General features: G+C 39.7%; 1 protein-coding gene across 1 annotated transcript; it reads right to left on the bottom strand.

Annotated features, from left to right (window-relative positions):
• Positions 1 to 13,157: 13,157 nt before the first annotated feature.
• CABCOCO1 (ciliary associated calcium binding coiled-coil 1) lies at positions 13,158 to 65,737 on the bottom strand. Its single transcript, XM_054174603.1, has 7 exons — positions 65,702 to 65,737; positions 62,696 to 62,808; positions 59,712 to 59,881; positions 55,981 to 56,125; positions 50,389 to 50,461; positions 16,444 to 16,578; positions 13,158 to 13,447 (listed from the first exon to the last, which is right to left on the bottom strand). The coding sequence occupies exons 1-7, from the start codon at positions 65,735 to 65,737 to the stop codon at positions 13,385 to 13,387; spliced, it is 735 nt and encodes a 244-aa protein (XP_054030578.1). The 3' UTR covers positions 13,158 to 13,384.
• Between the last annotated feature and the right edge of the window lie 6,352 nt (positions 65,738 to 72,089).

Below are 72,089 nucleotides of genomic sequence, written 5' to 3'. Positions count from 1 at the left end.
ACTACACAGGATGGGATGATATGTAGGAAGACTCTTTTTCATATATAGTATGATCTCTTTTGGCCCAAATAACTAATCAGAGGTTTACTGAGAGGTTTTGTATTTACCCTGGCTGGGGACTGGCAAGGTCATCATGGCAAATCTCTGCTCCCAAGGACAGTCTTCATATACAGAGCAAAGGAGCACTCCACCAGAGATGGAGCCTTTTCTGACAGAACCCCAGCACTTCTTTCATGCCAGAATGCTGGCCCAAAACTTCTCAGGGTGAGAGGTTTTGTGTGTTTTGGTTTGGACTGTTGTTTCTTTGGGGTGTTTTTTCCCCCCCATTGGGTCAGGAGTGCTACTCTAAAGAAATTTCAAATTACTCCCTTCAGAACAAAGGTTTTTGACAGCCTCTGCTGGGTACCACCAGATGTCCTGCCCTTCCTTGCTCTTCATCCCACCTTCCAGCTAGATGTTACCCCAGGCTGTGAGCTCAATCTTAGCCACCCTCACCAATTTACCTAATGTAGCTGAGAAAATCCTTCTGTGATGTTCAGCCTGTGTATTGACAGCAGTACAGTGATCAGCTCTGCCCTTACACCTCAGCCTGGAATATGGACAGGCAGGGGACAATATAGGAAGGCATTGGGGGATAAAAAAAACCCAGAAATTCCAACCCAACCAACCAACCAAAAGGATTGCAGAAGATGCCCATCAAATCCTTCCATTTCTTCCTGTTGTTGTTCTAACCACCTAAGCTAACGGCTTGCTCAGGGTCTCACTCAAATCTGTACATTTGAGCCCCTGCAGCCACACTGATTCCGAGCTTGATCTCCCTTGTGACCTAACTAAAAACAGCATCAGATTACCATGCCATAATCAAAGTGTTCACTTCCTCTCATTCTCCTTGCCTGCATACTTTCAATTATTCTTTTCCTCAATTGTTTTGTTTTTTTTTTCTTTCCATCAAAATACCTGGAAACATTCCAGTAACGTTTTCCTGCTGCTAAATATGAACATTTTATTTGCTAATGTCCATTTAATTTATTCCTGAACAGTACAATAGCTTTAGATTTAAATATTTCACATAGGGCCCATGATGTCAGTGCTGGATGCAAGACACAGATATGTTAGTCCCACCTGTTTGAGTTCTGTTTTCTCCTCATCTCTGGATGTTTCTTTTTCACTTGTGTTTATTCCAACCAGCCATCCTGCACTGCCATGTGATTGCTTTCCCCCTGGAACAGACGGGACAGTCATTCAGCCTGCAGGTCATACCTAGATTATCTTTAATCACTAGGCAGCTTCACTGATAGCAATCTCATTTCTTCTTTCAGAATAAGGGGAAAAAAAACTCTCCATGAAAAGACAGAGGGTGCAAGGATGCATCTGAAATAGTCACTGAAAAAAGATCGAAGGCTCAATTCTTGTTATCATTCTCTCCAGTGGAACCAGAGTGACTCCAGTAAAATCAGTGGCGCTGCAATGGTGTAGCTGAGATACAGATCAAGACAGAGGGTGTGGAATATGTTGCTCTGTGTTTTGCTGGGTTTTTCTTTTTTTCACATTTTTATTACAAACATCTCATCTCCTGCTTTATGAGTTATTTTGAAGGTTTACTGTATCTGAGAAAATAGAGCAGGAGTTCAGATTATGAACTTTGATTGCTCATGGTTTATTCAATATTTTTAATAAAGTTTGAAAAGGTTCCCTTCCATCAAAGAATGTCCCCTTTGATTAATCAATTGGATTTGATATTTTCTCCACAGAGAATACAAAGCAGCATACCCCTTTGTCAGTTGTTTACAGGCAACTTCGCAGCATACAATAGAACAATTATTTGCTAAGAAAAAGAGCTGTGATCAGAAATGTTAATATACCACTTAATAGTGGATCATCATTTTCTTCCTTTAAAAAACACAGAATAAGCACATCTCAAGCTATTTCTAATATAATCTGCATACTTGCCAAATAACACATGCAGAGTGATTTTAAATGGCCTTCTTCACATTTACATCTGTAACAGCTGCAGTAGCAGCTCTGTCGGGCTTGATTTTATTCAGCGTTGCAGGATCAACATAAAATCTAGGCTGAAAATTAAAGGGAGTAAATGTCCCTCTGACAGTCGAGAGAATGATTTTGATCCAAGAGTATTTCTGGCCACAACTCACTTTCAAAAGGAGCTTTGTCATTTGTGCCTGGCCCAGTCCCAGTAAGTGCTACTATGATTTGTTACATTTTCTATAGAACCAGGAGACCATTTATTAGCCCCATGTTATTGTATTGAGCTTCAATTATGTAATAGTCATTATTCTGCTGAATATCCAAAGCTTTGTAAGAAAGTTTTAGTTCTGGAAAGAAATGTACAAGGTTCTCAAATGATTTTGAGGAAGATCAAACTCCCCCTTTTTTTGCTAGTTGAAAGAGGAAAGGTCTCTTCTTGATATAAATCATGAATAATTTGAATAGACCGTTTTCTAAAGAAAAATTCCTTTTTCTTTGAAAGCCATTGATAGCTTGGGATTCAAGCAGAAAAAAGAAGAAATAGTTTCTTCCTAGAAGAGAATGTGATAGGTATGCTTCCAAATTAGCAAGATTTTAATTGAATTACAACCAAAGAGTCTGTGTGTGTGTGGGATTTGCCTGCATGCAAGTCAGGAGTGAGAATTTCTCCCCTAAGCAGTGTGGAAGAGGAAGAGGCAGGTCCTCATCTGGAGTGAGCCTTACTAAGGCCCCCTGGATGCTGTTTTTGCAGCTGACATAAGCTGGGGATGTGCTCCAGAGACTTTACAGAATACAGAATAAACCAGGGTGGAAAAGACCTTCGAGATCAAGACCAGCCTGTCACCCAACACCATCTAATCAACTAAACCATGGCACTAAGTGCCTCATCCAGTCTCTTTTTAAACACCTCCAGTGATGGTGACTCCACCACCTCCCTGGGCAGCCCATTCCAATGGCCCATCATTCTTTCTGTGAAGAACTTCTTCCTAACATCCAGCCTAAACCATCCCTGGCACAGCCTGAGACTGTGTCATCTCGTTCTGACACAGGTTGCCTGGGAGAAGCGTCAACCCCCACCTGGCTACAACCATCCTTCAGGTAGCTGTAGACAGCAACAAGATCTCCCCTGAGCCTCCTCTTGTCCAGGCCAAGCAACCCCAGCTCCCTCAGCCTCTCCTCACAGGCCTTGTGCTTCAGACCCCTCAGCAGCTTTGCTGCCCTTCTCTGGACATGTTCCAGCATCCCAACATCCCTCCTAAACTGAGGGGCCCAGAACTGGACACAGGACTCAAGGTGTGGCCTAACCAGTGCTGAGTACAGGGGCACAATGACCTCCCTGCTCCTGCTGGCCACACTGTTCCTGATACAGGCCAGGATGCCATTGGCCTTCTTGGCCACCTGGGCACACTACAGCCTCATGTTCAGCCTGCTATCAGCCAGTACCCCCAGGTCCCTTTCTGCCTGGCCACTCTCCAGCCACTCTGACCCCAGCCTGCAGCACTGCATGGGGTTGTTGTGGCCAATGTGTAGAACCCAGCACTTGGATGTGTTAAATCTCATGCCCTTGGCCTCTGCTCATCTGTCCAGCCTGTCAAGGTCCCTCGGCAGAGCTCTCCTAGCCTCTAACAGATCAACTCCTGCCCCCAGCTTGGTGTCATCTGCAAATTTACTGATAATGGACTCAATGCCCTCATCCAGATCATCAATGAAGATATTAAAGAGCATGGGGTCAAGCACTGATCCTTGGTTGACACCATTAGTGACTGGCTGCCAGCTGGCTGTGGCACCATTCACCACCACTCTCTGGGCTCAGCCCTCCAGCCAGTTCCTAACCCAGCACAGAGTGCTGCTGTCCAAGCCACAGGCTGACACCTTGGCCAGGAGTTTGCTGTGGAGGACAGCATCAAAGGTCTTGTTTGCTCATTTAGCTGCCCTGTAGGGTTCAACAACACAAAGTCTTGATACCTAATCAAATCCCAGTGCCTTTCCATTTCCAAGTGGGCTGAGACATCTGCACCTCCCAGACGTGTCAACAAATCAATTACCATGTTACAACTAGTTAACTAGTTACCTGACATCCGTAAAATGTCACCTGCCTCCCATAAAATAACCAGTAACTAGTTACCCAACAGCATCCTCTGTCATCCCTTAGTGTTTGTTCAAAAAAATGACATCAAAACAGAGATTTTAAAAAGCACTAACCCCAAAATAAAAATTTAGCAGCTCCTATCAGTTCTGACCTCCACAAACCCTTTTATATGATTGAAGGCTTCAGCTTCCAGTTCTCAGAGGTTTCTCCAGTCCTCAATCACGTGTGACTTTCCCCCTGCTCTCTGTCAACAGCCAGATGCAACCATTCCTGTAACCATCAGTCACCAGGTAAACATCAGTGCATCTGCTGCCTCTGCTTTTTAGTTTTTCAAACTAATTACAAATCCACCCCACACACAATGCACGCACAACATACACACACAACAGCTGCTCTGCCTCAGAGCGGCAAACCCAAGACTCCTTAGGTACTCTTAGGAAATGGGGAAGCAATGCTCCCAAGGCTGACAGATTTCTGAAGTGAACTTTCTTTAATCTATGCTCAGTTTAACTGTTATTTCAGTAAAGTAGCTCTAGCTTTATGTCTGGTGAAGAGAAAGCAGAAAGTAAATCAACAAGCCTTTTTTTTTTGGATAGACCTCAATATCTACTGATCAACAGACAACAGAATTCCCTACCAAGGCTGCACCCCTAGTACAAACCCAACCAATTCAAACACTGCTGCTACAACTCTGTATACAACTGTATAACAAGCATGTGCATGTTTGCATGTATGTTTTGCCCTCTGTGAAAGCAAGAAGGAATAGAGCAGGTGATAACACATTTTGACCACAACTATATCATCCCCTGGTTATTTCTACAGTATAAATGAGTTACATAGGGATGCATTGGCATTTCATTCACTAATTCTACTCAGAGCAGCATTCACAGTAAGTGGAGAGAAGCTGGACACCCATTAAAAATGTGAATTGAAGCAAAATGCATTCACAAGTTGCACATTTATTGGATTGAGTGAAATATGGCATCAAGCCAGAATCTGATCTCGTTTGCCACTACGTAAACGATGAGTAAGTCTGCTAGGGTCAACAAAACAGCAGTAGAATCACATGAGTCACAGCACTCTGCTCTTCAGAAAGATTGCTCCATGGCTAAATACAGTATTATAGTTGCTTCAAAAAAAGCTCTGCGTCAAGTTCTAGTAGATGCTGGCAGTGATGCTGAGCTCTGAGTAGTCATGAAGCCAAAAGGATGAACAGGAATTAGTAACTGGCCTTAAAAACCTATTGGAAAGAATGGAACTTTTGTCTGCACAAGCACTGAAGAATCAGAACTTTGGTAAAGAAAATCATGACCTAATTTTTCCACCACCCACATTTAGCCACTTTTCACTTGGGTCTGGGAAAGAAAAGAGAAAAAGAAAAAAAGAAAAAAAAAGGTAGACAAAGGAACAGAATTTTCTTCAGGATCAACATGCAGAAAACGACACTAAACTCTGTAGGCTAAGTTTGTCCAAGTTACCACTCAAGTAACTGACAACAGTTTGTTTAACCAGGCTGGTCCCAATAAATGATGTCTTGCTTCTCCCAGGGGACTGCATTAAATGAACCTCCTGTTGCCAGTGAATAGGAGCAGCTACACTGACAGAAGCCAATCCAACACCCTATCCCTGTGATACAGCAAAACAGTAATTCCAATAAATACCCTTTATATCTCCATCTGACACACACAGTGCTGAAGCTGGAAAAATGACAGCTCAATAAACCATAAAAGAGATGCCCTTTGGTCTTTTTTTTTCCTTTCCTTTTCTTTTTCCACTGGGGTCATAATTTAGTGCTATTATAAGAATAGTTTTAAGTAACTGAAACTGCTGATCAAATGTAGGCTTGCGTACTCTATCAACAAAGTAGTGAATTAGAGGAGATTTCATCATTCCTTATGAACTGCTCTCCTACCTAGTCTTTCCACTGGAAGCCTGATTAAATGAGTATTATTCCTTCTTAAGTGGTTTTACAGGTCATTTATCTTAGATTTATGAGTATCAACCTACTTTAGAAGGTATTTGATAGCTTTAGTGTTTGACACGTATTCTCTAAATCATTTACAGTGCTCTCCATTTGCACTAGATGATCGGTAATCTTCTCAATATTAGGTTTTATTGACAATGCACCACACAGAGTCCTTATTATATGGTAATGATTTAAGATAGGTGCAAGATTGGGAACCAATAAATCCAACAATTTTTGATTGTTGACAAAGAGCTGAGGGACAATGTGCATCCATCTAAATCACTCTGTTTCTCCATCACATAACACATGGACGTGTTTAACCTGTTAGGAGCACAAGTGCAGAGGTGTGCAAACAGATCCTAATTTCTGCTTTAAGCCTGACAGATTCATGCTTAAAGCTCTGTATTTACTCAGAAAAACACACCAGTGGATGTGAGCCTCTTCTGTTGTGCAAAAACACCTGCATCCACCCGATACCATGCAGTGGGTGCATATAATGCTGTGGCAGGGGGAGCAGGGGGCTCAGCCCCAGGTCTCCAGGTTCCTGTGTGCCGCTTCATGCCCGGCTGCTGCTGTCCAAGCCTGGTAGCCTCAAGCAGCCCAAGCATGCCACTGTTATACCTGAGTCAGACCATGGTAAATATGCCTATTGAGATCAAGAAGCATTTTGCCTGAGTAAGGAGCCAGTAAGACTAAAGGCTTAAAAATCATCCCCATAATTTGTATCTGGGAGACGGTATGGAAAGCTGTCATATCTCACAAAGACATACCTTCGTTAGCCCTACACAATACAAACTGCACAGAAATATTGGCATTGATAGTAATTGAATTCAATTGAATAATTGATTCGACCACTTCAATAGAGGATCAGCCCTCATATCTGTATTACTCACAGAAAATTGGAGTAGGAGGGAAAAAAATAAAGTGAGAGTCTTTGGTAGCAAATGAACATCTCTCCACTGAGTTCTACAGAATTAAAAGTCTCATCTGCAACCCTGCAACCCAAAGGTATGTCTTTGAAATGCAATCAAGAGATCTGTATCCATCCTGCTTTTATAATACGTCATTGGAAATGGTTTCTGGGGCGTCAGAGCTGCAGGAACTGGCAATTTGCTAAGCTGAAATGTGCCATTTCAAAAAAAGGCTGGCATGATCTCAGAATAAAACCAACACAAAATCTGTATCCTGCTTTTATGCGAGCAGTCACCTGTTACGAAAACTCCAGTGAAACGTTTGTGTTAGTGGCAAAATTGTCCCGTGACAATTACACATGACTGTAACTGTGAATAGCAGGGAGGTGCAATACAGAGGTGGCTTTCTCTCACCTTGCTTGTTCCAAAAAATCAACCCCAAATCCTTCCTGAGGCTAGAGTTTTGGCAGGCTCACTCAGGTGTATACAAATGATCTAGCAGCAGAGGAACTGGTGTTAGACATTGAGAATGACAAACTCCCATCAAAACAAAACGTCTCATTCAAAGCATCGCAGGAAGCATCACTGTTACCTTGTCTTACTTTGCTAAGGCCAGGCACAGATTTGCTGGGTGAAAGGACAATGGGAAAACAAAACGGCGGGGGCGGGGGGGGAGGAAGAATGCTCCCAAATTACAACACCCCAGCACTGCACACACACTTCTGACCTTGACACAAGGGAGTGTCGGCAGCCCTTCGGCCTGGTAATGCACTAGCAGGCAGTTTACTAAAGCGCTGTGGAACAGCAGAAATATCCCAGGTTCCATTTTTCTTATTAGCAGAGCTAGCTGCATTCTGCAATGTGGTGTCTACATTTTTGTAAGCTTGTTTCATTCGCTCCATTCCTCAATCAGCAAAATGTAGCAATCTTCAACATCTCTCTGTGATGAGGGAAATTTGTTTTACTACTGTGAAGAAGGGAGGAGGTCAAGAAGGCTTGGGAAAATTTGTTAGTATGATCTGCAATATGAATTTGGCAGAAAAGAAATTGAGAACATTTCTTTGGAAAACAATCAAAGGACAAATTTTTCCTCCTGGAGCTGCATAGTAATTCATGTTTTATATGCTCAGAAAAAGCCTTGCTACTCTGGTGATTAGGATAGCAAAATATTCACTGTCTGCCTGACAGACCAAAGATGGTAATTTTTCCTCCTTTTGCCAGTATCTTTCTGTTCACGCAGGGCCACGTGTGTGTCCCCTGACACACAGATAAAGATTGAATGATGCATCTCTGTTCAGGAAGATTATAATCTGAGTTAGATATGGCACAGAATGGAATGACATAAAGTAACAGGGCAGCTGGCAATTTAGCCTCATTCTGGCAGAGAATGACACACAGTTTCTTTTACCTGGATCTCAGGTCCTTCCAGTGTACATGAAAACTCAGTGTCTTCATGGTTAACCACTTACACCACCTCAGCACCTCACACAAGCAACCAATTAAACTGAGGATCTTGAGAGCCTCTGAGATGAGGAATCTTGAGTTTCCTTTATCTGTTCCAGCCAGGGTTAAACAACAATGTAAAATTAAGGTATAGAACTTACTGCACCAAAACCCATGGTGGCCAGGAGTTAAAAAACAACTAAGTCCAAAACAGGAACAGACAAATTCATGGAGATGTCCTTAGATTTAAAACTATCACTGGGGTTGGGTGCACACTTTGGCTCCACAGGTTTCTAAAGCATTAATCAAGAGCAGGGGAGGCCTTTATGTGATGGATCACTCTCAGGGTGCCCCATTCCTCTACTTTTCCTAAGCATCTTTCATAGCCAATACCTGGGACATTTGGATCCTGCTCTGTCCAGACATGACAATTATTTTACACTGTAATCAATGCAATCATAAAAATAGACTGTTCAGACAAGAAAAATGCCTTGGCTGGAGTTGAAAAGATTTAAGATTCAAACATCATGAAAATGTTCAGTGAGATATCTTCAGAAAGGGTAAAAAAGAGCTAAATGAAAACTGAAATACTCACACAGACCAGCCTCAGCAGAGGGAGGCAAAATCCTGAGACCTTCCTTGCAGTCACTGGAGGAACTGGCTCATCTACAAAGTGCTTCAGCCAAGAATCCCAACATGGATCACCATCCACATCAGCATCCCAAACTGCTGCTCTCCAACAGGTCAGTCCCCAACCTACACTGGTCCATGGCGTTGTTCTTTCCTAGAAGGAACACGTATCATATCCATTTAGGTGAATTAGCTTTCATGGACCATTATTCCTAGTAGCCTCTAAACAATCTCCTTCTGTCAGGCTACATGTCCCCCCTCTTTTTCCCCCTTCTCCACCTGTCTGGGATGCTTGTAGCAACTCACTTTTTGTGTTTTTGTTCTTTGAATCAGATGCATAAACCTGTAAAACACACACAACTACCTGCAGGCCTAGCAACACTGTGGGTGCAGGAGACTGCATGAACACCACTGCATGTTTAATGCAGTCTTCATTGTGTCAGTGACAGCGCAGGTTTTAAAGCAGCACTACTATGCTTTAAATCAGTCTACTATGTAAAAAATCAACTTGTTTCTACCCTGGAAATATTTTGCATTCTGTTCTTTCTACAGCATTACTAATTCTAAGTTCTGTTTAATACCCTGCATCTGAATGGGACTCTCAATTACATGAGTCACTGCAACTACCCTTTGATTATTTTTATTTTTTCACGTGCCTGTAATCTGAATCTCCAACTGCTGGAGCTTGAAGCTTGCCCTGCACACTCAAAGAGCCACAGCAAAATGGGCTGAAATGAGACATTCAGTTTTGAGTTGCTTGTGGCAAGCAATGCTGTTCCTGTGTTTTATCACTGCTGTTGCTTCCTTGTGCGCTGTGGCAGAGAAGTGGATGTGATTTCACCTTGAACACAACCCCTCCCTAGACTGCCAGCATACAGAACTATGCGACTGCATATCGCAGCAGAGGCAGGTGCTACACCATCCTGTGATGAGGGAGGAGGGTGGACCATCCACTTACCTGCTGTCTCTCACTGCTAGATGACATATCATTCTGGGTGGTGTTAATGAGAGTATAAACATCCCTTTCACACCCCAGTAAATCCATGGGTGTTAGCCACAGATTATGTACCAGGCCTTGCTAGGTATGTAACCCACGTTCAAGTTCACACCACATCCACACTCCACCACAAACAGGTGCAAGCACAGACCGTGTTAGCATCCTTTCTTCTGTGCAGCCCTCTTCTACATGCTCCTGGATTAGCTCAGGATGAAACCTGTGATCTGGAGGCTTTCAGGTGTGCACAATACATATGTCTGGATGAATGTGTACTGCTGGTCAGCTGAATCATGTGCTTCAGAGTCCAATTCAAATGGACCAATACTGACTTTGCACACAGGTTGACAGTGTAGGTTATTGAAGCAAATGTCTTTCTCTCACGTATGAAAAGCTGAATTTGAAGCCTATGCACAGTGGCTTTTCTAGGAAAGCAAATTTTCTAGGAATGCCAGTTATAATTTTAGGAAGGAAACAATGTGGTGATTCTCAAATTCAAATCAAGTTTTGGCACAGAAGAAGAAAAGCAAGGCTTAGAAGAAAAGGTCACGGCAAACCAGTACGGAACAGGTAAAAAACTCATTTCCCTTTTTCTGTCTTCCCCATCGTTTTAAAGCCAGCTTATACTAGAAAGGCTGCTCTCCACTGCTCCTGTACTTCCATCACTCTGTCAGTGTTAAGACAGGAAAGCAATGCCTGAAAATAGACCTGAGCTCTCACTAGAGGGTAATTACTAGTTGTTTACTGTCTTATTAGGAAATCCTAGTGGTGACCAGGAGTTTACTATGAAGATGCTAAAGAGCATTATAGTATACCTTTTATAGGAAAAGCTTAGACTGTTTCACATCTGTCCTCTGTCCCCTGAAACACCACCACTTCTCTGCCAGGCAAGGTAGAACACACCACCTTTTCTCTTCCTTTTTGTAAGACTTGTCTGATTTGAACTGAAAATTCTGTGGATCAGGGACCTGTTAGGAACTATGTTAAGTGTGTGTATTGTAAGGAATTATGTTAGAACAACAGTGTTGAGAAAACAAAAAAAAATCAAAGATTGTTATACTAAAGCCTCGACTGTAGGTCCCAGGAATAGCAGTATAATTATTTTTAGAGATGACTATAGCAGTAGCTCAACATGACACAAGAGACCTGAAAAATAACAAGCCTGATTTAAACCAATGGAAAAGCCAGAAATGCAGAATGGGGACTGTTTTTAATGCACCATATTGCATCTGAACATTTTGTTCCTACCCATCTATCCAAGGCATGACGTTTTGCATTTCATATTAACATTCTGAAGACATTAAAGGATTCTTCAATTTGATGTTCATATGCTGTGTCAGAACACGCACTCTGACTGCTCAGGGAGATGTTATGTCTACCTTTTACTCCCTCCTTCAGCCTCCTAACCACCCTCCCTCTCTCCACCAAAAAAACCCCTGTGGGTTTTTATTGGTAGCATTATTTGGTTCAGCAGGAAGATGGTTAGAAATCCTGTTTGTGGGATTGGAACTTTGCTTTAGCTTTCTGCAATAGCTCAGCTGTTATGCATATGTACTATGACTGAATGCTAACAAATCATTGCAGTAATACTTGATGTTCATATGCACCGTGTTCAAAGCATTTTAAAATTTCCCAGAGGTTCTACAAAATCTGGGAGAGGGAGGAAGAGATATGGTCAAAAGCCTTTGTTTAGGATTGGTCTTACCATAAATCAGTTAGGCCCTTTCTGTGAGGCACTGTGACGGGAATGCCGTAGACTTCAGATTTAAGTCTGAAGTGCTAAACAATGGTAAATTGGCATTAACACATTTTCACTAAAACGTGTTTTGAGGGTTTTTTTCCTTCACATGAACACATCTCACAAGTTCTATTCTCACGTTTGAGTTCAGAACCAAGAATGCTTCTGACGTTAGCAGAGTAAGTGGGGAGATGAATTTCTGTATCGAAATAAAAGATGTTTTGATTTCAGGAAGTTGTGATTAAAAAAAAAATACAACTCAAGTCAATAAAACAACAAAGAAGGCAACCAGCAGTCTGAACAGTTTACAAAGATTAAAATATTTCCAAAGGCTTTCTTTAAAAGTAAAACTAGCAATGTGTCAGGCATTCCCTCAGAGCTGAAGCAAAGACAGGTGGCTTTCTGTAGCTGGAGGCAGCTCCCCGTACAGTACTGACAGGAGCTCGGAGTCGGCTGGTTACAGAGCTGCCACCTGCGGAGCACCAGACCGAGGAAGGCCCCTCCTGAGGGAAGGGGCAGGTGACGGGGCCGAGCCAGGCCCTGGAACTCCTACCTCTACCCTGGGCTCCCAGACAGGATGCGACGCGCAGCCCCGGGCGGCGGGCACGCTCCCGGCTGAGGCATGGGCAGGCAGCGCCCCCTGCCGGCCGCGCCTGGCCCCTGAGGGACAGCGGTGCTGGGACGCTGGGGCTGGGCTGGGCCGGGCCCGCGGCAGAGCGGCAGAGCGGCGGGGGCGGAACGAAGCAGGGAATGCCTCTTGACTTCGTGGGAAATACACATGGAGTAGCAGCGACTGAAGCATTCTCAAATTGCTCCACAGAACGTTGTCCACTGAAATCAAAAGAACTCTTCCTGGGAATACCGCAAAAGTGCAAACTCCTCATCTGCACATTTAATGTGGTGAAAATAAAGAAGTGTAGACAGTTTTAAAGCTTAAGAAGCAATTGGAAATTATATAACACACATATTATTAATAAATTACTACAGTGAAAAGTAGTTTCACCTAAACGTAGGGAAAAAATTCCTTTTTTGTGCAGATGCCAGAGCACTGGAACAGGCTGCCCAAAGAAGTGGGGGTGTCTCCTCTGGAGACTTTCAAAACCCACCTGGGTTTCTGTACAACCCCAGCTAGACAAACCTGATTTAGCAAGGGGGCTGAACTGGATGATCTCCAGAGGTCCCTTCCAACCCATACCATTCTGTGATTCTGCACAAGTGCTTAATTACATGTTAATTAAATGCTGTGGTTTACCTGCAGCGCCTCAAAATGGGTGTAAAGCAGAAAGTGATAGATATTTCATTACTGGAAAAAGAAAAGAGAATGAAACTTAAGTGATTTATTTATTTAAAAAGCAGGGTTTCTATTTAGCAATAAACTGACCTACAACATGTTTTAATTACATATCCTTTTGTTTACAATCTTCTTCTTAAGTCTAAACTAAATAACACTGTCAGGACACAGCGAATTTGAGGAACTGGGATGAACTGCTTCTAGGTTAATGTTAACAGAACCATTTTCCTTTATAAAAAAATAATTACATTCAGGCAGGGAGCCAGTCTTCTGTGCAAGCCATCCCCTAATGTCCAATTTGTGTAAAATTCAACATCATCTCTCTTATCTGGCTATTTAGGACTCTATTTTTTCTGTGTAAGCTCCTTCTTGCATTTGCGGCTTTCCATTTATCTCTGCCTGTAGAGAGAACAACAAGAAAAAAGTGGTTCTGATGGAGCTATCTTAGGCTGCACATTGTCTTTGTGGTTTTGACACACTGTAGTGCAGCAAGACAGACATTATCCTACACTCTTTCCTGTTTTGCAGCCACAACAGTGTTTCAGCCTATATTAAGTGATAACATTTTATCATACCAGTGTGCACAATCCGATGTATGGTATGACTGCCGTGGACAGGGATTGATCTGGGACAGCCATTTCTCACGTAACCTTGTCTTGAGAGATAGGCTAATTTGCCTGTACTCTCAGGCAGTCTGTACCACTAAACACCAAATCAGAAAAATTGCTTTGGGATTTGGTTGTTGCTACTGTTTTCCTTTGTTGCAGATGTTTGTTCTCTAGTGTAGTACATTTTATTGAAACACTGATGGAATTAGAAAGCATTACTGAAAATGAACAGTAGAAAAACATCTTTCTGTCATGTTGCTTGTCTGTCTTAATTACAAACACAATTACGAATGTGTATCTCATTCTGGAAATCCAGGCTGCTGCAGACACTGTTTAATTTGCATTCTAACATTTGTGGGGAAGGTACAAGGGTTGTGACGTATTTTAGTGAAATCTTTGGCAGTAACAATGTGCAGCAATCTGTGATTCCATAGCATTTGGAAAGATGGGCTCACTGGAAAAAAGGCCACAAATACTGGGTGTTTATGGGCACTTCACATATTTTTCTCAGTATCAGCATTCATCACAGCAAAAATACGTGAGAAATGTAAGGAGTTCAATGACCATCTTTCCAAGAGTCAGAAAGTTTTGTTTAAACAATTGGACCAACCCCCAAGGTCCTTCACAAGCTTCACATAAACTATTCAAAAATTGAGAGCTACATTCTCAATGGACTTCATGTAATATTGCTGAAACGAATCAATATGGCACAAAAAAGCTTGCAGTGAGTTGCCATTTTAGGAACAGCTTAGTGTGCTAGTCCTAGAAATCCCTCCTAGTGCTGTACTGCAACCTATCAATGGACAACCACAGCTAAAACGTTTTCAAAGTTCTCAGATCAGCATGAAGAGGCTGGAATTTCTGTCTCAACTTTGTATCTTTGGGGATGGTCTTCACCATATGCAATTCATCCTCAAGTATCAACAAGTGTCTCCCTATTCCTTTCTGTTATATGTATACTTGCTTCGCTGTGCTCCAGGCTAATCCTTTCCTGGCCACCCCAGATATCTTTTCTTCTTCAGTTTTACATCCCTCTGTCTCAGATGCTACCTTCAGTGGAAATCAGCTGCCACCATGCTTCACTATGGCTGCGGTCATGATCACCAAGTGCCCAGCACTGTGATTTTGGAATAAAAGTTATTTTCTAGACTCAACTAAAGCAGCAGCTGCCTTCTGTTCCCTGGAGACATAATGCAGAATGTGAAGTCACAGTTCGCACATAACAATAAAATGGTATCAATCCGACCGCGTATCAGGTGAAAATCTTACAAGATTGCCTCAGAGGTTAAGAAACTGAGAAATGAAGTAGAAAAAAAAGATATTTTTTTAAAAAGTAAAAGGAAATTATTTTCTGTGTACATAACCAGAGTGCAAAAGGAAAAAAAAACCAAAAAAAGGGGAAAAAAAGGGCATTTTCTCATCTGCTGTTTCTGTAAAGGGGAAAAAAAAGGCTTGCAGCACTGATGCCAATGAAATCAAGGTCAAATGAAAATCAGGCATTGCATGTTTTCTGTAGGCAGGGACAATAATAAAGACAACATTGGCCAGGTTACCTCCTGTTTCTAAATGACATGTTGAAATGGAGTCTGAAATCAAACAAGTAGATCTAATGATGGCATCATTATTCTGATTTATATTTCCCATTTACACATCATCCATGTAAAGCAATTTGTCACAATATTTTCAGTTAATATTAACTATTTAATAAACTGCTGCATGGTCAGCAACGTGCAATGTGCTGTATCTCAGGTTTGAAGTGCCTAATGCCACCTGGCTGTTGCAAATAAAACCAAATTCCACCAGTTCTTTGGTGCAACACTTAAAGGGTGGGTGTCAGGAGGATGGGGCCAGTCTTTTCTCAGTGGTGTCCGCTGACAGAGATAATGGTCACAATCTTAAACATAGGAAGTTCCACCTAAACATGAGGAGGAATGTCTTTGAGAGTGGTGGAGCACGGGCACAGACTGCCCAAAGAGGTGGTGGAGTCTCCAAGTCTGGAGTTATTCGAAGCCCACCAGGATGCTGTCCTGTGCAACCTACTCCAGGTGAATCTGCGGAGGATTGGACTAGATGATCTTCAGAGGTCCCTTCCAACCCTTACCATTCTGTGATTGTGGGGAACCGAGTTCCCCAGAATTGATTTGCTTTCAGTAATTTCCTGTGTTTGAAGGAGTAGTTTACAAAATAACTATGATCATTTTATAGACCTCCCTGTAGAGAAGCAGCTCATCCTACAACAAATTAATTCCACTGACAATAGCTTCCTTCCCTTTTATGAACCTCATAGAAAGAACTCATGGACTCCTCAGAGTCTGCACAGCACATAACAAAACCTGATTTGTTCCATTAAGGCACTTTTTGTATAGTTAGGCACCTACCAAATGAAGTTGAGAATTGGCATAAATGTGTTATTTCTTATACATATTTTAAGATGTGTAACATAGATGCATCTAACAATCTATATTAAGCACATATTGCATATGCTCCATCACAGCAGCTGATCCTGAACCCCTGAAAAGGAGTTTTATCACTGACATCACTGAGAGCAGGATTTGGCCCGTGTTTCTTAACACAAAGTAATGCTGAATATATATGTTGTTATATTTTTTATCTTATCACATGTAAGCTGACTAAACTGGGAGTTATTTATAGAGACTAATTCACATTTTTACAGCATATGGATGTGCTTTTTGCCAGCTTAAGCATGAATACAGTTTATATTCATTACGGCTGAGCTAGCTAATTAACCATAGACAGAATTAGCGAAAAGCTTTCTAGCAACATTACCTCAAGGTTGCCTATAATTTCATTTGGGATTTCATCCACTGTGGATTTCTGATCTTCAGCAGTGACATAAGCCACATCATCTTCCTTGAAGGACTCTGCCTCTGGACAGGGCTCTTTCAGGTCCCTTTCAGATTCCTACCAAAAATCAAACACAAGAAATGCATGAGTTAGAATATCCTCCTGCTGTCTGCAAGACCAAACAGCATGAGCCCAAAGACATACAACCACATGAAGCCTGCTTTCGAGAACTTTGTCCTGACAGAGACCATCCATGTCTCTCTTGTGCTGCCTGGGCCAGGCAGATCCTGACGTTGTGAAGCAGTATGGGGTGAAAGCCCAGAGGTGCTGACTCAAATAAATGTTCCCTGCTGACTGATTAATGCAATAAAAATAATGTCATTCAGTCTCAGAAGCAAATGCGTGTGATATTCTGGAGAATAAAGGTCATTAGTGGCTGGGTTCCAATAGGAATAAATGAGGTAGGAGACATATAAAAACAGTTTTATAACAAAACAAAAAGAACAAAACTCTATGCCTTAGATTCTGTCTCTTCAGCTGTTGGTGATACTATGAATCATTATCTGAAGGAATGCCTTCTTCCAGCAGAGCAGTGAAAGGGGTTAATTATTGCTCAGAGGTTTATTGCCTATTTTTTAAGTGGAAATGAAATGGATGGCAAACAACAAAAAACAATACCTTTTTTTGTTACTACCCAGGTGCTCAGAACTGAAAAACATACTGAAAATTATTATAGATCAACTTTAATTTCTAGCTGCATCTCAAGGGGCCCTCTTTATACTACTTGGAAAGAACAGATGATTTTCATAATTTCATAACACTGCAGCTTCTTACTCATGTAGGTAATTATGTTTAGAAAACATGCAATCTTCCCAGTGAAAATTAGTCACTTCTGAACAGGTATCTTGTATTTTGAGATTAAAGGGTCCCACTGGCCACTAGGGTGTTCTGTCAAAGGAGACAGCTGGAGTGGAGCTGCTGTGACATTGCATCAAAGAACACCCTAAGAAAAATATTTTACTGTATTTTAATATACTATAATTTAAGAGCTGTTCATGGTCCCAAGTTTTGCTGCTTCGTCAGCTTGCTCCTATTTCTCTTTTCTATGAACATGAGAACCTTACTGGTATTTGGTCAGTGTGTGAACTGCAGCTCCGAGAATGCTCTGACAAGGAAATGGCTTCCCCTCCCTCCTCATAGTAGCTGGATGCAGCAATTAGTCTGTGCTTGGGCTCTTGTGAGTGACACAGAAGGTGTCTCTGAGTCCTCTAAGGGAACAAGGTTTTGTGTTGAGTTCTTTGGTTGGTTGGTTTATTTCTTTTTAAAGTGGCATTTTTGAATGAGCAAGGAAAAGGGTAAAACTTTAAAATGGTGTGTTTAGGGCCTCTATGCCAGGAAATGCCCACCGAGAGAATACCAGGCAGATGTTCTAGTTCTGAGTCAGCTATTATAAACGTGATTTTGCTTGGATGATGTAAGTCAGCTATATTAATTCACATCAGGGTAATTGCAACTCCCATAAATTAATTTCCTCATACCTTTGAAATCATCACAAGGTTGATATTTGGTTATTTAATTACTTGCTGCATTTAAACATGCTGAAAGTATTAAGGTTCTGCACATTTGCAAAAGTTATAGCAAAAACTGAAAAGAGTGAGACCTTGGCATTGTGCTTTACCACATTAAAGTAAATCTCTTTTGTAGTCCTAAAAGCTTTTCAGAAGTTATGTTTGGACTCTCTCATTATTTTCAAGATCCTGTGTCACGTGTGACCGTGCTAAGAAAAGGTAGACCGTGTTCGCCAATGTTTATAAGAAGGCTAACACAAAGATTTTCAGAATTCAAGTGAGGAGAAAAACAGATGTAATAGAAGCATTTTCCTGTATCACTCAAATTTTACAGCACTGTGCTACTGCTACAAGACTGATAAAAGAAACAGAAAGTTTAGTTCTTGCATCAAAATGAAAAAGCCTTAAGTTGAGCTAAACGTTACTCTTTCTGAAATCAAAAGAACCTTTGTTTTCAAGTTCTAGAGGTTTGTTTAAATGAGAGCTCTTTGGATTTAGCAAGTGTTTCCACTTCTGGTTTCTTACATTTTCTTACTAAAAATATTAGCTGAATGGGATGAGCATTCACAATTACTCCTGCTTCTTTAAAATAACTATTTTTTTGTTAGTAATTTACTGAGAATATTCTTTTTGTTTAGATTAAATCATTAATCCATTTATTCCTTCAAAAAACGAAGCAATGCAAACAAACAGTCTAACTTTCAGACATCAGTTTCTTGCTGAGCAAATACATTTTTGTACCACGGGTAAGATTTTCATGCATACTGTTTTAGAATAATAGTTTTACTTCACTGTGTCCTTTTAAAGAAAGCCATTCTTTACTCATCTGTTCTGTGTCTAATAATAACCCTTGGATCATTAAGAAGTAACTAAATTACAGCAGAACTAGTCTCTTTAATGAGCTGTAATAGTCTCAACATTCATCCAAACGTGGGTTTCTTTCAGAAAACTGCAAAACTTCAGTGTAGAATATGAAGTATTTTGTTTAGTAATAATAAGTTTATGAACAGTACTACACTTTACAGCCAAAATATAGTGACCTAAAAATGCCATTCTGCATTGCTCCTGCCTATACATTGTGTCCTTAACAAGTCCAGGGGAAAATTAGAACGAATGAATTGAATTGTGGTGAGAGCCTGAAGCCAACAAACGTATTTAAATGAATCCTTCTGATGCAATACTTTCCTTTAAAAAATACAATTAAGTCTCTGTATTTCCTTTGAACAAAACCTCATGCTTAATGGCACCAATGTCTCTGTAGTAAAATCTATTTAAAAACAGAGTAGGAGACACAGTAAGTTTTATACAGTTACACTGGCTTTAAAAAATGTTGCTCGTTTCTGAAGTCTGAGTAAATTTATGGCGAATTACTTCCACTGACCTACATTAAAAAATTCTTTCTCCTTTTTTTTTTTTAATTCCTGAAGATCTGTCATTATGTGAGCATTATTCACTATGACAAAGATGTATTATTCAATGTGTCCTCTTGAATCAATATAACTATTGAAATGTGAGAAACAGTTTGGCAAGATGATAATGCCTTAAAATTAATTGGCAGTATTTTCCTGCTCATTGCAGTTCAATGGGTCCATCAGAATTCAAATACAAAGAAATTGTTAAGCAGTTGCACAAATGCAGATGGCATATCAGTGTCAGTGCAGATAAAAGGATGTGCCAAAGGAGACTGGAGGGAGCAGAAGTTAAATGCAATATTCTTACTAATTCCTAGGTGTGGTGGAGTGCCAGAAGGCCACTTGAATCCGGACAAGTTATAGCAGGCTAGGGGCAGCTCGAATGCTCAGCAGAGGTTAATGTGTGAAACATCATTCAGCGCCACCTTTGCCTTTCCCACTCCAGCCTTCAGTGTAGTCACAGCTACGGACTGCAGCCAGTGTTCAAACGTTGGCCCTCCATTTTTAGCCCTATGCCACAATTTTTCTCAGGAATTTTTTCAAATAAAAGTGTGACTAAAAAGAAGGAGATATAAAAAGTGTCGTGTTGTTCTGCACATAAACCCACATACTTTTCTTGTTGTTGAGAGCTAGCAAATTACCTTTTTTTTACAAATGTAGGCAGAGCAAAGACAGTAAAATAGCACACAGGAAAATTTCTAAACCAGAATAATGGCAGGAAAGAAGATTGGTAAAGCATTCTAATAAATGAGTTCCACAGATGTGGTAGTTATTATAAAATTAGCTTTGCATAACTTACCAATATACCATTACATTTTCCCCCAGATGTTATCTGTTACTTGAATTAATATTGCTTAAGTTACTATTATTGCAGATTTTATCCACACTGTATTTTATTATTTAAGTTTCTGTGGCATAAAACAAGCCCTGGCTGATAGCATTACTTTTAATAATATATGTAAGAGGTTTTAGCATTATACAAATGGCTGCTGGGTATATCTTAATAGTCACAGCACAGAATGTCTGCTCTCAAAATATTATGTAGATTAAAACCAGCTATTTACTTAGACTCTAATTCAAGTCATTGGAAAGGTTTGCTGTATTTATGTATGTGGTATGAAGGGAAACAATCTACTCCCGGAATAAATATCAGTTTGGAAATTAGCAAAGCTAAGGTCAAGGTCAGTTTGGATTTACTAACATACTTTCTGAGAATTAGAATTTATAGTTTATGCTTACTTATTTCACAAATGAGAAAAGAGACCGGGGATGTGGGGGGGTGGGGAGTATTTGCCTCTGATACAAGGCTTTTTGTATCATAGAAACGCTTTTGAAAAAACACCTTTTCAGCTTGATATTATCTGAAATTCTGTACTCCTCTGCAGTCTAAACAGAAATTCTTCAGCTACTCTTACCAAAGACAGGAAAATAATTATTTATAAGGATTGGAAAAAAACCCCGTGTTCAGCGTGGACCACTTCTAAAGCCTCGTATCATCTTTCAAAGCCTCCCAATGGCCTTTCAATGGATATGGGTTTGATTTTATATGGATGACAGATGCATTTTAAAAAGGGTATTCTTTGTGTCTGTATTTATATCATCTGTGTAGTTTCTAATTGTATGCCATGGCTCCCAGAGACTTGCACAGCCTTCTCTCTTGTATATATATGTGAGATTGGCTGTGAAACAAAATATTTAATACAGGATTTACATTAGTTTGCCATTCATGCTAAGCATGCCCAGCTGCACACCTACAAATGTGCTGAATTTCAGTTGCTGGAATAAAAGGCATTTACAAGATATGGTTTGTTAGCTGCCTGTGTTTCATGTGGTTAAACCTGAATGAATAACTAATGGACAGAGATGCACCGTCTCACGCTGACTCCAACCAGCCTGCCTTCCGCGCCACCCCTTTCCCCCTCCCCAACTTCAACCTGCCAGCCTATGCAAACACAACAAATCCTACCTGCCCTCTGAGGCATTGCCCACCAGCATTCCCACAGGAGGCTTCTGGGAGGCGGCTGATAGCTCTGCAAATACATTTGCCATACTGTTGTGCAGCAATACTATACACAAGGTCCAAAGGACCGAAAGATATTGTGAAGCATTCAAAAACTTAATCGGGATAGGTGATCTATGCAGTATGACTAAGAAGGCAGAGCTTCCTTCTGGACACCTTCACTGTACACATTTCTATTAATATTTAAAGTAGAATTAAGATCAACGAGGGACTAAACTTGGCCTCTGAAGCATGCTTCCCAGTTGCTAATGATGCACATGGAAATGCTGTGTGCATGTTCCTAGGCAGGAGTTTTCAAACTACTATTCCTTAAATGAGAGGAAAGTTCAGGAAGTCAAAAGCATACTTTATGCTCTTTTTCTTGCATTTCAGAATTCAAGCTACTACATTCTAAAGATAATTTTCCATGTTGCTGGGCTGAGATGTGAATCAACTTTGTTGACAATACATCAGTAATTAATCTAGTCCAAAATAGCTATCTGAAGCAATTTGGTGCCCACATTGACAAAACAGGATCTACTCCTCCCCCCAGGAAGCTGTAAATCAGTCAGTGACATCTGGCCTCAAGGACATCAGAGTCATCTGAAATGTGGTAATTTATATTAATGAACATCAATATTAATTTTTAAATAAAAAGAATTTGCTACTGCCATTATGTTTACATATGGAATATTATTTATAGCTTGTGCTCCTCCTTTCCTACATTTTCCCCATAAATTATTGTAAGGAAACACACTGTCACAGTTATAAACATATTTTTTTCCCTAGGAGTTAAAGCTGTTTACATATCCTCTTACTGTTTTCAGTAACTATATGAGGACAACAACCAGGATATTCTTGCTACTCCAGGAACTGCTGCCAATTTTAATGCTCAATTGAGTAGAAAAGAGTGCTTCCACAAAAAACAACAAAGCCCTCCTCTCTGGAGATATCTTAATGCAGAACGTCCTTAATGCCTAGGTTCTGTAAGAGTATCTAAACAGAGCAGAAAAAAATGAAATACTGATTTCAGTAGGCTGCAGTCATTTACTTCTGCTTTTACCAAGCTTACAATTACTACTGTCAACTCACAGATTATTTAGAAAGACAAAATAAGAGACATTTAAAAAAGTCCCCAGTTGGCTTTCATGCTGAGGACACATTACTAAATGATTCACCTTGGAATGGTCACTCTAAATTCACATTGTGTTTAGCATTGCCAAATCTCCTAGAGTTATGGGATTACAAGAGAATCTCAGCTTTCATTTAAAAATAAAGTTAGTGTCTAGCTCTTATGGTTGCAGAGGAAAGATTGAAAACATAAATCTTGAAAGCTAAAAAACGAGACTGAAAACAAAAGGAACCAAACAACAATTATTTTTTAGCAACTCTCATGGCTTTTTGGGATCTGTCTCACCATTTTTAATGCTTCAGGTTAACCATCTCCTGCTAAAAGCAATGCATAAAAATTTTGAGGAGGGGGGAAGGACTTTTTTTTTCCCCCTTTAACAGTACCCAGAAGCACAAATCTTGCATGGCAAGAATTCCCCGCTTCCACTTCAAGGGCACTCACCAAACAAGCAAAGAGCAAGCAGCTCCTATTCTGGCTGTTTAGTTGTACTTAACAGGGATTTAAAACCATTAACACTCCCCACCCCACCCCCCCCAAAAAAAAGAGAAGAAAAGCAAGCAGACAACCCCTAAGAATCATTCCTACAGTAACCAGCTAGCTGGAGTTACAAATATTTTTAAATGTTTGTTGGGGCTTTGTGGGGTTTTGTTTTGTTTGTTTATTAGTCATCTGACCACATTAGAAAACTATAAAAGTAGTTTCTGTTGAACTCAATACACAACAGGCAGTCTAATTTTTGGTGGCATCGATCTCATCAGGCTGGAATTTAACATTTACTTGTTGTACACCTCTTTTTCCAAATAATCAGGAAAGATCTGCTAGGAATGCTGAAAGCCTTATGATAAAAATGTGAAAGCATACCTGGCCAGGTGCATTTTGGTACCTCTTTCTGGGAGGAGGCTTTATACATTTTACAAAGATTTGCTGCAGTCTTATACTCTTACAAAATCAATTTGCATGAGAGCATTTGCCTTTGCCAACACAATGGCCTGTAAGAATTAAAATGCTTAGGGAGATGGTATTCATCACACCTGGTTTAGGGGCTTTGTCAACCCCCTAAGTCCCTCCTTGTACTAAGCACAAACATGACTGCATCTCCTGAGACACAGTCAGAGCAGCTAAGACAAATTAAAAAACCTAACAACCGCTTAATATACCTGCCCTGGCCCACAGCAAGCACAGCCCGCCACCTCTCCCACTGACTATAAAGAGAACCTAGGAGAGATGGGCTCTTCTCTCAGGCTCTTCAGTTTGCCTTGTCCCAGGAAATATGAAATAGTGAACTTTATATTCAAAGCACCACTGGAGAAACATTAACAGCACCACACATTCCTCATGCAGTTCTGAGCATGTATGATAAAAGTCATATGGCCGTTGGCACTATCCTGGGCTGTTTTCTCCAGGTGTCACATCGGAGATGCAGCAAAGTCTCACTAACTACAACTGTTCCACAGGGCTTTAGGTCGGCCCTAAGACGGCTAAAAAATGCCAATGTAGACATGCCTGTCTCTAACATGTCTCACGGTGTGTACACACCAGTTAGAGCAGGCATTACCCCATTATATGTCTCTTTGCTCACTAAGTAACAGTCTTCTGGCTTCATCTAAGCACAAGTACAATCTACATGTAAGAAAGACACCAAGAAGATTCCCCCAAAATAGGAAAAATTTAAAAGAAACTTTTGAAACCAAAAAGGTTCAGGAGGTGATTGGGAGCTCCTGCAGACAAAGTCTGCCAGCAGAAAAACAATCTTTTGCTGTTGATGCAGTAATGAGTAATCACAATCATGAGGTCCCACCTCCCACCTTCGTCTGTCGCCACTCTCGAACAGCCTTCCCATCCTGTCTGTTTCCTCTGAAACCAGTATTTTTTCCATGCAAGACTGGCCATGGACAAGCCCCTTCCACAACTGCCCCACAGTCTATACATTCCTGAAGCACACAATGCCACAGGAAGGAGCTCTCTAAACTCCACGCAGCCATCAGGTGTGTTAGATGTGAACAGGCTTGTCTACATTGATTCCCTCCTAGCTGATGTTACAGAAATAGCTGCTCTAACATTTAAAAGGTTGCATTTAAAAACAACAGCAACAACAGCGACAAAAACCTCTTAAAGAATATTGATTCAGAGCCAAAATGAAAAAAACCCAAAACAGAATTGCTCACACAATTTAAAAACTACAATATAGATTTTTCAAAAAAAATATGCTGCATTAGAAAACTTTTCAGGATATACTGTCACATAAAACTGGGAAGCTTGTGTTCTTTATTAGACATAAAACATGAAGCCTTTGCATGAGTGTGTAAGTTTCTGTTAAAACAACAATTTGTCCTGTGGACTGTAAATTCAATTACTGTTTTTATTGGAATCACATTTTGCTTTGGAAACAATCATGCAGAAAAACAACCAGTAACTTAGACATCTTAAAAACATCTCAAAACAGGCATGGCTCTGAGAACAAATCGGCGATGGTAATTCTCCCAGTGTGAGCTGCAATGTTCTTAAAGCCATTTCCATATTTTTAATTAACACCTGGTTAAAAAAATTCATCTGACTGTAGGTCATTTTAATCACAAATAGGAAAATAAATTTATTTTATCAGAAAATTGACTCAACACTATTTTAGGGTATTATTTTTCATGGTTTTACCATCAGAATGAAGCTATTAACATGCATTTCCCAATTTGGGAATGCAGAAGCAAGCCCATTTTGTTCTCAAATTTCAGAGTTCAAGTTTTCAGTTACCTCTCTATGTGGAACTAGTCTATTTTAACACCTGAATATTTGATCAGTACACAGAAAACCCCACATAAGTGTATGATAATAGTACTTCTTTACAAATGCATTTCTATATAACTTGAATCTGTAGTATTCAAATTATAGTCAAAAGAAACCACCACTTCCTTATATGACACTTGAATTTCATACCCCATTGTAAACAGGCTCTCCTTATTACAGTACGCGTTCAGAAATCTGTTTATATTGGATCTCGGCTTGAACGCTGGGGTTAGTTTTAACTCTATCTTATAATACTGTCATTCACTTTAAATAAAGCTGCAGTTGTGGATAGGAGCAGGGCTGGTGTGGTGCATTCAAGAGTTAAACAAAGCTTTGTTTCAGCATTGCCTGCTTGGTGGGCGATTTGAAATCTAGTAGGTTTCCTTTTGGTAAAGTGCCAAAGCCAACCACACCTTGAATGATGTGAGGTTGTTTCTGAGAAAGTAATATCTCCTTACAGATTATCTCCTCCCACTTTGACTTGGATGGTTTCTGAGAAGAGTCATTTCCATTTCTGTTGGGGCATGAAATAGTTTCTGGTGCAGAAACACATAAATCTCACTCTGCTTTGACTTGTTAGGGAGCTTGTGGATATTTCAAATTTTGTTTAAACAAAGCATGAGAAGAAACAACCATTTCTACTGAATAATTGCTCCCCAAATAAAGCAGCAAACCAACACCCACTTAATCCTTTATAAACTCTAACTTCATCTTCTAGAAAATTTCCACACAGACAAGTAACAAAACCAACAAACTTCTGATGTTTGCTCCAAGGTGGTTTCCACCATCATACAGCATTTGAATACGAGTCAGGATTGAGAGTAAATATTTCAAGCTTGGAAGTGAAAACCTTGAGGCAGCCACAGAATATGGCACAGAGTGAATATGAAGTGTACTGTTTTGAACTGTGCACTACAGGCTTTCTTCTCTTCCTGGTGTTTTGTCTTTTTTGAGAAACTCTGTTCTACAAGCATAGAGAGTGGGATTATAAAGTTTGCACACAGTTTGACTGATGAGATACAAGACAATGTACCAGCTTTAGATGGAAAAAAATGAAGTAATGATGTCAAAGGGATTCATCTATTTATTCCTTTTGGCATCACCTTTTCCATTGAAGCTTTCATAAATAGCAACATCATAAGTACCTGGAGAAAGCAAAGGCCAAACAGCAGCACCTTCTCTTTAAGCATGCACAGCTGTACCCAGAAACATGATGTTCCCCAATCTCAAGCTTCTGTCTTTTGATCTAACCCTCAGAAGAAAACACCTATTGGGAACATCAAATGTGTCTGGATTGCAAAGCAGAGAAGTTCAGAAGAGAGCAGCAAAGACACTAGTGGCTGGAAAGTTCACCTGGCAATAGACAGGCAAGGTGGATGGTGATGCAGCAATTAAATCAGTTTTGTGAACAGAAAGACTTACTCAACATTGCAGGAAAAACATCGGTCAATGTGTAGAAGAAGAGAGCAGGAGCAATGGGAAGTACCTAACCACGGAGCTGAATGTCTCACTTGCAGGAGACAGTGACACTGAAGAGATCCAGCTTCACCACACTGGTGGCAGAATGCAATGCTGAACTGTACACTTATTATTCTAGTCTCAGATTGCCCCTTGGTCCCAGCTGCCAAGCCTGACAGACTGAACGTCTAGCATGGGTCCAACAATATCTCATCACAAACCAACATTTTAATGTCCTTTTCCAATAGATCCATAACCATCACAGACTTCTGGAGGTGGGCTGTATTCACTTCTTTATGTCAGGCTATTTCCCTTTGATAATCCCTTGCTGCATCTAGACAAATGTCACATATTCTGGGTTCTCCTGCCATATGATTCTGTATTTTGATTGTAACATTTGGCAGAATGTGAAGCAACTCTCACCACTGCCACTGGGTGTTGGCCAGAAAAGAAGTGCACCTATGAACTTAAACTGAGTCTTTCTCCAGCTGACACAACCCATATACACACACACACACACACACACGTATATATATAAAACTAGTAATTGCTGTTTAATCCTAGAAGGACTTATACTTCATAAGTCAAAAAATGGCTTTTAAAGAAGGACTTGATACCAAAAACTGAAAAGAGAAAAGCCCTTATCAAATATAATAAACAAATTTTCACTATAGTTCCTCTGCAAATATTATCCTCGTACTTATGAGACTGACCAGCTTAAGTATTGCAGGTATTTGTGATATCAAGTACACACCCTAATAAATCATACTGGATGCACAGCTCCATGTGGAAGAAATAGAGCTGATAGGAGATACCTTTAAAAAACTTGGCCCCAAAACCAGAGACAGGTTATTTCTCTGGGACAGGTAACTTAACAGATGTATTTATCGCTCAATGGTAAATTAGTCTCATAGCAACATTCTCCATCAGAGAAAAATGTTAAGGTGTTCTTATAGTACAAGTAATAGTCAATTACAGCATTTTAACTAGATTTTTTTTTATCAGCCCTAAAATTATTAAAATTGTGATCTTTAAATAATTTATATTTCAACTAGTGTTTTACTAGTTCTCTCCCTACCTTCTCTGATTTTCATTTTCTCACTTGTCAGCATGTCTTGGCAGTGAGAACAGAAAGACCTCAAACCTTTGCTGATTGCTTTCCATGCAATCTGATTTCTATAAATTAGAAGTTGCTGATGGGGAAGCAGACAGCAGTACCCTTTGATCAAGATACACATCTTGATCTCTTTTATATTTTTTTTAAAACCCAATAATATTAAAACAACAAAAAAATCATCATACAAGCTTTTCGATCAAAGTATGTCACTGTCTGCTTCCCAGTCAACATACTGCCAGTAAATTGGCAAGGTGCCCAGAAAGCACAGGCAGCAGCTGGTGGGTTTGATTACCATCTGCACAGCCACTGATGTCTAAAATATCGTGTCTCCATCTAGTGGGCAATGGCATTTAGCAGGAAATCTGAAAATGGGTTGGAGCCTGCTTCCATGGATGGCAGAAGGAGCTTTGCTGATTCCCCTTCACCAGAACTGGGCTCTAAAGCTGTATCCCATTGGAAAGACACCTAAAAACAAGAAAGGCTTTGAAGTCCCACTGGTAGCTCCATCCCTAAAATGGCACTTGCCCTTAAAATCACATTTTCTCCAAAAGCATTATAGACAATCTCTTTTTGTGTGCTCCTAACCAACCATCTCCTTCTAATGCCCTGCAGCACCCTGGAAGTTTTAATGGCCAAGATTTGAAAATGTAAAAGAGGTAACAGGGAAAGGAAAGCAAGCATAAGGGTGCCATTAATGTTCAGAATGCCTGAAAGAAACAACAAAGAATAAGAAGAATATGGCAACATCTTCCTTTAAGAAGAATTAAACTACAGCTTACTAAAGCATTGCCCTTCCTGACTTCTTAATGACAGGCTGACCAAAATACCATATTAGCTTTCTTGTGTGAATTCAGATTACATCCTTGACTAAACAGACTAAAGAAGATACACAAATCTGTTCTCCAGAGAAGTGCCAAGGGAAGGAGGGAGGGGGGTGGCTAGTAGGTTGAGAGAGGTTCTCCTCCTTCTCTACTCTGACCTGGTAAAGCCACATCTGAAATGTTTTGTCCAGCTCTGGGCCCTCACTTCAAGAACCACCTAAGGCATCTGCCTGAAAGAGTCCAGTGCAGACCCACAAAGATGATGGAATGGAACATCTCCCATATGAAGAAAGACTGAATGAGCTGTGTCTTTTTAGTTTGAGGAAAAGGAGACTGAGGGGAGACCTCATGCATGTTTATGAACCTGTGAAGGGTAAATGTTGGGAGGATGGAGCCAAGCTCTTCTCAGTTATGTCCAATGATAGGACAAGGAACAATGGGTGCAAGTCGGAGCTTAGGAGGTTCCAAGTGAACACAAGGAAAAATTTTTTCACTGACAGTGACAGAACACTGGAACAGGCTGCCTAGAGAGGTTGTGGTGTCTCCTTCTCATTAGATATTCAAAACCTGCCTGAATGTGTTCCTGTGTGACCTGCTCTAGGTGATCCTGCTCTGGCAGGGGGTTTAGACTCAAACATTCTGTGATTCTGTAACACAGATTTTTGAATCCACATGGCCACCCAAAGGAGAAACTGAGGCATAAGCCAGTGCTGTGACAGCTCTGTCATGACAGACACAGGACAAAAAAAATAGCTAATAAAAGACAAACTCTACCACATTTATTACACCACCCTCCCCTCCATCGATTACCATCTTTTCTGACAACAACTCCACAAGCAATGTACTGACTGGACATATTTTATGCACACCCATCTAGTGTGAAAACTGCATCCCAATGAAGAACTATCAGTACAGCAAAATGAAAAAACAACAACAGGATCATGCTATTGATTTGTGCCATCCACATATGGACTAGGCCTAAATTCCCTTAGCCTGAGAAATCTGTTGAGATAACTCTCCAACACAGCATGATTACGTTTCATGTAATGACTTCTCTGGATGCATGATAGGTCCTAAAATACCTCTTCTTTTTCTGAATATCTTTTAATAAAGTTGTTTAAGATGCATTTTGATTTGACACACCTAAACTGGTTACAGTCAAGCATTTTCTATTTTTAGCATGTACTCCATTGCATTAGAAGCAAGTTTATTACTCCATAAATAATTCATCCAAAGGAACTTCAGTTTAACAGCACCTAATAGACACAATCACTTAGGGTAGCACGCTGGCAAATTTCAGCTTTAAATCAGAAGCTGGTCTGTCTTCATAGAGGAAAAAAATAATTAACTTATCAGAAGAAAGCATCATTTTTAAGAAACTCAGGCATGAGAGCTTAAAAATGAAGTCAATACTTGCCAACAACTTTTGTGCTAATATATTATATTGCTTGTTTGTGCAGGAAGGGAGTGAGATTTGTTTCAATCTAATCTAATTCTCTTTATTTCAACAGAAACTACAAGAATTAGAAATGAATGTTGTTCCCTTAACATTTTGCTGTGATAGAAGCTTTATTTTTCAGGTCAGCACTCTCCGGTTTTGATTGCTCAATGGAAGCGGCACAATGGCTGAAAAAAAAAAGGCGGCTCTGAAATGTTAGGAAATAGAAACTGCTGACTACCTGCTGAAGGAATAATGATTTATAATACATGAATAGGGGCAATAATTGGATAGCAGGCTGTACTCAAAAAAGCCTTAATTCACAGATCTGACATCAGAAAGTCATAATCCATCGATCTGGCATCAGAATGATGGATTATGACTTTTTAAGAACATGCAGACATGTCAGCTTCACGAGCATTCCGGGAATCGTAGTCCAAATTGTTTTACTGAGGTCATTTGAACAATTTCAGCTTTTTCCAATAAAGCTGATGCACTAATATTTTTGAAATGTACAAGTTCTGTTGGATCCATTTTTTTTTTTCCTTTTTCAAACCCTAAAAATCCTCAAACCAAATATTGCAGGTTGCCACAATTTGTGAGTGAAGAATTTATTTAAGATTACTTCAAGTCTATGCCACTTATTTGTGGAGATGACAGTAATTTAGAAAGCCAATCGATTTTTACATCAAAAAAGTTTTGTATTAAAATTTGGAGGCTAAGAAAATCACAACACAAGGTGAGAGATAAATCACTGTATTTTCTTTCAGGAAGAGTACTGACATCTACTATGCACACTTTCCCTGGACTACTGCAAAAACATCTAATTTCTGACCTCTGACTGCTTCCTCTTCAAAACCTTGATTAGGTTTTAAACTGTCACTACCAAAAATAAAGATATGAAGTGAATTTAGATAGAATTGAATAATACTCTTGCAATGCATGACTACCTAGAGGCTGAAATGTACTTTTTGTAAAGAAGCCATTGACATATTAACTCAAAAAGACACCTAGCTTCTTTACTGCAATATTGGGAACTTTGCGTTCCTCATAAAACTAAATATGGGCTAAGACTATTGAGTGAAAAACTCTGGGAACTTTTAGAGAGCTTTTCATTGGACATCACGTACTTATAAATAAGAAAACCACATACACTAAGTGAAACCACCTATAAATTAACAACTGGTACATTAGACAATTCAAGGGCTCAGATGGGTAAGAGTTCTTAAAAAAAAATGCTTTCTACTCCAAACAAGTGTTGAAAATAAAGAGAAAAGACCACACCGAGGAGAAAATAGTAAAAAATCTTCTCCATGCATACACATATTAAAAACTGTAAAAACTGTGACCAAAACATCTTCCAAAGCTATAAAACTTCTAAGTGTACCAGTAACAAGGGCTAAAGGGCAACAGAGGCCAAACCAAGCCAAGGTTGCATATCTCTATTATTTTCCCCTGCAAACTCCCTTGTATTTCCCCTTGTCTAGAAGGCTGAGTTATTCCTTCTCTAGTCTTTCTCACCTTATTTCCCTTCCTACTCATAAAATGTTTGTAAGAGAGCTTAATAATAAAGTGAAGCTTTTGGGTTTTATTTTCGTATGTGCTCATAACTAAAGCCACTATAGAAAGGAGAAAAAGTCATATGGCTCTCTCACAATGCTTGAAATAATTTACTTCACTAAACATGAGGCATGTTGAGCAAAGGCATCCTGGGTCCAGTCTCAGTCCAGATTTCAAAACAATGGCAACAGGACCAAAGAAAGAGAGAAAACAGCTGTGGAACTGCACCCTTTAAAATCTCAGTGGTTCATAGGATAAAAGGGGAAAAATAATGCTCTTTTATCAACAGTAGACAGAGGCAATTTACTTCAATTTGACAACTAAACATGAAATGGCCAATAAAAATGACTGCCATGTTACACACATGCCTTCCTTTAAACACACCTAATCTTCTTAGAGGTCTCACATAAAGGGATCACATTACTGAAAAGCAACTACTTCTTTAAAAAAACCTTAAATGCCACCACCACTGCACAACGGATCAAAAGAGAGAGTACCTCATTCAATTAACTTTACTGGGGAATTAACATTGGCAGGCTGTAATTACTCACTTGGAAGGGAGTCATGAGGACACCATGGCAAACAGTTTTCTGCTTGTGATTTAAATGCTTGAGGTAATGACAAGTGGTCAGGGTATCACTTTTGCAGCTTCCTTCAAAGAGCCTGTTGTGCAGTGCCCTAGCAGCATCAAACCAGATTCACTATTACTTCATCATCAAACCATCTTCTACCTGAATTTTCCTTGAATCCTTTCCAGTCTAGTATTTACCCAGCTCAATTAAGCTTATGACATCAAATTAAACCAATTAGAGTGGCTGCAACCTTTCTAACCTTCCCAGACTGAAGAATGAATACAGCCCTTAGGACTGTGAGCAGGGAAAGACAAGAGCCTGGTAAATTGGGTGTCTCCTGATTCCCTCCCCTTTTTTGGACTTAGGCATTAGCCCTACCTCTTTTCTTGTTATTAAACTGGTCGTATCCTTTCCTTGTCTCCACTGACACCACTAACTCATTTAATGTATATTATGAAGCAGTAGTCAGATGTGAACTTTCTGTCTTTAATGACGTGTGCTTGACCCAGCGACCTTGAAGTGAAAGGCTCTGTAGCTCTTTAGCACACCCTTGATATTCTAGGCCCCTTTATTGACATAGTTCATCAGCAAAACGTGTGTGCAAAAGGAGCGCCTACTCACAATTAATATTGCCATCATTCTGCTGTGGCAATACACTGCACTGAAAAAAAAAAGATGAATTATAAAGTGCACGAGTTAGTAAAATTTAAATCAAGCAAATGTTTAATATTAAGCCATTTCATCTTTTTCCAAAGTTCAGCAAGTGTATTACAAAGCAGTGAAATTGCACTTCAAGCCCTAAGGCTTGCAGTGTTGGAGCCTGCCTGATTAACGTAATTAAAAGAATAGCATAACACATACTAAAAATTAAACATATGTGACCTTATTGTTTACTTCCAACTGATAGCATGATTTCTGGCTAAAAATTTGCACTGCTAAATACCTGACAAACTATTAAAGCACATCCCCTTTTTCCTGCTGTGCATATGATTGAAAGTGCAGAGGTTAAACATGGCAATAAAAAAACATTAGGGAATTCTATTTTTGGTCAGGGTGGTGTTTAGTTCTCCCTTCTCCCTTTTACAATAAGCAGGTGCTGCTGAAGAGGTAGAAGCTCTTACGACAGGAGGGCATCAAGCTGGATAAGGGTAGGAAATTGCTTCCTTGGACAGAATCTTCCCTTCTACAGGCACGAAACGTCTTGTATTGCATTTTCCCATCTTAGCCAAGAAGGTAAGAGAATCCCACACAACAAGAGACTCTAAGTCTAACTGAGGTCCTCATCTCCTGCCTTTTAAGTAAACCTCCATTTTGCAGGTTGATATGAACGCTAAAATTTTGTTCTAGACAAACACTGCAGTAGACATTCTGCTTGCAGCAGGAGCCAAGCAACATGAATTAGAGAGCTAGACATACATTGCTTGTGAGGCCTGATTCAGACTACTGCTCAATGGGTGCAAAGCTGGCGAGTTCCAGCGGCACAGAAATATTCTGCGCTAGTGCTTGCGAGACACAGAATTCTAAGTGCACGGCCAGCAAATGCTGGCTGGCATACTACAGGATCCTAGAGGCTTAAGCAGCAGGTTTTATGGGACAGAAACTTTTAGCACTGACAAAAGCTTACTTTTTCTGCACATGTTGCCTGCATACCTCCATTTTCTTCTGCAGCAATTCTGCATATTCCTTTGGCCAGTGTAATAATCAGCAGCCCCTCCCAGTACATGAGGCAGAAAGCAAATGAAAAAATTAAAACAAGTTGGCAAATGTACCTATATATACATATTTCATGTTATCACAGTTATGCTTTATAAATTATGGCAACAGCAATAGAATTCTGCTGCTGTGATCATGGATAATCAAAGCAAGTGAAAAAAAAGCCAGTGCTGAAATATTTTCAAAGGTATGAAAGTCTTTACTGTTGTGTAATTTAAATTTACTTGCCATTACTTGAAATTTCCTTTTGCCTGCGTGATTAGAATTTAAATGCTCCCAAAGCATATTAACAAGTATAACTTCTGTTATATTGCAGAAATACTGCAGCAACCTTCTCTTACAGTTGCAAACTCACTAAGCTCCTGAATTTACTAGAGAAAATACAAAGCAAAATTACAATCTTTTGAATATAAAGTCTTATTTTGGAAAGATCCACCAGATGAATGAATACAGCACTTTCTATTCTACTCACACATACACATCACAAAGCTATAGAAGTATTTTATATAACTGTATATATGGGATGATGTAACACCTCTACTATGAGGATAGGCTGAGGGAGCTGGCGTTGTTCAGCCTAAACAAGAGAACACTCTGGGGGACCTCAGAGCTGCCTTCCAATACCTGAAGGGATCATACAACACGGCTGCAGAGGGACTTTAATAAGGGTGTCTAGCAATAGGACAAGGGTGAATAGTTTGAAGCTTAGGGAGGGAACATTTCGACTGCATCTTAGAAGTTCTTCAGTATGAGGGTGGTGGGACTCTGGAATAGGTTGCCCAAGGAGGTGGTGGATGACTCTTCCCTGGGGGTATTGAAGGCCAGATTATATGAGGCCTTGAGCAGCCGAGTGTAGTCGAGAGGCATCCCTGCCCATGGTGGAGAGGTTGGAGTAGATGGTCTCTAAGGTCCCTTCCAACCTAAGCCACTGTGTGATTCTAGGTTTCCATTTTTGCAAGAATATTTTTTAACTGAATAGTTTTGAGTTTGAAACTCCATTACACTGCTAACATGACACACCATGGCAATGCAGAATCTATTCTAGATACAATACTAGCAGATCCCCTGAAATTACTTGGGGTACATTGGATTAAGAATTCCTGAATTGGATTGAACATCTAACTGCACACTCAAAATGTACACCTGACAGCAGCAAAGAACAGACATTTAAAGCCTTCTTATCAGTTATCCCATGATGCATTTGTCCTAGTCTCCATTTTAACAATTTCTTTAGTTTTGAAATTGAAGATGTCACTGATGTGGGGAAATTACTGTTCCCTGAAGACAAAGGTCAACAGAATGTTAGCATCACATTAAAGTTTTTATGCAGCCCAAGTAAATTGGGTCTTAACAGGGAACTAGTTTGATAGAGTCAAGCCCAGGTTAAAAAGTTGCAATACTTCACTGCACCATCACTGTCCTTGTAGCATTGGGCAAGTTTAGGGTACTCTTAATGAGAACCTTTCTTTATTCCCCCAGCCATACTGATCTTACTGGACTGTAAGTGGTGCACATCTGTAGGAAAAGGCCCTTTTATAGAACTGAATTTGACAGAGCAGGGTTTAGTTTACTAGGAGTCATGCTACCTTTGCTTTACTCTTCATCCTTTCTCCCCCAGTTGATTTCGCAGAAAAAGGAACAATAATCAAATTCTATATTCCTGTATAGCTTGGGGTTAATTGCTTCATCGGCTAGGTGCCAATAGTGTTGCTTCTAAAATTAGTAATATGTAACAGGTAAATACTAAGGAAGAAAGCAGATTGTCATTTTAATTTAATTTGTTCAACATGAACTGGAACAAAAAAATCACATTATAGTCTGCAAAGGGCTAAGTTTATTAGAATGGCAGTCAAACGCTGAAAAATAGTGTCTGACTCCCAATTCCCACAGCAACTCATAGTTTCCTGTTTAATATACCATGTCCTGTTGGCCATCTATTGTAGAGTCTTTAAACTTTCTTGTTTCTTAGATAAGCTCTCTTACCACATATCCATTTATTCTAATGCATATGGTTTGCTGCTTATTAGTTTGTGTCATGTTCCCACTACTAGGAAAGGAAAAAAATATTCCACAAGACAAGCTCTTATTTTATCTTGCACTTGTCAAATATTAAGATTCTCCTAGTCTGTCAGACTTCTAAGCTTGTCTAATGTCTGTCATTTGTATCCAAAATTAATAAAGTCTATCCATGCTGTATGATTTTTTCAGTTGCTCTGATTCTGATTATACACAATAATTTGTAATTTAAATTCACACAAAAAAAAAAAGAAGAAGAAAAGTGCAGTGTAGCAATGTGTTTGCGTTGTCAGTTTTAAAAGCTTGGCCTTTATGACTCCAATACCAAAGCCCTGTTCTTTCCGCTCATTATAAAGTTCCAGTAATGCTTGGAGTGACCAATTACTTCTGGTAATTTGATTATGTACCCTCTTTCTTTTATTATTTATCCGTTTAACTGAGCATTGATCAGAACAAAGAGAGACAATTAAACACACTGCAATAAAGCCAGTATGAATAACAAGAGTAGGGACTGAAGTCTAACAAGCAGTAGTTAGGAAACACAGAGATAAGACTGAAATCCTGTCTTTAACTTCTTCTATTGTGTTTTGCTATGCCAAGGTTGCAAAGAAAAGGACATTATTTTTACATTCAGTAATTCAGAGAGCTGTATTTGCAGGGACAAAAGACTCTGTCATGGCCAGAGAAGTAACATTTGGCTCCTCACTTCCATCTTAATTCCTTGATTTCTCAGACGAGAAGGGATTATTTAACAGAAATTCATGGTTCAGTACAGAGTTACATATCAGCATACATGCATCTACCAATAGAGTCCAGGGCCCATTCTCAAAATGGACAGAAATGGATTGATGCACCAAAATGAACCACTGGTAGGACTGAAAAATAAATTAATTGAAAAAACCAACAAAAGCAGTCAGCAACCTTGCCTCCAGCTCCCACTTTCCTTTAATCGATGTCTGCAGGGACAACAGTAATGCTACAAATTGAAAAGAGTCTCTCACAACAGGTCTAAGCGAGGGTAAAACCTTTAAATACTTTGAAATATGATCATTACAGGTAATTTAGCATTTCTTCAAATGTAGATTTTCAACTTCATTCTAATTCCTGAAGAATACAAAAAGCTGGTAAAAATCTTCCTTAGAACAAAAGAAAACCATTAAGAGTCCTAAATGTATAACAGACAGAGATGAAAATGATAAATGGGTGTCATGAATACAAAATGAATGCTAAGAAAAACTCTGAGAGAATATCAGGCAGATATTCAAGGCAGAATAAGCTCTAAGGAACATCCCTATCACTCCTCCATCTTACTAAACAAGAGTATTACACACTTTGTCAATGGTTGCAATGTATTGCAAATCCATTCAAAACAGTCAGTGAATTTAAAGAGGTAGATATGAATTCCTGCCTGTTAACACCTGAAACTTGCCCACAGCCTCAATCAATCCAGAATTCAAGACTTCTGAAGCACAGGATGTTTTCACAACTCTGAGACCATATTTGGATTGCCTTGCTATAAATGAAGCATGAAAGATTCAACTTTATCATTTAGGATCTATGCCACTTCCCTTGACTGCATTCACAAGCCAAATTTGAAATGCACAGTCAAAACAAACTACAGAGGAACTGCACTTAAGATATTGTTCCTTGTGTACTATTATTTGAATAGAAAAGACATGAGAAAACATGTAACTAACACTAAGAAAATAGATTAATACAGGTATTAGCATGTAATTCATGCATAATCACAGAATGTCAGGGGTTGGAAGGGACCTGTAGAGACTACTGAGTCCAACCCCCCTGCCAAAGCAGGATCACCTAGGGCAGGCTGCACAGGAATGCTTCCAGGCAGGTTTTGAAAGTGTCCAGAGAAGGAGACTCCACAACCTCTCTGGGCAGCCTTTTCCAGGGCTCTGCCACCCTCACAATAAATAAGTGTCTCCTCATGTTGAGGCGGAACCTCCTGTGTTCTACCTTGTACCCACTTGTCCTGTTACTGGGCACCACTGAAAAGAGCCTGGCACCTTCTCCTTGACACCCACCCCTCAGGTATTTAGACATTGAAAAGATCCCCTCTCAGCCTCCTCCAGACTAAACAGCCCTAGGTCTCTCAGTCTTTCTTTACAGGAGAAGTCCCACAATCATCCTTTGTAGCCTCTGTTGGTCTGGTTCATCTTTGCCCAGATCTCCAGCATGTCCAGATCTCATAGGATGCTTCTCTACTATGACAGCAGTAATGATATTTTCTGCAATATGTTTTTACAATATTTCCAGAGCCAGCCCAAAAGATCAGAAGGACCTTTCATCATAAAAAGTGGATGTACTTCAGCTGAAAACATCCATGTTTGTTTGGGTTTTATCCCAGACACAGCAGCATCTATAACGTAACTCCACAGAACTCTGTGGGTTCTGGGATAAGCAATTGCAACCTGAGACAAAGACAAGATTTTAGAGTGAAATCAGTCTGAGGAAAAAAAACCCACCCACATACAAATACCACCTTAGCATCTTAAGTTCAGCCAAAGATTCCACCCACTATCACAAGTAAGGAAAGGCAACCATTAGGTATAAATAATTAAGCATTCCTCCTCAGCTGTTTTAAGTTGGTTAAGAGGAGACTCAGGATGATGTCACTATCAAATTTTCAACGGGGCAAAGGGAAGCCAAACCACAAAATACTTCTGATAGTAGCCTTAATTACAAAATACTCTAGAAGACTCCATCAGCTGTATTTTCAAGCCCACCCTGATGAGATACAGTCTAGTCTACCTATCCAATGTTGTTTTTCTGAGTGCCATAGCTGGAAATACATAATGAAGTCTTAGCATCTATTAAAAAAACCACAATGGATTTGAAGGAGTATCACAGAGCATGAGGTTAGTTACACTGATGAAGGCTACAGATATGTACCTTTCTCCTTCCTCAAAACAGAACAACAGATAGTGAAGCTCAGGATGTTGAATGTAGTAGAAGCTGGCTATCAGACCACACTGAAGAAGAGGGTTGGAAGGACAAAATTTCACCCTATTCCCTGTCACTAGCAATCTCTAAGTGACTCCTGCTTCAGGATCAAATGTACAAGAACTTAGTCATGTCCTCTTTCTCTCCTGTCTTCATAGCTACAAAATGGGTTACCTCAGCTTGTTCTTTTTAGGTGCTGACTAGGTATGGAGAAAGGACAGCATGAAGAGCATATGAGCCCACACATATAGCTCTCCTTCCAGTACCATTTGGCAGCTTCTGTCCTTATTTTTGGTGCCTCATAATATTGTTGCCGTGTATTCGGACTCTTGTGGAAGAATTAAGCATGATGTTTTGGATAAAGTCCATCCTTTTGCCAATGTTTTCCCCACTGAAGTTCTAATAAGAACATTTTGAATGACTGCACTGATCCTAAATGGTGTCAAAATCTTCCAAAAGTCTAGCAAGCTACAAAGAACAAATAATACAAATGCTGAAGAAAACAGTTGCGTTGTTAACATTCTGTTTACACAGCTGGGATCTTAGGAATTGTATCCATCTGTATATTTAATAAGCAAGGCAAATTAATGTGAAGAATTACCATTTCCTAAGTGAAGAAAACCCCAGTAAAATTAAAAGAAGGCTCCCTTCAATCTGTCTTCCTCTGCTCCATTCCAGATAGACATGCACGCCTCCCCCATAGCCATGAACCATGAAATAACTGGAGAGGATTCTTCACAGACAGATGTAATTTATAACAAAGACAGGAAAAGGCAACCCTAACTCAGAGCTTGCTGCCCTTCCTATAAAGTTCACCTCCTTACCAAGAAAAAGTAGAGAATAATTTGTTTGGTTTCAGTGCTCGACTCCTTTTTCTTTTATTGTGAAAAGTTTCCATTGTCCTTTTATGTTTTGATTATTGAGTAAGTTTAAAGACTTGCCAAATAGCCCTAGATTGTTAACAGACCACCACTATTTAACTTTGAATGCTTTAACAAAATAAAGACACGGTTCACATTAATATTCTATTCCCTCATTTTATTTATTATCTTTTCCTTGAAATTTAAACAATTTTCCCTAAGGTTTATTAAATGTAAGCCTAAGTAGCAATATAAGTTACCTCACATACCAACCACACATCCAATAAAACTCAGCTTTCTAATTAGTAATGCTGCATTCTGCTGAGCTTAGCATATTTATAGGAAATCAAAATAATGTTTTATGAATTAAATATTCAAATACATTAGATTCAATGCTCAGTAAAAATACTTTATGTTGCATCGTCTGACAAGCTGTAAAATTCAAGGTGAAATCAGGAAACGCAAACTTTCTGATGCATTTTAAAAAAGGACTTTAAAGGACTGTAAAACTTCTCTGTTATTTAGACCATGAATACATTTGTCCTCATAACACCAACTGAAAGGATAAACCAAACTTATAAAAATGCACATTGATTATAAATCACCAGAGCAAAGAAATGCTGTGCTGTTTATTTATATGAATAAGGTCAACACGTTATTCTTACCATACGGTCACAAGATGTATGAATTTGATACGTAAAATATTGACCCATGGGGATACATTCCCATGAAATATCACCTCACTTCTCCATTCCACAGATACTTTTACAAACACAATTTAATCTTCAAGATGATGAAAAGCTGCAGATAAAGGTAGGGGGTACAAGAATAGTTGTCCACTGTAGTATATGGATCTTTGCCTGCTAATTAACAAAAATTATGCTTGAAATTTTGCTCTGGCAAATGGAAGAATGGAAACGGTATAGTTAAACCTGAACTAACAAAATGTAAATAAACCAGAACCCTGACACTGGGCTGTCCATGGAGGTTGTTGATGCCTCCTCCCTGGGGGTGTTCAAGGTCAGGCTGGATGAGACCTTGAGCACTTCAGTCTAGTTGAGAGGAGTCCCTCCCCATGCCAAGGAAGTCGGAGTGGATAATCTCTAAGGTCCCTTCCAACCTCAGCCATTCTATGATTCCATGGTGACACAGAAGCGCCACAAAAATGATCAGGGGGTGGGAGCGCCTCTGCTACAAAGACAAGCTGAGGGAGCTGGGGTTGTTCAGCCTGGAAAAGAGGAGGCTCCAGGGCGACCTAACAGTGGCCTTCCAGTCTCTGACCTACAGAAGGATGGAAAGAAACTGTTTACAAAGGCCTGTAGTGATAGGACAAGTTGCAATGGCTTCAAACTAGAGAAGTGCAGATTTAGATTGGATGTTAGGAACAAGTTCCTTACCAGGAGGGTAGTGGAACACTGGAACAGGCTGCCCAGGGAGGTGTAGGAGCCCCATTCCTGTAGATACTCAAAGGGAGGCACAACAGGGCTTTGGGCAACCTAATCTAGTTGAGGATGCCCCTGCTTGCTGCAGAGAGGGTTGGACTGGATGACTTTTGAAGGTCCCTTCCAACCCAGATCATTCTATGATTCTATTCACAGTTCTTCACTAACTCCTTGATCCAACGTTTAACACTTAAAACAATGTTGTTCTGCAGTGTACATAATGCACTGGATTAATTCAAACAAAATGTGTCTGGTTTTTTTTCCAGATTCCCTTAAAATGCTGTTCTCTAAATTTCTCAAAAACTTAAGAGTTTCCAAAAATTACTTTCTACCAACATGCTAGCAGCAGCCTACCTGGTTCTCACCAGCTTACGTTCATAGTTTAACATGTTGACTGACCTAGAAATCTGCTTTCTAGATTCCTAGCAATATGCCTTGAAGACAGCACATCACAGATCCCAGAATCATTCTTCCAGCAGAGCCAGCTACACTGTGTGGTGCCAGGATGGAACTGAGATTGCCTTCAAGAGCACTGTTTTGGTGTGGGGGAGTTTAAATAGAGACATGTAAGAACACCAGTTCTGTTAAAAGTGTTTATTTAAAACTGGAATTGAATCAAATTGCAAAAAATTTGAGTCTTCTATGAAACAAAATTACTGAGCTTTGTTCAGCTCCAATTATTTTGGTTTATGCTGCTCACAGAAAAAAACTAAGAACTCCCAAAGGGCATCAACAGAGCAAGCTATTCAGGAAGAGAATCAAAGAATGGCTTTGGTAAGAAGGAACCTTAGACATGATCTACTCCAGGCTCACTGCCCTGGGCAGAGATGCCTCTCAACTAGACACAGTGGCTCAAGGTCTCATCCAACCTAGCCTTGAACATCCCCAGGGAGAACAGGAACATCCCACAACCTCCCTATTCCAGAGTCACACCACCTTCACACTGAAGAACTTCCTAAGATCCAGTCTAAACCTACACTCCCTCAGCTTAAAACCATTCCCCTTTGTCCTATCACTATACACCGTTATGAAAAGTCCCTTTCCAGCCTTCCTGTAGGATCGCTTCCGGTACTAGAAGGCAGCTATAAGATCCCCCTAGAGTATTCTCTAGGCTGAACAACCCCAGCTCCCTCAGCCTATCCTCACAGCAGAGGTGTTCCAGCCCTTGGATCATCTTTGTGGCCCTCCTCTGGACTCGCTCCAAGAGCTCTGTGACTGGAAAAGTAAAACAAAGCTCATATTCCAATCGTCTATCTTCAGGTCCTTTGTTTAACCACGTGAACGTTTTCCCAAGTCAATACCTATCTGCCAGCCCCACAGTCTTCCATAAAAATTTACGCATTGATTGATAAATATTTTTAAACGTGCTACAGCCTTCTGATATAGCACTTAGTCCTTTGGATCTTACAAATTCTGCTGAACAGCAGAACCATGCTGTCATTAATATAGTCTGCTGTTCCAGTCCTTGCTGACCTGCATTCCAGCAAATAAAGAAGCTGTTACTGCTGTTATCAGAACAATGTATGTTTACGCACACATTCAGACAGAAATCAAGCCACTTTCTAAATAAATAATCAAAAAAGTCAGAGAGCACATCTGTGTATATATTAATTCCTGCAGTTCCAGAAATGTTTTACTGCCCACACTTTCAGGTTTTTCCCCTCTCTCTTATTTAACATCATATAGTCAAAAAAACGTGATGCGTTGTAAACTGTATAACTGCAATAAAAAGTTATGAAGTTTCAAACCCTTTTTTCGCTCCAGCGTCTTTAGCTTCTCATCCTCCAGGGAGCTGAGCAATGTGACCCCCGTCATTTCTCAGTTTAACTCTGTATGTGAATAGGTTCATTGAAATAGAAGTTCCCAAGTGCTTAAAAAGAGGCACTTGTTTAAACACTGGCTGGGTCAGAACCATAGCGCTCAGCAGACTGAAGGCATAGCCTATGTCAGCTATTTGGCATTTTTCCTGCCTAAATTTTTACTTTCATGACTTAATGCATGTTATTGAATTAAAAAGCAGGTTTGTTTTGTCTTTGATGGTTTCTAAGAAAATAATTTTTAAAACATTTTTTCAATCATTCTCTAAAGCAAGATTTGTAAAAGTACTCAGCACTGGCTTATGGATTCCACTAACTCTCTAGAGTTCTTACTGGCTTTCAGGGCTGCACAGTTCTGCTACCAAGATTGCTATGGAAGACCATCAGCATGTGGCTGACATAGAAACTTAACTGTTAAAGACAGTTTATCTCCACTACTGGCAACTGAGTATAACCAAAGACAATCTTTGAAAAACAAGGGTGGTTTCTATTGTGCAAAATATGCTTAAACTATTTCAAGTAATACTGCATACAATTCCAATAAACTTCACTTTTCATTCAGATTAATCACAAGGCCTTTGAGATCTCTCTGGTTATAGACATAGCAAGCTTCAAGATCAAAAGACTGAGTATCAGCCATTTCTGTCACAAACCCCACTGGCTCTCCAGCTACTTACTTCAGTAACCTGGTCTTGGGGACTACACAGTTTTGTAATGGACATCAAAAATGACCCCTCAGACATCAAAAGACTTAGTACTGGTTTCCTAGTTTTAAACATTTGTAACTAAAATAACGAGGCTACTCCTGAGCTGTAGATTTGATCTTCCTAACAGGAAAAGTTTGAGGAACAATGTTTTGAAGGAAAAAATAAATAAGGGCATGGAAATTAAATAAAAATGGTATATAACACGACATCAGTTTATCAAGAATACATGATGCCAGGCTAATGTCACAGTTTCTTTCATAAAATAACCAATTTCCTAGACAAAAGAAATGTGAGAGACGTGGTCAATTCATGAGAGGGCAGGAATATCACACAGATAGGATTGAATAACCTTGAAGACTATTCCTCTTGTATTCAATGACAAATTGTGAGGTGATATTGTAGGGACATAATTTTTTTTAAAACCTGCTGTGCACTGGGAGTACCTTAGCTGGAAAATACAGTAATAAAGATGAACCAGAACAGCAGACCTATGATGAGACTGCCACATGGTACAAGCATAAAATGTGATTCTAGGGCCTCTCATGAAGGCTATTCCCCAGCAGAGAGAAAAGAAACCACTACTGATATTGTCGAAGGTCTTCCTTTTATCTCAGCAACAATATTATGTCAGCTTGGTCACTTAAGTTCAAACAAAACTGATTTAAAGTGGAACAATTACAGAGAAAGGCCAAGAGGATGACTGGAGGCCGGTCCGTATGTAAGAGTGCATATATCAAAAACCTGCCTTAAAAGCAAAGATTAGAGAAGGCTGAGCTATCTAGCTTAGCTAAATGAAGGCTGACAATAAGATTGCTGTCTCTTTATACATCAGAAAAATAAACACTGGGGATGAACAAGAACTAAAGGTCAATACCGGCACAAATCGGCGCAAGGACAAATGCACACAAGCTTGTCATGAATAAGACTAGAAATTTGGAGTTTTCTAACCATTGCAGAAACCAGGCACCAGTCTTCTAAATGGAAGATAAGAGATGAAGAAAGTTAACTTTCAAAGCTGGAGTTTGACAAGTTTCTGAAGAGGATTATGTATGTTTTCCTACAAGAAAGTGGGACTAGAGCTGACAATTGAAGAAGGCACTTCCAGTTCTATGCTCTTGTATCTTTCAAAGTAGTCTTGATGTCTTTGCTACGGTGATATTTACAAAACAAAGCTATAACAAAAATTATCTCAGTGGTTTCTAAGTATTACAAATACCTGAAACCTCCAGGCTTTGAAAGGCATGCACTCCATTATCTGGGGAATGAGTCTCTCTAGTGTGAACTGATAGGCTTATGGAAATGTTCTGGTTTTGTATATCTTGAAAATGCAGTTCTCAAGAAATTACTGAGCAAATCTGTTTAAACTATGACTGATTAACTGATCTAAATAGGCAACCCCCATTACACTTAGCCTGGAGAAGAGGAGGCTCAGGGGAGATCTTATTGCCATCTACAACTACCTGAAGGGAGGTTGTAGCCAGGTGAGGGTTGGTCTCTTCTCCTAGGCAACCAGCACCAGAACAAGAGGACACAGTCTCAGGCTGTGCCAGGGGAAGTTCGGGCTGGAGGTGAGGAAGAAGTTCTTCACAGAAAGAGTGATTGGCCATTGGAATGTGCTGCCTGGGGAGGTGGTGGAGTCACCATCACTGGAAGTGTTTAGGAAGGGACTGGATGGGGTGCTCGGTGCCATGGTTTAGTTGATTAGATGGTGTTGGATGATAGGTTGGACTCGATGATCTCAAAGGTCTTTTCCAACCTGGTTAATTCTATTCTATTCTGTTCTATTCTGGATTACATGTCAAAGTTCCAGACTTCAGGACTTTTGCCATCAGACAAAAAGCTTTATTAGCTTTCAAACAGTATATTCTTCCTATCCACCCCCTTAAATTCAAACACAGAAGGTATTTTGTTCAAATTTTCAAAAAACCCAACCCACAATTGGATAAAGACCAGACATAATCCGAAGGCTTACTGTTTCAGAAAGTACGGAGTACATGGAAAGAAGGCATTATTGGAAACTCTGCTGGAACTCCGAGTACAGAGGATGATATCTAGTGACTGCTATAATATTGAATCTGCACTGCCATTAAACTTAATCTTCGATATTTTTATTGCAACCTGACCCACTGTGACATCTCTAAAGAAAATTACATTGTACACTACTATTTCAAGAGTCAAACTTAGCTAGTCATCTGGGCCATAAAATAGCAGATTACTCCATCAGGCTGGCTAAAGCAACTAGGAATAAAACTAGATTTACCAACCACATTATTTTTATTAGGAAATGTTTCAAAGCAGACATAATCCCAAAAGACCTTAGCCTCATTCCATCCAAAAATACACAACAGAGAGCAGCAAAAACACAAACTGCAGTATAAGGTACAATTTGTAAGAGTGAGGAAAAAAAATACAAGATGTGCTGTAATATATCATTCTATCAAAGCAAAATAAGTTAACTGAACACAGAAAGAGAAAAGAATAAAAACTTCTATACAATTCATGTATTAACAATTTAAACCTCTGTTATAAGATCTGACATGTGTTAATAGGAATTGCTCCACTGAATCCCTGCACATCAAGATTTAGTCTGAACTCCTTTAGCTTTCTTTGAAATTGCAGGCTAATATAGGTGTACTAAATCACAGCTAGAGAGGAAAACCTCCAGAACAGGCAAAAGGGAAAAATGGTACCTTTAACAAGATTCCTGAAGAAATCTGGCGAGTTAGTACTACATGCATTTTAGTTTGGATCATAGCCAAAGAACAGCCAAAGCACTGCTCCTTCCATAATCATTCTAAATGTGGAGAATTACTCATAATAGCAACAGGAAAAAAAGCAAAGAATTTACTTGGCACTCTTAACACTTCTCAGTAATTCCCTGTACCATCATGTTTTCTAACAGGTATTCATGCATACATAATATGTAGGTCTTTGTAGACCTGGAATGAAGGAAGAAATAAGGGACTCGATAGCTGGAAAGGCAAGTTTTAAATTTTAAATACTGCCAAAGTAGGTTAGATGCAAGATCTGTGTTTTATCAGCTAACCAAGCATTCGTGTCTTTCAGTTCATTCTTCCTTTCTTTTTTCTCCTAGGTAATATGATCACCTCAGGCAGTTTAGTTTAAAAGCTTTAGCCAGTGTAAAAATATATTTAAATTAGCCAGGCATTTGTTACTTTTAAAAAACTTAAATACTGGCTGCATGTTACAAAGGTGGTTCTATTATGCTAGCTGCATGAAACACAGAGTATTAATCAGACTATGAAGCTCCACTAATTAAGTGCCACATTGAAGCAACTTACATTTTGTTAAGTGGCATGGCCACAGATATTGTATGCATAATCTGAGTTTTGAGTCATTTCCCTTTTCTTGTCTGATTTTATTCTACACAGGAAATAACAGGGTCATTTGGAAATAACTGCAGTGAAAGATCAAAAAGGAAACCTGATTGAGAACACTGTATAACTGCCTGTGCCACAGAAAAAACTACAATTCAAGGAGTTTACATTTCATTGCTCGAAGATTTCTCTGGAAAACACATACTGTGTTTTTTTCTAAAAGGATATCCATTACAACACTAAGTACTGCTTTTATTTGTTGGAGCTGCACTTCTTGTAAAGAAGTAGGTCTTCTCATTGGATTACTGGGCTGTTATTCAGGAGGTAATAGTTTCGGCACGCGTGGAGCACAAATTTACTCACTGAGCTAATGCAAGCCATTTCAGCTGAAGCAAGTCGTTCCACTGATGTGTCTCAAAGCCTTCATTTGCAAAAAGAGATAATTCTCTAAATAAGCTTTTACAACACCATGGGTCTCATTATTTGGGCAAATCTGACCATTATAATTTACAGTCTCCCATGCCAAAAGAACAAACTTTTATTGCTCGAGCTAAAGGAAAACTTTTTAGACACTAGCAGCTCTCAGCTTAGAGTAAGGATTACATTGAGCTGCAAGCTTTGGTGTATCTACACAGGCTCTTTTGTTTTTTCTTGGTAAGACATTGATATACATAGCAAGAAAGCAGTCAAGCAGTCAGCCTTTGAGCACTCAGACTTCCCAGGTGATCTCCCGCACCCTTCCCTTCTCTACACAGATACACTGCGGAGTACGTTATCCAAGTGCGCTCCTGCTACAGCCATACACACCAAACCACATCAGCTCCACTAACTTCTCAGACTGCAAATACAGAAGGTAATGCTCTCCTTTATAGATAAGCATTTCTAAATGTAACAAATTTGCAGCAAAAGAACTTGAAGTTTATGTTGAGTTCACCTCTCATCACATTTTAACACATAAAGCAAGAGCAAATAATGCCATAAATTTCTATGTATAGCTTCAATGCCTTAAAGTGTTACTTATTGAAGAACAATGTATCACCCTATCAAAATAAACTCTACAGGAATATAAGTATTGATTTTCTTGGGCATTGCAGTGTGGCTGGAAAAATTAAAGACTCTGACGTGGAGCTCAGAATACAAAATAGATGGAGCAAACTGAACTGGTACATAGGTAAGAAATGGCTGTAAAAGAGTTACAGCTAAAAATTGTCACAAAGGTCTTTGTGACAGTAACAACTGTAGATTACCTTCTTCCTCTGATGGATCATCACCAAAGTAACGCACAGAAGCACATTTCTGCCATTCCCTAGTGGAGGTGGTGCCTTCAGCAGAGGTGGTATCCCTTAGCATATAGATCACGTAGAGCAACCACTCTCCTGTTGCTGTTACAGTGTACACTGACCTCAGCCATGCAGAAATGCATTATAAGAAAATATAAAGACATATCTTTTAAGCTAGTCTACAACTGATAAGATAGATTACCCAAACTGACACTAGAAATTACTTAATCAAAGCATCATTAAAAATACCAAACAACTAATTACAAAGTACTAACCAGCCATTGATATGATTAGCTAGTATAAAATCTAAACCTAACACAGTACCACAGAAGTCCTGCTCTATTTAGGGAATGACAGTTTTGTCACTGATTTCATCACAGCTGGAATTTCAGCTCGCCTTACAAATGGTAAGAATAATTTCCAAATGCCTGCATCAATGCTGGGAAAAGTCCTTTTTTAATGATATGGCTATTTAGAGGCAACACAGAAAGAAATTATCCCACATCATTTACAGAGACAAACCACCACCTGAAAATGTAACAAAAATTTTCCAGTGCATTAATTTTAACTTCACTGTGTACTGATAAGCTAAAACATAGGTGCCATCAAAAATATTTCAATACTGTGCCTCTCTGAGCAACCAGTTGTCTCCTAATATAAATTGTAAATGTAAATCCTTTTCAATGTATTGCAACATATATCCTCAAAATGCAGTCAGGCTAAAGGAAGATTCATTTGATGAACTGAATCTGTTCATTTGATTAAGGGCCATATCCTGCATCAATGCATTTTCTTATGCTTTTTTTCACACGCAGGTTAGAATACAAGACAAAGTTTACAGTCAAGCCAATTCACCACTATTAACTGAATACTTTCAGAATGCTGAATTTCTATCTAGCTTGTTTCTTTCTAGGCAAACTCCTGGCCAAGCTGTCAGCCCGTGGCTTGGACAGCAGCACTCTGCACTGGGTTAGGAACTGGCTGGAGGGCCAAGCCCAGAGAGTGGTGGTGAATGGTGCCACATCCAGCTGGCAGCCAATCACTAGTGGTGTCCCCCAGGAATCAGTGCTGGGCCCCACCTTGTTCAATATCTTTACTGATGATTTGGATGAGGGCATTGAGTCCATCATCAGTAAATCTGCAGATGACATCAGCTGGAGGCTGATCTGTTAAGAGGCTAGGAGAGCTCTGCAGAGGGACCTTGTCAGGCTGGACAGATGGGCAGAGGCCAAGGACACGAGATTTAACACATCCAAGTGACAGGTTCTACACATTGGCCACAACAACCCCCATGCAGTGCTGCAGGCTGGGGTCAGAGTGGCTGGAGAGCGGCCAGGCAGAAAGGGATCTGGGGGTACTGGTTGATAGCAGGCTGAACATGAGGCTGTAGTGTGCCCAGGTGGCCAAGAAGCCCAATGGCATCCTGGCCTGTATCAGGAACAGTGTGGCCAGCAGGAGCAGGAAGGTCATTGTGCCCCTGTACTCAGCACTGGTTAGGCCACACTACTCTATTCTATTCTATTCTAATTAAGTGTTGGTGACTACAGCAGAAACAAACCCCTGTACATACATAAATATTAGGACTGTGGTCAGACTTGGCTTGGTATGCAACCTTTTCCAATTTTGATTGCTGATTTTAAAATAGAGTCAGGCTCATGCATTACTAATTCAAACTGCATGCATCAATATACACAAAAGTATTCCTGATTTAACACAACTAACATCTTAACCAAGCATTGCGTTTACACTTTTTTGAAATCCAAAATAAATCTTGAATATGTGGATCAAAACATCTAACTTGTATTCTTTAATCAGCCATTTTATGTTAGTAATGCAGTAACATTGACATGAAGTTGCTTTGAGCAATATAAAACATATGCCACGGTGCATTCATTAAATAATTCTGCATAATGAGTTCCATCTATATAAATTACTTACCTCATTACTCATCACAAGTTCTTCTCTATGGCTGTGGAAGAGATATTCATATAGTTTATAGTGTTTAAATAAGCTGGAAAACAAGAGAATACAGTACTATAACAGCTGTAAATCTTAGGAAAAGTAACAATATTAAAAGTTCTGATCATTTAAGCATGGTAATACTACACACTTTAAAAAGTAATGGCTGTTGAATTCAGATACAAAGTGCAGAGCATTTAATTTACAGCATTTACTATCAGGTGACCATGGAAAACACAATATGATACTTAAAAATACATTCACTTTGTGCTTATGAAATTGAACTCTGAGAAGAGAAAGTTCTACTCTGAAAAAAGTAATTCCTTAAACACTAATAGAATACTTATGCCTTTAATATCAGGGGCACTGGATAAGAAGGAAACAAAACCAAATCAGCTACCAGAATTTTGGATGGGCTGCCAGTGCAGGGAGCAAATTTGATCTTGGAACACCAAAACAATAAAGAATGGAAGCATGTATCCTCTCAAGGTCATATTGCAAAAACCAGCATAGTATTTTCTCTAAGCAAACTAAAAGCAAGATTGACACACCTGAGGTTTGTGTATCACAACAAAAATAATGTTAGAGTTTCTCAATGGTACAGAGTATTTATCTTCCTTATAACATACATGGCTTCCTTTTCCCATGTTTTAAATAGTTTTCCTTGCTCCCTTTCCTAATGATCAATGATATAGCATTTGTTTAATCAAAACTTTGGTTCGTCACAGTCCATCTGTTACAATTTGTTGCTCTTTTTAAATCACGATGAAGAACTTCTGGCTTCTGTTGTGTCATTTTGACTTACAATTTAAAACACAGCTCATAGCAAGTTCAGGCTGAAGAATGATTTCAGGAGTTTAGTGCCCTCTTGCCAGATGTGCCTGTGAAAGATACAGCTATATTTGCAGGGAACACCTGTAAGTGGTTCCTGTGCTTTCCAGCTAGGACTGGACACAGGCTCCTTTCTTAAGAGAGCCATCAACTGGAACAGCAAAGCCTCTTTGCTTGGCACTTGCAAGGTCACATCTAGAATAATGACACCTGCTGCGAGGACAGCTTTGGACTAGACAGCCTCCAGAAGCTCCTTTCAACCTCAGTTTTCCTATGGGTCTATGAAGTAACTACTACCTCCAAGACATGCAATTCCCTAGCTCACACTAGTACTATGAAAGCATGTTTATGATACCTGTGGCGGGCCACACAAGCCAGAACAGGCTGCTCTTGGACATGTGGTGCTCCTCAAGGCTCTCAGAGAGCCAGCCCCCCCAGGTGCCACCCTGTCTGGCTGCCCCATGGTGCTGAGGCTTTTCTCCTGCCTCACATCCTGGCATGGCCATCACAAGAGCTTGACCATCCAGCCATGTGCAAAGTGAGAGGCTGCCGTGGCAGTAGACAGGTGTCTGAAATACAGACCTGGCTCTGACAGGTAACAGGGAAGCCAGATGTGAGAGTCAATGCTTCATACACCCCATTTTATTTGATGTCCTGCCCTGAATCACTATCAGTATTTATATGCTGCCACAGTACCAGAGGTTCCACAAAATACTGCAGACCGGGGATGATTTGCTCTGATTCTAGAAGTGCTGAAGTGCCAGCTTATACAGAACGGTAGTTCTTCCAGCCCATGAAAGCAGCTTAGAACTAGGAGAATAAAGTGGTGGCAGAGCCTGTCTCTGTTATGAGTACATCTTTTGGCAGATAGTCAAATGCAGCTGTAGAACTTTCTTATCCAAATGGGCACAAATGTTCTTGCACATATATAGAGAAGCATTTCCTAATTTGGTGAGAAGTACTATGGCAGACTCATTGAGCATTTGGTGCTTTAAGTGCCATAAACAAGTTTTATCCTAGTCACATTTGATTCAACTATCATTATTTAAAAACCAAATTTGTTTACCAACTTGTGCAAGAAATCTGGCTACCATGAACTACAAGTTTCTCTCCCCCAAACCCAAAGCACATAGCCAATTAATTGAGATACTTGCCATTTCATTTGCAATGCATTTTTACTGCAGTGCTTCATCAAAGAATTCCTGCCATGTTTCAGTGGAGATATAGGAATTATGTTTAAGAAGACTTCAGGAATTAATCTGGGAATGACTCCCATGACTTTATGAAAACACACTTGTCCTCTCACATACACACCTATTATGTGGTAAAATTCTAAGAGAGATTATTTGAAAAAGACAAAACTATTTTATGAATATCACAGACACACAAGATATACATCTTCCAAATTGCACTGGCAGGACATAGCATTTGAAATTTTTGCTTTTATTTATTCCAGTGCTTTGGAAAGGAGACAGATTTACAACATCTGAAAATCACTTTCTTCCCCTTGTCCTCTAAATGTGTTATGCTGTTCTTTACAGACTACGTTACAGGTACAGATAATCCATAATATTCCCCAAAATATAACTCATTACTTTTGGCATTTTAAATTTATTTATTTATTTCTCCAGCAGTCCTGCAGAAAACAACTTGATGGTGCTGGCGGATGAGAATCTGGACATGACCAACACCACGCACTTGCAGCTGAGGCCAGCGGTAACCTGGGCTGCATCAAAAGAAGAGTGGCCACTTTACCCTGATTTGGTGAGACCTCACCTGGAGTAGAGACCAGCTCTGGAGCCCTCAACACACAAAGAACATAGATCTGACGGAGCAGGTCCAGAAGAGAGCTACAAAGATGACTGTTGGGCTGGAACACCTCTCCTATGAGGACAGGCCGAGGGAAATGGTTTTTTTTTCAGCCTGGAGAAGAGAATGGTCTGGGAAGACCTACTAGCAACCTAAAGGGGGCCTACAAGATGGATGAAAAGGGACTGTTTACAAAGGCCTGGAGTGTTAGGACAAGGGGCACTGTCTTGAAATTAGAGAAGTAGATTTGGATTGGATGTTAGGAATAGGTTTTTCACCACGAGTGTGGTAGAACACTGCAACAAGTTGCCCAGGGAGGTAGTTAAGGCCCCACCCCTGGAGACAGTTAAGGTTAGGCTCAACGATGCTTTGAGCAACATACCTTGTGAAGAATGTCCCTGCTCACTGCCAGGGTGTTGGCCAGATAACCTTTGGAGGTTCTCCCCAACCCAAACCATTTTATCATTTTTAAACAGAATGATGTTCAACCTGGCATCTTTAGTCCTGTATCACAAGGTAAGAATTTAATGTGCTTCAATACAAATAATGTAAATACAGCAGTATTTAGAAACACGAGTGTAATTTTCTTTCTTCTATCAAGCATTATATAAAATGCTTTTTTGTTTGTACCTTTTGTGAACAATTAAAAAATTCCATACCAACATTTTCAGCAATTACACAAAAATAATTGTACTGAGGTAAGTAAGATTGTTAAAAATAGTCCTCTTTATGATGTCATATGAATATCTGAAAGTGATTAACAATGACATATCTCCCTAGCTGTATTGCTTCCTGAAAGAATATGTCAAGAGCTATGTTGATGTGTGTTTGCCCAAGGAGACAAGATAAAAAGATGGCAACTGTCACCTTCCACCGAACCTGAAGGTGTCATTAGAGTTGCTGCATAGTTTATGCCAATGTGGCTAAACGTTTGTCCTCATTTCCATTAAAAATCCCAGGAGTTTATAGCTCATCTGTAAAAATGTGATCTGATCTAAAACATGTCATGCTACCTTGAGCAGAAAAAAAAAAGCTATAGACCTATCATTTAAAATGAAACAGAAAAGGTGAGTAACAAGAAAAAATGTTGAAGTAATACATTAATTTGAATTGTAATAAAACTCAGTCTACCTGTTTCTCATTTCATAAAATTCAAAATAACCCCACATAAATGGGCTGGTTCAGTAGTTCTTTAGGAAAAAAAACAACAAATGACTGAAATAATGGACTGTACAACCTGAACACGTATCACAGAATGTATCTGGTTGGAAGAGACCTTCGATATTGAGCTACCTAATTGTATATCCAAAATAACACATACTTTAATAAATTGAGTAGTTTGAACGTACAATCACATATTTGGTGGTCAAAATACCCTCCTGCTGCAAAAGTCTTGCAGCTTGATTGTATTCCCACCCAGTTAATACTCTGGTGGTAGTAGGATGGAACACCTAATCTCTTGGATGCAATTCTTGCAATTTTGAAAGAATTACTTCATGAATGAGATACCTCTCGATGGGCAATTTCCACAAGAGCTGCAGACATGCTATTTGGAAACAACATTTGGCCAACTAATTATACAAACGGCACACAGGAAGGAAGAAGAAAAGTTGAATGAGACTTCTTGAATGCCAACTTTCCTTTTAGTTTAGAGCTAGTACTTGGCAGGACATTGGTTTGCTTTGACTACAGAAATTTGAGATTTAAAAAGATGTTCTCTTTTCATATGGGAAGAACCTGAAGGTTTTTGTATTTTCCACAAACAAGAAACAAAGGAAGAAAAAAAAAATAGAGCAGGGGAAAGATACAAACTTTAGAATCCAACTGTAGGAGAAATCACCTGTGATGGGTTTATAACCCCAGTCTGAATCTGAGTACCCTAAGCTGGAAGACTATCAGTCATCCTTGTATTTTTGCCTGTTTTCAAGAGGAAATACTTTCCTGCATCAAAGAAAACACTCTAAACCCCACCTTTTTGACATGTTAAGTGTTTACTAGCAAAAGAACAGCCAGAAAATTCCATGACAGATCAGTCATGACCTTACTCACTTTTTATGCCTATCTGTCACAAAATCTCTCCCTCTAACCAGTTTTCAAGTTAGAAAATAGACTAAAGGGCTACAGATGTAGTATGGTGTAGGAGCATATATTACAATAGTACCTTTTCTGTTTCCCATCTCCTTGCCAACAGCATTCACAGGTGATAAAACAGCTTGAGAGCCCTTCTGTTCATCATGTACTGGAAACAGCCACCGACTTAACTATGGCATTTCAGTGGAGAAAGGTCTGTATACATTACTGTATAGTTAAGACTTCACATGGAGAGGTGTGATTGGTTGCTATCAGACTGTTAATTTTTTTTCCCCCATGGTAAAATAACTGAATTACTGATGTTTGTATCTCTTCCTGTGTCTCTGTTTGACAACTGAGACCTGTCACAGAACCTTTTCAGGTAGATACTGAACTTTTGCTAACTCTGAAATGCAACTCATGCATGACCATAGTCTTAGTTTGGTAAACTACTGTCAATCCCAGAAAAATACTGAAAAGTTATAGATAAGACCTAGGATTTTGTTCAGCTGGAATCTAGAAGAAGAGTATTTTAAGAGCAAACCAAGAACATTCTCTGTACGCCACTCTTTGCTTTTCCTTTTATCACCCAAATCAAAACCCAGAAGGAAGCTTTCCAGCATAATCTTACACTTTGATAAACTTTCAGTCTAAATTTATTTCTCGGGCTTTGTAATCTGAGGGCAGATCTTTACTGCTACTTGCATATTCTCCCGTTTTTTTTCCCCAAGTTTGTGTATGCAGTATGCTGGCACAGCACAAACATAGCCAATTAAATAATGTTAATGTCCTTTATCAGCTGATTTCCACCCGTGTGAAATTACTCAAATAAGAAACATTTAATTCTGTAAAAATGAGTACCTGACAGCCAAGTAATCGACGATTGATTTGGCTTGCTCGATGCTGAAGAAATTTAAGTAACCACTTCCTTCTGAATCAGTTCCTCCTATTCCAGCCATTGCTTTTCCAAGTTCTTTTAAATTTTCTACTAAGGTCATATGCCTGTCTGCAAAGAACAAAAAGTTAACTACAAACATGACAGGGTGGGGGTTTTGCCTGTTCTTCTTGAAGTTTAAGAAGTTATGAGCCATGTACAAACTTTAAAAGCAACAGCGGTCAAACGTTTTTGTGCATTGCCATTATTCTTCTCAAAAAAAGGTGCATTGAAACTCCATCACAACACCACCCACCCACTGTCATAATGTAAGGACCACAAGAATGGGTGTTTAAGATACTACAACTTGGCCTCTTACTTATGCAGTGAAATCCCTATGCACAACAGTATGCAAATTGGAGGTGCACAGTATGTTTATCTTTACTACTGTTCATGTATCCTGACCCGTGCCTCTCGCAACATAAACCATTCATACAGGAACTAATATTTTAAAAGGTAACATTTATTTTAAAGTGCTTACAGTCATAATCTGTATAATAATGTATTCTCAGACTGGGAGACATTTTTGCACACCCCCAAAATAGATAATTGTATTTTTCACCCTGGAAATCAAACCCAAATGTCCAAACAGCTCTGCAATGAAATTTCAATTCTTCTTGTTAACTTGTTTAAGAGGAAGCTATGTAATATATCTGTGTTGGCTAAACTTTTAAAATTAAAGGATTTATCTTTGTTTGGTGGACAGACTATGGCGCATGGTGGAGTTTCAAAAACAGTTTCATGCACAATTTACTTGTTCTTTTCAAGTCTAAAAAGTCTAGAGTGGAAAATGGAGAAATATCTAGCAGTGGTGAAATTGATTTATTTTCCTTATTGTTTTAATTCTCCACTGCTCTGCTCCTTGGTTCTTTGTAAATAAATCACATTTAAAAACTTGCAAGATTCTGATCTTTATAGTTTTGCCCTTTAGTAGTACAGCAGTCAAATCCCGAGAATTTCACCTCATCTTTCAGTAATGGAGGCACCACAATATAAATAATCATAATGGAAGAAGCAAGAAAGAAATAGAGTATAGAGGAAATAGAAGCTATGGGAAATGAGAAAGGGTAACAGCACCAGAAATATTACGGTTGTAGGGAAGTGAAGCTACATAACATGATCATGAGAAGTCACAACACTCCGGCTGAGTTCTACTACCAGCTGTTCAGAATCCTTTCCTTCCTCTGCACACCTGATTTTCAGCCCCAACTACCTCTCTCAGAAAGGATCTCACAGTGCTTCTGTGAGGTGCGCTTTATCCTCAGTGTATAGAAGATGAACCAAATCATGCAAGCAGTTCCTTCTGGCTCCAAAACAATCAGCCTGCAGTTTACAAACCTCAGTTCTCCCCTCTCTTTTACCAGCCATAAATGAGTTTATACCTCCTCCCTTCTCTAAATCCATTCTTCCTGCTCCATGCTATTCTTGTTACTATGGGCAAATCAGCTTGATTCTCTAGACTGTTTGGGTCCAGTGTAGGGAATGGAAAGCAAACAGTCATTAATATAGAAGCCATTAGCATTTTGCTCTTAGTTGAAATGTCTGGTCTTGGAACTTGCACCAGCTGAGAACAGTAATTACAAGGAAATTCACCTTAGCCCTGGGCTACAGTGTACTTTATAAATGGATCATTCAGGGTACTTAGCTGTGAAGAAAATGTAAGTGTCCTGTAAGCATTTATAAACTGTATTTTCTTTCCCTTAAAGTCATGTGTCTTAGCCAAATCCAAATGGGATTTTCACAGGACAGCAAAAAGCCATTTCACAAAAGTTGCTTGCCAAACCTTATGTCTGTCCTTCAATACACAGGGCTATTAGAGTTGCTAACACACACACACCAAAAAAAGGAACAAAATAACACTCTTTTTTCCACAGCCTCTGTCTGCAAGCCAGTTGAATTGTTTTAGTTATAATTTTATATATAAAAATTAATAAGAGGCAGACACTGTCATGGAAAATTTCAGCTTAAAGAGTTAAAGTCTGGCACAGCTTTATGCAACTAAGTTCACATTCCTGAAAAATGTCAGTCAGCTTTAATAATCAGTTGTGTAGCAGACAGGCTGGTAGCACATGTATTACATACAGTCTCATAAAACTACTTTCTGACATGTTTCCATTCTTCTCCATTGTTATATTAATATAGTTAGCATATGTTAAGATACTTTCTCATTGGAGACAGGAAGGACAACTGGAATTCTAATGATCATAAAGCACGTACATATTCTGTCCAAATTCCAAGTCAGAAAGGCCTTTGAATTAAATTACAATGCAAAAGTATAATAACTATTATGAGCCTGATTTTAAACATTCATCTTCTCTTTGAATGGAACTACTGAGTCCTTTTGCTCTTCCTCTGGGATGGACTTTTCTCAACATAATCACCTTCAAAGCAAATGTTAAGTAAGCATTGTGATCTCTGAAAAGTGGGTTTTAGAGGATGCTGCTACCATTTCTTTCTGGCTATTTTGTTCCCACTAGACCCAAGCTCCATGCTTTGTTGCAAATTTCCTTGTAGCCACAGGAGCTACAGTCCTTTCATTGCCATTTTTCACCTTTGGATGTGATGCCAGTTTACTTCACAATCCGTTCTTTAGTGCCAGAAGTGCAGCATTTGCCATATAGAAAGCTGACTGAGAGTTGACCTCCAAGGATAAAACAAATGTATTTCACCTGCTGTAATGCTACAGGATGTGCTGAATATTTTGAACAGTAGAGAAATGTGCCCAAGGCTATAGTGAGTCAGTCACTGAGACAGCCAGAACTAGAATTTAGAAGCTCCTTGCTCCCTCTCTACTGTAATTATTATGTATTTTACCATAGCAAGGACAAGGGCTCTTCAGGACCCAGCCCTTTTGTACCACATATTGTACAAGGAAAGAAGAGGGATATTCTACAAAAAGACTACAGTTCTAACAGAAGTTTATCATCTTCCACTAAGAATTATTTTCAGGGTGTTACAAGGGAGAACTTTAGCCTAATCCCTGACTGCAAAGACTGAAACTAAAATAAATTACCATGCAAAAGGAAAAATAATGATAAGGTCTATCCCATTCATTGGATTGTTAACAGGAATATAGAGCAGAGGCATAAACAGTTCTTGCTCTTTTTTCTTCTTATGTCGCTTCTGCTTGAAACTCTTGGGTGAGTCCAACTCAAGGTTGGACTTGATGATCTCTGAGGTCTCTTCCAACCTTACTGATTCCATGATTCTATGAACTTCCCTTCTCTCTCTCTTCTGTGGCCTTGCCAGGGATATCTCTGTTTTGACTACTGTGGGAGGTAACGGGAAGGAAGGAGGGAGTGAAGAAGGAAGTGAACAGGTCCCCTGGAGCCGTCTAGGGGGGTCTGAGGAGTTTCTGTGTTGTTTATAAATTGGAAATAATGTGCAGTACATATATTGTATATTTTGTACATATTCATTGCATTTCATATTTCTAGATTTGAGTTTGCATGTAAATATAGCTTAATTTGAGGGGTGTGCATAATTATCCAAAATTCAACCCACCACACAGGGACCAGGTATAACATACCGACACTCAGGAGGAACAGACATTACTTTACAATTGCTAGGAATTAAATAGCTCTCTATTAAAATGAAATGGAAAGCATTCTTGCCTTCCACTTCAGGTATTTATTTTACAAGTTTTAGCTATACTTACCACTAAGGTTCTCCAAAAGGAAGTGTAATAGGTCCATGAATCCTGAAAGCTGCACAAGACTGAAATTCATTTCCTTAGCCCAGCAAAATCCCGCAGTATAATAATCTAGCAAAACAGCTTGTTTGAAAGATGTCTTTAACTGTTTAAAATTCAGAAATTCTTCCAGCTTTCTAGAAGAAATTGTAGGGTAAAATAATGAAATGTAAAAATGAAATCACAGATTCTGAATTTAACTTAGTCTATTTGCAATTACACACATAAAATATAACACTAATAAATATTAAAGACATGTATACCTCTTCCAGGAAGTCAGCTACATCAGTTTCTATAATGATCAGAGAACATATCAACTGAAAAAAAGTAAGCACCTATAGGTTTCAGCAGAGACTATTTAAAGATCTGACTAATGAAACAGCAAAAATAAGAGCATTCAAAAACCCAAAGAGAAGTACACTGAAAATCTCAGATGGAAATCACTGTTTGCTCATGAAGGACTTTGCAGGATGAAATGGAAAACTTTCTGCTACCACTTTTTCATTCTGATTAAAATAGTTTAACTTCACTAAAAAGACCCTCCTTCCTTCCCTTTTGAGGTTATTTTTCATGTGGCCTCTGAAAAAAATATTACATTTGAAAATTAATGTAAATAATATAATATAAAATTACTGGAAGTACCTAAAATATTTAGAAGTCTTATTTTCCATAACAGTCAAGACATTTAAGAAGAGCCTCATCTTATTTTACTAGCGGACTGTGGATATTTTTCCACTTACTTTAACTTGAAAAATTAAGGGAAAAACCCCTCCCTTGTAGGAGACCACGCTGTTGCTGACATACTTATGTCTACTCTATCCAAACACAGAATTAGTAAGGTCTTTTAGAATAATTGTGCACTTTTTTCCACATGAAGAGAAGGGATCAAGGGCTAGGACTGCAGTTTGCAGTAGAACTTCAGTCACATCTCAAGCAGTTACATTTTACATAAAGCAATCCTTGGCTCCTTAACGACACCTGATGATATAGGTGCCAGTAGTGATCACAGTTTCCAGTTCCCTGTAAAGTATCAGTCTTTCCCCCCCAATCCATTTTCATTCCATCCTAAGAACAGCATTAATCTTAGACTTACTGATAGGCAACCATTAGTTTTTCAAAAGGGGTTTCAAGAAACCAGTAGAGATACACTGTCAGATAAGAGGAGTTTGTTATTTTTTTTTAATTAAAGCCCCAATAGTTAAGAAAGTGAAGCATATAATCTGATTTTGTTTAAAACATATTCCTTTGTTCTGCATGACAAATTTGAATGGCTGCACACATGCAAGTCGGTTAAAAACACTTAACAGTGTACTGAAATAGAAGTGGACTGTGGCCAGCTGAACTTTCCAAGGTTTGAAACAGTCCATATCCTCTCTTTCTGAAGCTTCTGCCAACTCAGTGTTTTCATAATCAGAGCTTCTCAGGGATTTAGATTTTCTCTGATGCTGCTAACAAACGCCAGTACTCATCTTTTCAATATTCTGTAAAGGATTTATAGGTACAACAGTATCTATAAACTACTAGGAAATGATGGGGCATTTAGATTTCCTAGCTACCCTGACTGCTATTTCTTCCTTCACAGAAGGTGCTCCAGTCCTACAGAGATGGACAGCAGCATAAAACTCCATGACAGATGGGAATGCGGGACGGCAAAGTTCTCACACTGAATCAGATCTGCTCTGATTTTCTAACCTTAGCTGTGATCTTCAAACTGCTCCTGTGGTAAACTAACAAAATTTCAATATTGCTGCTAAACAGCTTAGAGTGCATAAAATACCCTGTAACTATCCTCTTTCAAGTCAGATGCAGTATGTACTTTATGTTCCACTTGTACAGTGTGTATATATATAAAATATGTGATCAGCTGAGAGTAAGGAGAAACATATGATCTTTCAATGTTTTTCCTACTAATCTTAATGAGAAAGTTTCACAATAAATTGCATCATTAAGCACATTTTAGTCTCCAGTGAGCTGTACGCTTCAGTCTCCTCTACAATAAGAGGCCTATTGTGTAAGAGAAAACAGTAAATGAAAGAATTCATTTTATTATTTGATGGGAACAAAATTTCTTTCCAGCTCTCTTAAAAAAAACAAAACACCACCACCAAAAAAACCCCCAAACAAAACCCAGAAAGAACAATTTATTTCTGTTTATTAGAACAGTAGGACAAACAGGAGGAACAGAATAGATTTCAGAAATAGTATTTTAATCTTTGTTAAACTGTTTATCTATTCAGAGGGACATGGCTGAGTTTTTTATTCCCTTCCTCCAAAACTAGTTCAGGGGACCAGCTGTTTGGCTTTCAATTTGTGAAGAATTTGCTAGCAGACAAAAGTACTCCTAAGCAATTTGGGCACTTCTAAAAAATCCCATCCTTAAAAAACAAATCTGGAGTCTCGGGCTGAACTCTTGGCCTCCTAAATTTAGCTGCTATTACACACTAATAACAAAGTAGAGTGTTACTACAAGGAAGACAATATGGCTTTACAGAAGTCGTCTTTGGCTGCCTCCTCTTTCCCCAGTGCACCGTAATGGCTACCTACTGACACCTTCTTAATGTTACAGTACAGAATCTTAAATATTTTAGCAAAAAAGTTACCAGGTGAGACTTATAATTAAAGCTCAGTATTGGCCTGTTCTTATTTACACCTTAGTATTTCATTTACAGCATATTTCTGCTATTGTAAACTCAAAACCCACATCAATGTGAAATGTCAGTGGGGAAAAAAAGGAGCCAAAGAAAAATCAAGATGTATAGGAAATGCAGTAAAACAAAATGGATCTGACATCAACAGCATTTCTTCCTATCTTTCATTAATCATATTACATATCAATGATTTAACTAAGCAATTAAAGACTAATGACATCACTACCACAAAGGAAATCTAACAGCCTACAATTTTTATTTCATTATTACATTGGCTCTAGAGTTGTTACCATTCCCACTTACTTTTGAACTCCTTCCACATTTTGTTCTGCCAAAGCAGTAATTTGGGAGAGTGAAAGAAACGTCCGATTTAAAATCTTCTTTCCACCTATGGCAGCCTCATCTCTGTCTTCTTCCTACACACACATATGTATACAGGAGTAGAATGTTTATTTCATTTTGTCAGTAACTTATCTAAATAACAATATTTTTTTGGAGGAAGTAATCTGAATTAATCCCTTGCAAATGCCAAAAATCTAACAGCTATAATTATATGGCAACACAATACCCTAACACATTTTCACTAGAGAAAAGCTAGGCAGCTACATGGAAAATAGTATTTTTATCTGAAATTCATGTGGGAACACAGTGACATATCACATGCAACACAAGATTATATTAACTTGCAAGTAAAAACAATAGAAATGTAAAGATGCAAAAAGAAACCCCACCATGAATCCAGATTTCACCAACACGATATTAAATTGCACAAGAATGAAACTTTAGAATCAATTTCTGCTTAACATATTCTGAGTGTCCATATGCAGCACTTGGCTATTTGCTCTTCACCCTGTAACTGATTGCATTTCCAAATTTACCGACTGTACTGACTCCTCCAACCACAAAAAAGTGCAAGATGTTTGCTACAACACATTAATACACATACCAGGACCTGCAAGTACAATTTCAGAGGTCAGTGTGTTTGTAATGCAGACAGCAATTCCTTAAAGAAAATACAAGGGTGTACATGTTTTAGGGGTAACAAACCAAGCACGCAACGCGAGCGTGCAACGCAACGCGATGGACTTACAAAAAAGTGTCACTGGCCAAGCACATTGGAACAGAGGCTGACTTCCAGTAAGAAAGCAATAGGGAAAAAATCCTGTTTTACAATAGACTATGCAGGTGACAAAGTGAGATGTCACAGCACATTGTAAAAAGTGAGATGAGGCAGACTCCTCACAAAGGTGTATGGCACGGGAACAAGAAACAATAGTCACAGAACAAGGTGTTTCAGTCGGAAGGGACCTACACTACCTTAACATGGGACAGCATAAGGAAGAATATTTCACTATAAGCATTAAAAATAGGTTACCCAGAATGGTGCAGGTTTTGAAATCTAAACTGGACAAAGCTCAGGTCTGTGTTTGGTGCTGGCCCAGATCTGAGCAGGCACCTGAACCAGCTCATGTCCCAGAGGTCCCTTACAGCCTCATGACTGAGTCTAATTGGCCTGACCTGCTTCTGCACCATGACACAAAACCTCGATCATAACTTACTCGTAGCCCATACTCTTCTATGTCTGTGGAACTTGAGCTGTACAGAAGTGCAGCAAGGCAAAGCTTGCAGAATAATGTTTCTAGCTTGCCTAGAGAGAGAAGTGGTAGATGAAGTCTTTTTTATGCCTGAACAGTGTTATTCTGGGCTAATAATCAACTAACTCCAGCACTGGTCAAGAAAAGCCCCCAAATAAAGCTACACTACTCCCCCTGCTGCTGCCAAACTGCAAGACATACGTAAAACGCCGGGACTAACTGAATCACAACCTTCAAGACTGACAAAACAAGACTCTGAGAGACAAAGAACTTTTAGTGGTCAAACTAGGGTTTTTCTTCTCTAATTAAGTAGCAGACTACCTTCACATGTACTTTCAGATGTAAAATCACTGTTGCTAATATTATACAATAATTGAAAGATATTTAATAATTAGGACAAGAATGATTTCCTGAAGCAACCAGTGTTGTTAGAAATAAGTTGAACAAAATGTTCTTTTGAATTAGTGAGAGCTGAATTAAAAGAATAATTGATATCAGTGTTTTGGAAACTGAATTAATCCTTGTTCTCACTATGTATTTTACACTGTTACATAAATGGCTTATTACCTGTCAGTCAACACTTTACTGATGATACTGCTTAATAAAACAAAATGTTAACATTTTACAGGTATCACCCCAGATGGATTTTATCAGTACATCGTGAGGAATTTAGCACTGTTTCAGAAAGAAAAGAAAGCCCAAGGCATAGTGGTTTTGTTCTGATCAACAGGCATGACACTCCTCATTCAACATCACAGGAGTAGCCCTGTAAACAGAGGTGCATCAAAAAAAAGTTGAACATTCTAGAAAGCAATTTTTACCAAACTCTCTAAAATCTTAACCAAACTAATATCAGGCAACATCTATCATGTCAGAAAAAGCTTTCCAAAAAGGAATTTTCTCCTGCCCCCAGGATGCGCCTGGCTTGCTACAGTATGAAGCTTTCTAACCTGTGTTGTATCAACAGACCCAGACCCAGCAAGAAGGACCTCTGGAAGACAACATGCAAGTCTTAGTATGCAGTGTTGTATTACAGCAATATTTATCCTATACAAGATTACAAAAATTGATTTGAAAATAACTCCAGGTGCCTTATACTTAGTCACCTATAATCTCAACACATTTAAAGGTCCTCTAGCATTAGAAGCACATTCTACTATGTTTTTCATGTCCAGTTCTGGTGTCCCCATCACAAGAAGGGCACAGACTCATTGGTGTGAGTCCAGAGGAGAGACAAAGATGATCCAATGACTGGAACACCTCTGCTATGTGGATAAGCCAAGGGAGCTGGGGTTGTTCAGCCTAGAGAAAAAAAGACTCTAAGAGGACCTCAGAGCTGCCTTCCAATACCTGAAGGGATCCTACAGAAAGGCTGGAGAGGGACTTTTCATAAGGGTGTGTAGCAACAGGACAAGGGAGAATGCTTTGAAGATGAGGAGGAATAGGTTTAGACTGGATCTTAGGAAGAAGTTCTTCAGTACAAGGGTAGTGGGACTGTGGAATAGGTTGCCCAGGCAGGTTATAGATGCCTCCTCACTGTGGGTGTTCAAGGCCAGGTTGGGTGAGGCCTTGAGCAGCTGAGAGGCATCCCTGCCCTTGATAGGCAGCTTGGAGTAGATGATCTCTAAGGTCCCTTCCAACCTAAGCCATTCTATAATTCTTCAACCAACAAAAGTTTGCAATTCAAACTTTAGAGATACTCAAGCTTTTGTACCTCAGTATTCCAGATAAGAGTCTGTAATCTGCCCATCGAAATCCCACAGTTTAGATGGCAAGGTAAATACTTCCCATTTCACCATTTCAACACCCAGCTGGGTATTCCCAGTAGCAACACACCCCACCAATGCAGTCCTGTCTCTTTGATGGTGCTCATGATAAGGATGGACTTGTGGCACCACTGCCCACTAATACAAGTACAGATATCAGATAAGAAACACTGATGAGGAACTGTGAGAGCATGTACATAATTTAGAAAGCTAATCTTTAAAGTTATCAGTTCCTGAAAATTAAAAGAGTAGTGAGGGTCCATGAATCATTTGAAGAATCCCATGTTTGTAGAAAGCTGGGCAGAACCTCCACACACACAAGCCAAATGTTATAATTATTTTGATTGAATACTGTTTTGTCTTTTGATTGAATACTGTTTTGTCTTTTGATTACTGTCTTCAGCCAGCATTGCAAATTCAAAGAGAAGTTATTTTCTATATGTGTGCACTGATGTCAAAGAATTAAATGTTCAATTTACTGTTAACTGTAGTGACTGACTGAGGTAACCCAAGGCAAGTTAATTCTGGTAATAATATCCTTATGTGCTGGGGGGAAAAACCACCCAATCCTACCTACACACACTCTCAGCAGTAGACTTAACCTATTCAAATACAGACTACTACTAGAGAATTATTTGTTACTGTGTTGTTTTTGTGTGTGTGTTTGTTGGGGGTTTTTTCCCTTCAAAGAATCCTTAGCTATTTTGAATGTATAAAATATTTCTGGCTGTTCAGTAAGTTATTCCAAATGCTTTGGACACCCATTGTCGACAACATGCAATCAAAATACCACACCAGATATTCTAAGCCAAAAGAATGAGATCTTCCTTGAATGTCTAGGTCAGTGCTCACAAACCATCACAAAGCAGCAAATATTAGCAGAAGAGTGATGTAGTCAAACAGCAAATTGCAAAAAAAAACCTCTCTCTTTGAATCACAGAATGCACTGGGTTGGAAGGCACCTCTAGATGTCCTCTACTCCAACTCCCATACAGTAAGCAGGGACATCCCCAAATAGATCAGGTTGCTCAGAGCCCCATCAAGCCTGACCTTGAATGTCTTCAGGAATGGGGTCTCCACCACCTCCCCAGGCAACTTCTTCCAGTGTTCTACCACCCTCACAGTAAAGAGCTTCTTCCTAATGCCAATTCCATTGGCCCTTGTCCTATCACTCCAGACCTTTGTAAACAGTCCCACCCCAGCTTTCTTGTAGGCCCCGTTCAGGTCTTAGAAGGCCACTGTTAGGTCTCCCTGGGCCCCCCCCTTCTCCAGCCACTCTTCCCCAAGCCTGTAGCATTGCTTGGGGTTGTTGTGACCAGCATGCAGGACCTGGCACTTGGTCTTGTTAAACCTCATTACGTTGACCTCAGCCCACTGATTTAACCTGTCCAGATCTCTCTGCAGTGCCTTCCTACCCTCAAGCAGATCGACACTCAACTCAACAATGATAAGATATTATTTGCATTTGTTTAACAGTGCAACACCACGCTTTACAAAACAAGAGTATTCAAAAATACATTCACAATGGAATAGCTTACCAGCATTCTTAAACTATAGCAAATACCTAAAGCATACAAAACCCAAGACCCTCCTTGTCCTCACTTCATCAGGGAGATCAGACTGGACTAAACTCTGCTGCCACAGCTAGATAGTTTCCAGTATCTGTGCTAGTTAATTTAAAGCTAGCTCAGCTACCTCTGTCTGAGCAATACTGCTGACAGCAGTACAGATGTACCCTGAAAGAGTGCTGTGTATCAGTTACAACTTTAATCAAAATGGAAAAATGGGGAAAAAAAAACCCAAAAGCCAACAACCACACCAGCAACACAGGCTGTTATTTGTATTACTATACACATTTTGTTATCAAGCTGTCAAATACTTCAGCAGAAGCAGAAAATCTTGAAGCTGTCTACATACATAGTTAAGGCAGAAATGCTCCTGTTTGTTTTTAAAAAGCCCCACTTGTCCACTCCCACAATGGGAACTTAAAAAGCAATAGTTTCTACTTTTATTCATAATATATCTTCTGTTGTCAAATAAATGAAGAAATAAAAATAGTAACCCTAATTTCAACTACATTCAAAGGAGAAATAGGCGGATATGTCAAATGTAAAAGACAAAAACTTAAATGGAAGGAAAGCTTTTGAAGAACCCTCCTATACAACAGATGCTGATAGCGTGCTTTTCAAACCAAAATGTGTTTCAAAAATCTCACACAGTCCAAACATTGAGATTTATGGATGACCAAATGTATTGTGACATTAAACTTTACTGATGTTTTCACAGCTGCAGACTACTTATTGGAAAAAAATGTTGTTAAAAATAAAGCAGCTAAGATCAGGATTCAGATTTTTTTTCCAAGATGTTTTTTGTTGAAAATAATTACCAGTCAGAATAATTAGAAAAATATTCAATGTAAATCAAAAGAATTGTCTCAAGATCTAAGAAATCTTATAGTGGCAAAATATGGTGTTCCCTATGGATTACATCTAGACCACGCAAAGCCAACTTCAGCCAAAAGTGGAGACTATACAATTCATAAAAATGCACAATCCACAGAGTTTACAATAAAAATAAATCATGAAGGATAGTAGCAAGTATCACAAAGGTTACCTCTTGTGCACAGAACAAAGCTTAGTACACAAGGAGGAGAAAATATGTTAAAAACACGTTCATTGAATTCCTCTGAAGATTCCTTTTATAAAGCCATAGTAAAACCGACACAAATTTCACTGGTACATTTCAAATGGATGTACAATATATTTTTGACAGGCTGTCGTTTCCCATACAGTACACCTTGTACCCTTTTACCACGATCTAACTGACTGCGTTACCCCAATGCTACACTGTTCCAATTGTCAAAATATTTACAGAGCATACTGTGAAAAATGCATATATTTTTCATAAACCATTAGCATATGCAATAACACATTTCACGTATTTATTTAAGGAACCTAAACGTTAGGCTTTTGTACTGACAATCACTTGGGTAGCTTTGTACCAACAGATGCAACCATTAAGCTGGCTGAAAGTGGTTGTTCACTTCCAAAACAGTCACAGTACCTTCCAAAACAGTCTAATCCACTTAAGACTACAAAACAGTTCAGCCAGAAGCAAATTATCTCATAGTAGCTACAACTATATAGACATGATTAAGGGACAACTTCTGAGGTGGCACAACACTTCATGTATTATGGGGGGGAGTAACTTGTATTTCTCTTAACACACAGCCTGTCAGAAATCAAAATAAACTGAAATGCACAAAACGCATCAAAACAAACAAACAAAAACCCAAGAAAAAAACACAAACAAAACAAACCAAACAAACAAAAGGAAAATAAAACAAGCAAACCACAACACCCCCCCCCGAAACCACCCCCCACCCCACCCCCCCACCGAAAACCCAACAAACCAAACAAGAAAAACACCACCAACAACATGAAGGAGACCAAGCCAAGGACAAAAACAAGTATTAAGGACAGCGATATGGAACTGCAAAATTCTCTAGAGCACTCTGGATACCTAAAGAAATGAAACATAACCGTGATGCTGCTGGGAACGTCCACACCCTGCGTGCTCTCGGAATGCAAAAAGCCTGCCTTTTGATCAACAATTAAAAATCAGGACATTTCTACCACCATGAAAACGCCAAGAAATTGCCATAAGCTTAACAACACGAGTCCACACACGACAGAAACCTGCCGACCGCTGTGGCAGCCGGGTGAGAATCTCACCGGCTGCGGCTCAGAGGCCAGGCCAGGCACGGGAAGGGAGCGGCCGGGCCTGCGCTACCGAAGCCTCGGCTTGTTTCTGGTGGGGCTCTCCCTCCCGCTCTCCTGGGGCCGCAGGGTACGCAGGTACATGTACCCGCGCTGCATTTTTAGCACTCTACAGTTTTTACCTTCGCTGGAGCTTAGCAAATATACAGATATGATACAAGTGATAAAAGAAAGGGCGGGAAGGCGCTGAGGAACCGCCGTGGGTAATGAGCGCGCACCGCGGCCTTTCACGCCGCCCCCCCGGTCCCGCGGGATGAGCCAACGCCGCGCAGAGCAGCCATGAAGGGGAGTACCTGCCCCGGAGCGGCCATGTTGCCCGCGACTCGGCGTCGCCGTTGCCTAGGGAGCGAAGGCGGGACCCGGCCTCTTGCTCCTGCCCCCGGGGCCCTATCGCCTGCCCCCGCCCTGGGCGGGCGCCATCTTAGGTCCCCGGGGCGCCCACCGGCATGGTCCCCTGTAAGCTTGTGGGGTATTGAGTGGCGTTTCCCCTCCGCAGCGCTGTCACAGTGGCAGTGGTTCGGGAGCAGGGAGGCGGTGGGCCTCTCTGGCAGGTGCCTTGAGAGTAGCCCAGCATTGGCTGTGGGCTCGGAGCAGGCAGGACCCAAGTGAGCTGCTTTCACAGCCCGTGCCTGGGATGCCTATGGGCCTCTCAGGTGTCCGGTTGCACTGCCCCCAGGAAGGAGCCCCCATGATGAAGGATATGTCTGCTAATGACGCCACTTGGTCCTGTCGGTTCTTGCAGCATGTTTATCCCATCGCTGTTACACCAGCATCAGTGAGCTGCACAGTTCACCCAGCAAACATCACAGGTGGTGTTTGTATGGAGGGCTCAGGAGTTTAAGGACATAGCGTACTCAAAAACAATGCCATGCAGTCTGTGAGGCGGCCAGTTCTGTGAGAAGGTGGCAGAGCAGGTCTGAGGTATTCCTTCATCCCAAGGACCATGCCACCTCAAGGCCACTGCCTGTGTCTGACCTCCCAATCCAGTGGCCCCTGCCTCAAGGCAATTTCTTAGGAACTATGCACCATGAAGCAATGTTTCCATGCCCATTTTAATTTAGATCTTGCAGTTTTCCTAATCCAAATAGTGGCATAACTACTATAAGCATTGTTTTAATAACATTATGAGGATAGCATCAGGCAGTTAACTCTGTGGTTACTCTAACAACATCCTGACGTTTTCAGCTTCCTGAAAACCACATCTAAACTAAATACATAAACCTAAATACAGTCCAAGAATGTCAGCACTAATTACTGTAGCTCAGATGTTGGCAGGTGTAAATCAAGACCAATGGAGGACTACAGTTACTCCAGCTAAGGATCTGGGCTTCAATGTTCATATTTTGTATGTAATTCAGGAATAATTTACAAACTATAACAACTGGAAGAGACTCAACTGCATTTTTACTACTATATATATATCATGTTTCTGGTGTCTCCTTTGTCCTATTCTTTTTTTCATTTTTTTCTTTGAACTTGGAAGAATAATAAACTAAGCTAACCTGAAACATTTTCTGTTAGCTTTGTGTTGCATGCAGACTTGCACCAGCAGCCACAATTCAGAGTAATGGCCCTTACCTGCAAGATCAAATAAAATGCAAGCATTTGGTGAGTGAATAGTAATGAGAACAAAGAAAAAGCTAACTTAATTTGCAAAGTTTATTGATGTGCTGAGGGAGCTGGTATGACAAAACAATTTCTTTGTGGTGCCCCACATAAAGCAAGGCCCTCCTGGGATTTCTGCAGCTGTTTCAAGGTCTGCTACTGTTTCTGAGAGTTTGCCACTTTCTGAAGTTTGTAATCATCAATTTCTTAAAATGTGCAACCCCCTAAGCACAGAATCTATGCCTTAGCTGGGTCACAAGAAATGACAGCCTGCCCATTACCCGCCAAGATTCTGATTTATAGTGTGAGAATCAACGTGTACGTAACTCCTTTTTCCTGCTCAACCAACCTGACCCTCAGTGACACACATACACTGATCACGCTTCCAAAAGGAGTCAGGGATCTGCTTGAATGAGTTTCAGGGAGCTGGGTCCTGCAGCGTTTTGTGGAATGATTCATACTATTTTAAAGAATTGCTTAGCTCTGTGTAGAGCCCACACTGTGAATTCCTACTATTTGTGCCATGCTCTGTAGCTGACAGCAGTACAGCTGCAGTTACTTCCCCTTTTACTGTGTGTATAAATCTAACCAAATAAGAACATTATTCAGAGCTGCAAGCACTGCATGCAGTAAGGTGTAAAAAGTGGGGAATTAAATGTGATACTTGGATGCAGTATAACATGTACATTCATTTTGATGTTATCTAGTCATAACAGGTAAGCTTTTGACTTAATCCTGCATTTCTCTGGTACTAAAAATGCCCACCGGCTTCCATGAACATTTTCAATGAAAGAGACATGGAAGCTCAAAGCCCTTAGAAGGAGCTATTGCCATTTCTCATACTCAGTATTAGACAGCTCTGTTCTTTCTTAAACAAACCCTGCACTGAGCAGGTGGATCGAAGCTGAGCACTGATTGAAGGTCAGCCCACATTTCCAGTAGTGATCTCCTA

This window comes from Dryobates pubescens, chromosome 30 (genome assembly GCF_014839835.1).
Source record: "Dryobates pubescens isolate bDryPub1 chromosome 30, bDryPub1.pri, whole genome shotgun sequence".
Taxonomy (NCBI): domain Eukaryota; kingdom Metazoa; phylum Chordata; class Aves; order Piciformes; family Picidae; genus Dryobates; species Dryobates pubescens.
The sequence above is the reverse complement of the archived record's forward strand: the minus strand, read 5'-3'. Positions and strand labels throughout refer to the sequence as shown.

Bases quoted from the DNA above. Each gene is read 5' to 3' on its own strand.
- CABCOCO1 (XM_054174603.1), bottom strand. From the start codon at position 65,737: ATGGGCAGATTACAGACTCTTATCTGGAATACTGAG. The intron at 59,882-62,695 runs GTAAGTGGGAAT...AATTTCTTCTAG, and splicing joins AATGTGGAAGGAGTTCAAAA to AAAGCTGGAAGAATTTCTGA. The intron at 16,579-50,388 runs GTAAGTAATTTA...GATTTTTGGTAG, and splicing joins AACTTGTGATGAGTAATGAG to GAATCTGAAAGGGACCTGAA.